At 35.5% G+C, this 72,089-nt stretch overlaps 6 protein-coding genes and 1 pseudogene across 6 annotated transcripts; 4 read left to right on the top strand and 3 right to left on the bottom strand.

Moving 5' to 3' along the window:
* Positions 1-30,680: 30,680 nt before the first annotated feature.
* LOC132601720 (PLAT domain-containing protein 3-like) lies at positions 30,681-32,314 on the bottom strand. Its single transcript, XM_060314804.1, has 2 exons — positions 31,925-32,314; positions 30,681-31,348 (listed from the first exon to the last, which is right to left on the bottom strand). The coding sequence occupies exons 1-2, from the start codon at positions 32,003-32,005 to the stop codon at positions 30,878-30,880; spliced, it is 552 nt and encodes a 183-aa protein (XP_060170787.1). The 5' UTR covers positions 32,006-32,314; the 3' UTR covers positions 30,681-30,877.
* A 1,955-nt stretch (positions 32,315-34,269) lies between these two features.
* On the top strand, positions 34,270-35,686 carry LOC132601781 (PLAT domain-containing protein 3-like). Its single transcript, XM_060314865.1, has 2 exons — positions 34,270-34,442; positions 35,130-35,686. The coding sequence occupies exons 1-2, from the start codon at positions 34,359-34,361 to the stop codon at positions 35,571-35,573; spliced, it is 528 nt and encodes a 175-aa protein (XP_060170848.1). The 5' UTR covers positions 34,270-34,358; the 3' UTR covers positions 35,574-35,686.
* A 2,398-nt stretch (positions 35,687-38,084) lies between these two features.
* LOC132637823 (PLAT domain-containing protein 3-like) lies at positions 38,085-39,568 on the top strand (annotated as a pseudogene).
* Positions 39,569-42,111: 2,543 nt separating this feature from the next.
* On the bottom strand, positions 42,112-47,344 carry LOC132637829 (uncharacterized). The gene is made up of 2 exons (XM_060354862.1): positions 45,704-47,344; positions 42,112-45,367 (listed from the first exon to the last, which is right to left on the bottom strand). The coding sequence occupies exons 1-2, from the start codon at positions 46,305-46,307 to the stop codon at positions 45,333-45,335; spliced, it is 639 nt and encodes a 212-aa protein (XP_060210845.1). The 5' UTR covers positions 46,308-47,344; the 3' UTR covers positions 42,112-45,332.
* Positions 42,674-43,465, bottom strand: LOC132614188 (uncharacterized mitochondrial protein AtMg00810-like). Its single transcript, XM_060328589.1, has 3 exons — positions 43,365-43,465; positions 42,962-43,154; positions 42,674-42,904 (listed from the first exon to the last, which is right to left on the bottom strand). The coding sequence occupies exons 1-3, from the start codon at positions 43,463-43,465 to the stop codon at positions 42,674-42,676; spliced, it is 525 nt and encodes a 174-aa protein (XP_060184572.1).
* Positions 47,345-54,523: 7,179 nt separating the features above from the next.
* LOC132637840 (PLAT domain-containing protein 3-like) lies at positions 54,524-56,069 on the top strand. The gene is made up of 2 exons (XM_060354871.1): positions 54,524-54,718; positions 55,444-56,069. Exons 1-2 carry the CDS (start codon positions 54,635-54,637, stop codon positions 55,915-55,917), a joined length of 558 nt encoding a protein of 185 aa, XP_060210854.1. The 5' UTR covers positions 54,524-54,634; the 3' UTR covers positions 55,918-56,069.
* Positions 56,070-69,858: 13,789 nt separating this feature from the next.
* Positions 69,859-71,404, top strand: LOC132637846 (PLAT domain-containing protein 3-like). Its single transcript, XM_060354878.1, has 2 exons — positions 69,859-70,053; positions 70,779-71,404. The coding sequence occupies exons 1-2, from the start codon at positions 69,970-69,972 to the stop codon at positions 71,250-71,252; spliced, it is 558 nt and encodes a 185-aa protein (XP_060210861.1). The 5' UTR covers positions 69,859-69,969; the 3' UTR covers positions 71,253-71,404.
* The last annotated feature ends 685 nt before the right edge of the window (positions 71,405-72,089 follow it).

The following is a 72,089-nucleotide window of genomic DNA, read 5'->3' on the forward strand; positions in this document are numbered from 1 at the left end:
ATCTTTCAGATATCTCCATAGCACCTCCCTTGGGACTTTGTCGTATGCCTTTTCTAGGTCAACGAACACCATGTGCAAGTATTTCTTCTTCTCTCTATACTGGTCCACCAGCTTCCTCACAAGGTGAATGGCTTCTCCAGTCAAACGCCTCGACATGAATCTAAACTGATTCTCCAAAATAGATAATATTTTCCTCATTCTTGCTTCCACTACTTTATCCCAAACTTCCATCCTTTGACTCAACAGCTTTATACCCCTATAGTTGTTGCAATTTCATATATCCCCTTGTTCTTGTACAACAGGATCATGGTGCTCCATCTCCACTCTTCAGGCATCTTCAACGCCCCACAAATAACATTAAACAACCACGAAAGCCACTCTAAGTCTCCCCTGTCTGCATTCATTCAAAATTCTACTGGAATTTCATCCGGCTCGGTCGCTCTTCCCCTGATCATCTTACGCATAACCCCTTGACCTTCTCAACCTTGACCCGCCTACAATACCCAAAATCGCGATGACTTTCGGAGTGCTCCAATTCGCCCAGTATGATGTTCTGGTTCCCTCTTCGTTCAAGAGCTTATGAAAGTAAATCTTCCATATTCGTTAATGTGGGCATCTTCCACCAAAATTTCACCTTCCTCGCCTTTAAAACACTTCACTTGATCCAGGTCACGAACCTTCCTCCCCTTCACCTTGGCTAGCTTGTATATTTTCTTGTCCCCGCCTTTTTACCCAAGTTCTTCATACAGGCATCCAAATGCAGTAGTCTTAGCCATTTTTACCTCTAACTTTTCATCCTTCCCCGTTTTCTTATAACTTCCCTATTAGTCCCCTTATCCCCATCATATATGCTCTCCACTAGCTTGGAATACGCTGTTTTTTTAGTTTCCACTTTACTTCAGACCTCTCTGTTCCACCACCAATCCTCATTATGTCTGCCAGAGTAACCCTTTGAGACCCCTAGCACCTCTCTTGCTGCTTCCTTGATATTAGTTGTCATCGTGGTCCACCTACCACTCGCGTCCCTGCTACTCTTCTAGGCACCCAACGCCCTCAACCACTCACCCAACTCCTAGGTATTATCCTTGGTCAAAGCATTCCACCTAATCTTAGGTTGACCAGCCACCTAATCTTAGGTTGACCAGACACAACCCTTTTTTTCCTCTTTCTCTTTATCTCATGATCCATAACCAATAGCCTATACTGGGTAGTGAGGTTCTCGTTCGGGATAACTTTGCAATCCGTACATAAACCTCTATCGCACTTCTTGGAGAGTGGGAATCAATTTGGGTCTTGGCCTTCATAGTCCAAAAGGTGACCAAGTGATCTTCTCTCTTTTAGAAACTAGAGTTTGCTATCACCAAGTCGAAAGCTCTCGTGAAATCCAGTAGCGAGGTACCTCCCTCATTCCTATCACCAAACTCGAAGCCTCTATGCACATCATCGAAACCCCTAGCGGTCGTCCCGATGTGACCGTTGAAATCATCTCCAAGAAATAGCTTCTCAGAGTGTTAAATGTCACGCTCAACCTCATAAAAATCCTCCTAGAATCGCATTTTGATCTCCGCATCCTTGACTGTTTGTAGTACGTAAGCACTAACCACGTTTAAAGTATGCCCTCCAACTACTATATTAATAGCCATCAGCCTATCGTTCACCTTCCTAACCCCTACCACGAGTTCACGCAGCTCTCTGTCAACCAAAATACCAACTCCGCTCTTAGCCATCGCGTCTCTTGAGAACCACATCTTAAACCTATCTATATCCCGAACCCTATCTCCCACTCATTTAGACTCCTGGACACATGCTATGTTGATCTTCCTCTTCTGGAGAATCTTAGCTAATTCTATAGACTTCCTCATCAAAGTCCCTATGTTCAGGACCCATTTCTCAGCCTAGCAGCTCCCATACTGCACTTACCCCTCTTCTTACCCCCGACCCTCATCTTATCCGAGGAAATGACCTTACTCTTCCATCATAAAGTAATGATAGAAAGAAACAAAGAGAAATGCCAAACAGCCAAAATACTAAGTCTTTATAATAGAAAGTGCTGAAGTACAATCCGAAATCCACCCGGGATTGGTTCCATAAGAACAAGAGCCTCTAATAATAGAAAGTACAAGTATGAAACTACGACTGCACTATTCAAAGACTAAAAGAAAGATAGAATGCTAAAAATGATAGAGGGAAGAGGGGTGTTACATAACAACTAGGCAGCTCGCTACGATCTCCGGCACAAGCTCGACACGAACTCACTCAACCATGCGGATTCAAATCTTCACTACAAAAAGTGCAGCAAGTATAGTCTGAATACGAAAAGCACGTGTACTCAGTATATCTCATACAAGGATAATGAAAGAAGTTGTGACGAAGTAAATAGAAAAGTTCCTTTTACCTTAACAAATACTTAGTCTCATATCCGATTCACCAAGTGTAGAGTATAAAAGTACCACATAACCATTTACTCAGATAAACAGATAATCAGATAGTCAAGAAATCAGATAAGAAGCCAAGCACATAATCAAATCAGGAAGGGCAGTAAAAATGCAATGCAAAATGCTCAGAATACGAGTTTGCGGGACTGTGCGGAAGACGTGACCCATGGGGGACCGCTAAGTTCAGATACCGTGTGGAACGGTCATATCTCAGACGCATTGGACTAAATTGCATTGGCGCAATCTATCAATTACATAATATACATGAATATATGGATCCATGGACACCCATATTGCTGTACTTATATTCCGGATCCCAAAATGTCAACTCCAAGCCCCTAAGGGAAAACTGAAATTTTATTGAAAAATCAATTTATCCATGAACTTAAGTAGTCTAATCCTCCAAAACCATCTATTAATTGGATCCCAAATCAAAGAAAAGCTTAAGTTCAACTTCAGGACCAAACCCCCCAATTTCCCCAACACAAATCATGATTTAACTAACTAACTAAAGAGAGGAATCAAGAAATAACATCAAAATTAGGATTAGAATCTTACCCCTGAGCTTAAACGAGCCAAGTGCTTATGAACTCACCCCCAAATAGAGCTCTAGAACTTGAAATATGGAAACATAAAGTCTAAGTTTGAATGGGGAATTAATATACTGCCCATCCCAATTACTCTAAGCGATCGCGATGTGTTGGCTTGATCCGACCCAGACCCCGAACCTTCTACGCGAACATGAACAGGAACCTAGTAAAAAGATGAGCACCCATTTAAACGCATCACGAACGCGTTTGTACCCTCGCGATCGTGTAGAGAAAAACCAACAACTAAGCACCAGAAAAATATAGTGTTCCCTAAACATGGAATCAACACCCGCAAGTCATCCGAGAATTCAGGACACAAACCAAATAGGCATTTCAGTCATAAAACACATTACGAACCTGATCGTGCACTCAAAACATCAAGAAGGAGTCGTCTTGACCTGATGTTAACTATGGTCAACTCCAAAATTCAGACTTAATTTATTTCCAACCAAGGTCCAAACCACACTCGAGTCCCTGGGGATCCGAACCAACTACTTGATGAAGTCATATATCAAGTTCCAGACCTAATGAAATCGACGAAACTAGCTCCAATACGAAATCATTTACCCCCAATTTTGACTTTGGTCAAACTTCCACATTTTCTTAACTTAAGAACTTCCAATTCACTAAATCTGGTCTGGAACTCACCTGTTTACCTCGACAATCATGCCACCCATCCTCGCAAGACATAAATGCTATGGTGAAGCTATGAAAAGGGGTATTTTTGGTGTAAAAGATTAAAAACATAAAACAACCAAGCGGATTGTTCCAAATAAAATATTATTTGATTTGACTTGAGCTTCAGATAGCTCAATTGGAAAAAATAATTTTGTCTTACAAATAATATATCACAATAACACCAGGTCGTATAGATTGAACAATTGTATAATCTCTACCACTCAAATTCTCAAATGATAAGCATAATTTGTATATTCTATACTGCCAATGTGTATGCAAGGTCCATTTTTCCGAAATTCAATAATGGACAATAGGCTAATTTAGGAAACTCATAATTATTTTGTTGTGAATGGTAAGATTTTAAAATTGTTCCTATTGATCTAGTTAATAACTTTGCATTTGCAGATCTGCTCACTTGATACGATTTCCAAAACTCACATTAGACTTTTAGCATTTTCAAGCATTTTAAGAAAGTTCATGAAGAATTCACTTAGAAACATATTTGTTGATCAGCGTTTTTCAAAATTGGAGAAGAGTTTCTAAATCAGCTTGAAATGATTAATTATATTGTGTAAATAATACTCTTGGAATCTTGGGCATCTATATACAAACATCTACTCCTCATTTGATTTGCTCAATCATAGTCTTTTCTCTACCAATAGAAGTGCTCCCTTTTTACTTGAGTGTGTGCAAAATATGGCTCGCAAGAAGCTTGGGAACAATAGGGAATTAAGTGAGAGCAATAGAAAAATCCCCCTTTATAAAAGAACAACAAGCTTGTTTCAGAAAGCACAAGAGCTCTCGGTTCTATGTGATGTACCAGTCGGACTAATTACTTTTAGTCCAGGGGAAGCTAGTGCTATTTCATGGCCATCTGAAACTCAAGCTAGGGACATAGTCCAGAGATATTTAAGTTGTCATGATTTTGCAAGGACAAATAAGCTAGTTACACATGAAACCCACCTTGACCGAGAAATGAAGGCTCGGGAAGATTAGGAAAATGGAGCAAAAGAATAAGGAGAAGAAATTGGAGTTATTGTTCAATGAACTTGTCGAGGGAAAGAGCTTCGAAGAACTTGATGTTGGAGAACTTAAAGGTCTGATAAAACTAGTTGCTCTTAATAAGGCTAAAGTTGATAAAAGGAAGAGACAAATTCATACGCATGATCAACCAATAGAAGGTAATGACAATAATACTAGAGAGAAGAATGATGGACACCTCGAAAAATAAATCTGATTAAGCATTTAATACTTTTGTTGTGAGTCAATTTCGTATTTATTTTTCGTAACATTTTTTATTTCATATCATTTATATATCCTTATTATCAAGTTATCCTCCTGATTATATGTTGAAGTTATTTTATTTTACTAGGAAAAAATTATTTCAATGTTATTCAGTCAACCTTGTTATATGTGTTAGATCTGGGATATCAATGAATCTTATTTTTCGCCATATATATCCTCCCTTCTTCCTTCTCTATATGGATTAATTTAAGTTTAATTTTATTTGATACTAGTTGAAATATTTTGATCTATAAAATGAAATGTATCTTCTCTTTGTTAAATTATCTGTGCAACGAAAACGATATGTATATCATCAATCTAAACACCTCTTTAATCCATAGAATCTAATAAGAGCGGGACAAAACTTATTCCAATAAATACTTTTCATTCAAGTTTCCTTCAGTGGATGTGGATAATTACTAGATAAAGTACGTACAAAAATTTATTTTTGAATCTCTCGTAGTGCCATTTGAATCATATGATTTAACAAATGTTTACGTGATAAAATGGAGGCATAAAATAAAATAAAATTAAAATTTTCTTACGAGATGTTCCCTCTTACTATTGCAAAACGTAATCAAGGGTGTGGTTGATGGTTAATGAAGTGGTAGGAGAATCATGACATCTCATGTTCAAATTCTAACTTAGGCCAAAAGTATTATTTTCTCCCATGTTCTTAAGCTTTGGTGGGTAGAATTATCTGGTACCTGTGCTGATAGATGGTAGCAGGTAACTTGTAAAAGAGTCAAGGTGTGCGTGAGCCAGTGCGAATACTACCATCATCAAAAGATAAAAATAAAAGAGTTATTTTGTAACAATTTCTTACAAGCACTAAATGTGCTGCATTTTGATATTAAATTGTCTCTCCTATATTTTCCCCTGAATTTCCTCTACAACCTTTCTTAGTTTCCTCAACATAATGTGTTCGACTTTAGTGCTTTCACAATTTTAACTTTTCTTTGTTTACTTAAAAACATGGTTGTAAACAAAATTAAGTAGATTTATGCTTACTTTCTCTAACAGTTTGAAATAATATGGTCACAAACTTAACGTGCTATTGGAGCACATAGAGGTCCTGGAGTTCGAGTCTTACCATCACCTATTATCATAAAGAAATTTCATGTGTTTGACTCATCAAAACGATAAAGCCAGGTGAGGAAGCGTGATGAATACATAATAAAGTAAATGAAATTATGTTATTTTTAACAGTTCAAACTTTTAGATGAAGATTGTCACGCACTTCAACATTGTACACAAACTTTTAAATTCTATTTACTAGAGATAAAATGTATTCTTTGGGTGAACACAATTGGCAACAGACACATTGATTCTCGTACTAAATATAGAATTCATTTTACAAGAATTAGGTATATATAATTATAAATTATAAAGTCAAATAATATATAAAATAACTTAGAAGCTTTCGTATCACATGAAAATGACTGCGAAGGTTCTGCAAATACCTACTTTGTTATTGCATTTCTCAATCTGTCTTAATTCCACTCCATCTAAATAGTTAATTTCATTGGTGAATGATATTTGTTAGGTACATGTTGTTCTTTTGTATTGATGCTATATTTGTTTCACCTTTTGTGCAGATCCGAGCGTTGGGACTAGTAGAGCTTGCGGTTGTGTCTAGAGGTTGTGTGTAGTAGAGCGTTGGTACCATATTTGTTGAACCTTTTGTATTACCTGTCTTTCTTATTCAGACAGTGTACTATATTCAAACTTATGTGTTTACTTTCCTTTCAGATGTTCTTGACTCGTATCACTATATATTGGGGAGTTTATCTATTATTCCGCACTTATGATATTTTGAGATACCTTTTATGACTTAAAAATTGTTTTGGATGTTTACTTTTTGCCTTTTAATAATGCAAATTTGCTAAAACAGGAATTGGTACCCTATGGGATTGGGGTATAGGTACCAACACAACTTAGGTAGTTTTATAGTGATAAAGTGGTATCAAAGCATTAGGTCAATTTGTCTTATGAGTCTTAATCAATGTCTTGTAGAGTCTTGTGGATCAGTACATAGACGTTTGTAATTATCTTTGAGAGGTTATAGGACATTTGGAAATTGTTGTTCTTACATTGCTTATCGTGCATCCTTAATTCATCTTGAGTTCTAAAACTCTTTGTTTCACTCTCTCAGAGATGGTGAGGATACATGCATATGGAGCCGAAAAGAAGGAGCCTTGAATTCCACCCAGGACCGCTATGCGTTGCAAATACAGGGGCAGGGGCTTGGCTGGAGCTCAGATGAGGGCGCCCATATCCACACCTACTAGAGGCCAAGTACTAACAGTTTCTTAGGCCATGCTAGGGTTGTAGCCAAAGGTCGTTCGAGATGATGGACCAATTCTAGTAATAGAGGTTGGGCCAGCTCAGGCCCCAACAAGATTCATAGTTGCTCCTGTACTTCAGAACACCTGGTTTAGTATGTGATTTCTGGAGAGTACGGCTCAGGCTTGTATCTTTCTTGTCATACTGGATTGTTCTCAAATTGGGGTGAGATTTTAGATCTTCGACCAACAGTTTGCTTCAGGTTACCAAACATTAGAAGTTCAGCAATTTGCACTTCCCCAACATATTGGTATATCACTACCTATCATTTCTCTATACCTAGTGAATCCACATAATATGATAGTGGATGAGCCAAAGAGATTTGAACGGTTTAAGAAGATGGACCCCCTACAGTTTAATGGGGATCCCACTATTGATGCATATATAATAATGGTTAGTTGGCATAAGAGGTTGCACATCCTGGTTTGGTGGACCCTAATGGAGTTGATTTTACAGCTTTCCAATTGATTGGGCCAACTCGACAATGGTGGAGAGAATTTGCTGAGAGTGGAATAGCTTGGTCACCTCCCTTCAATTAGGCACAATTTTCTATGTTATTCCTCAAGAAGTTTATCCCATCTAGTGTGAGGTAGGTGAGGAGGAACCAATTTGAAAACTTGAGATAGAATGGTACGTTAGTTACTGAGTATAGATGAGATTCCTTAAGTTGTCCCGAAATGTTATCGAGATGCCGCTCGGCGAGGCTAAGAAGTCAAGGAGGTTTATCAATATACTTCATTATTCCATTCGTCTAAGTTTGGATGGTAAGGCTGTGGCATGGACTTCTTTTTAGAGTGTTGTGGACATCGCTCGTATCGAGCACATGAGACACTAAGAAAAAGAAAAACTTAAAGAAAAGAGGTCTCATGGCTCGGGTGGTTTCAGTGGTGCATCTTCTATAGGTAGGAGTTATCATGGTAGAGTTATCATCACACCAAAAGACTAGTACATTCATCCTTGCGGACTTCTCAGTACAGCTATTCTAAGCGCAATTCATACAGTTCGAGACCGGTTTCCCATAGTTTTGTCGTCTAAGATAATCCGCCATGGTGAATATTCAAGTTATTTTGGTCCTTCTCAGCAGTCCCAACAACTACTCTCACATAAGGGATGTTATGAGTGTGGTGATGCCACGGACTTCGGAGAAGTATGCCTCAGCAGGGTACTCAGGCCATGGTACAGGCCCCTACATAGAAGACAACAGTACAACTAGCTAGAGGTGGTGAACATGTAGGTAGGAGTGGTGACTGAGGTGCCCTACAAGGCCAAGAGAGGTAGTGGTTGCGGAGGTGCTTAGGCATAGGGTAGTCAGGCTCATTATTATACATTCTAGGTAACCAGGAATAGAATTTAATGACATGTTCGGTCGTTTTTGAGTTTTAGAACCCTTTCTCCTAATTAAGACTACCCCTAGGTTCATTTTATGTTTTATGACTTGCGGGTTGGCACAGGTCTCAAGGGACTCGAGTGCATTCCGGAGCAGAAAAACTAAAACTAGTATTTCTAACCTAAGAGTTGACCAAGGGAAAATATGTGATAGCCAAGCTCGGATTGGTGATTTTAGAGTTCCAACGGGTTTGTGTAGTGAATTTGGACTTGTACGCATGTACGAATTGCAACCCAAGAGATGCGGGTGACTTTCGGGTGCTATAACCAACATTAGGCTGCACCAATTTTTTTTGACCTTCGCGATTGCATGACTGAGTGTCGCGACTTGTAGTAGAGCTGGGCAGGGATCATGATCGCTTGAAGGTAATTGTGGACATGTGGGGCCCTAAGTTGATTACTCTTCATGATCACGGAGGTCATTATCGCGGTCGTGAAGGGTTAATACCTGGTAGTTAAAATATTTCATTTTGAGGTTTTATCATTTCAACTCATTTTTTCCGATTGTGGAGCTCGGATCAAGGAGATTTTTTTAGAGAAACTCGACCATTTGAATTTGGGGTAAGATTTTAACCATGGATTCTATATTTACTCTTGATTATCCACCTTAATTAGTTGACTAATTCATGATTTATAGTAGAAGATTGGGATTTTTAGCCCTAAAAACGCTTTAAAATGATGATTTGACTCTCATATGGGGTTTGATTGGCCTAAAAGTTTAGATAGGATTCCATAAAGAATGGGTAGTCCAATTGTGGGGAAAAAAATAGATTTTGACCCTAGGGCTCCGTTTTGATTTTTTTTTTTCTTAACTTTTTTGACTTGACACTTTTATATATCAATAGGAGTATTTTTCAATTTGTTTAATACTCTGGAGTACTCTGGTGAATAGAATGCGAGTGTTCGAGATTCTAAGGAAGGGAAAGGTCATTCGATATGGACGAAAAGCTTTGAATTGAGATAAGTCAAGACTTGACCCTGATAGCGACATATTTCTGAACTAAGTAATGTACTAAATGAACTAAAGGTTAGGGGGTAATGTATAGGTGAGGTTGGAAGCTCTTATGCTTGTACATGGTTCCATAATCGAATATGTAGCTAATATGTGTAATGATCCATTTGGTCGTTTAGGCCCTTTTGATCCATTGACCTTTCCCCTAGCTTCATTAGAGTGGTTTTGACCTGCGAGGATGGGTGGCATGGTTCCCGAGGTAGTCAGGAGAGTCTTGATTGAATTTAAGTATATAGAAGCTTTTCAGTTGAATAAGTGAAAAAGAGTTGACCAAAAGTTAACATCTGGGTTAACGAGTCTTTTTGGGATTTTCGTCTCTTCCATTAGTTTTGAAGGGTCGATAATAACTTGGTAGGGCGTTTGGTTCAGTTCCCGAGGCACTCAGGGGCATTTTGGTCTTTGGGTTGGAAACTTAATTTTGGGGGTTTGAGGGGTTGAACGGGTGAAGATGACCTCGTTTATGAATTTCGAGGTCGTTGATGCGTCTGTAGCGTGTTTTTATAATATGTTGCAACCTTGGTTTGTATCCGGAAGGTCTCGGATAAGTGTCGGGTTTCGGGTTGAAGTTGATGAAAATCCAGAATTTTCTGGTTTCTGGTGTCCGCTTACGCGTACTTGGGGTCGCATCTGTGGGCCCGCCTATGCGGGACATGGTCTACAGATGCAAGTCTGTGGGTTGTCAAATGAGGCCGCAATTGCAAAAATTTCTCCGCAGATGCGAGACCTTATCTGCTGGAAATGGGTCCGCATATGCGAGATCGCTGTATCTGTAACCTTAAATCCCCAAATTCGAATCATATGTTTTCATTCACTAAATTGGAGACCTAGAGGTTCTTGAGGGGCGATTTTGGGAAGTTTTTTTAGAATTCTTCCATTGGGTAAGTATACTACCTTCTTATTTTGTTTATGTTACCATTAAAGTGGAAAACTCATGTTAGAGAATCATGTTTAATTAGGGGGTTTTGGGATAATAAATCCTAGGTTTAGTTTGAACCATCTTTCATTCTAAATCATGTTTTGTTGGAAAATTCCCTTGTTTCTAATCATTTAATCATGGGGGTAACTAGTTGATAAGCTTGAATTTCTCTTTTACTTAAGATTGTGATTATGGAAAATAAGAGTATTTCTTATAAATTGGGGGTTTTGATGGCATAACCAAATTGATGCTAAATTGAGACTAGTTTCTGATGAAAATTGGTATTTGGACTCCCTAGACTTTGGGTAGCTTAATTTTCCTATGAATTTTTTATTTTACCCTTGTGGGCCTAAGGTCCTCTTTTAAGGATCGTTTTTTATTTTGATTGGTTTTATGGCTTTATGGGTGTCATTAGCATCGTAATCTAATGTAGTATAATAATTTGTTAAACTTTGATCATTTGGCAGCTCTTCGAAAGGGAAAGGCTCTAGCAAACTAGTTTGTGACACCTGTTCGACTTCGAGGTAGGTTACAGTATACTTATATCTAGACTCCGACTAGCGAATTGTATGCGTATAGTAGGGATCGATAGGGAAAACATGATAGGCCTTCAGGAATGGTATGGAGTTATATTCCAACTAGCTTGGTATTGTCAGCTGTTATACGGGTTTGTCGCCATACCTGTGATTTCCATGTCTGTTTTTCCCTAGATGCTCTATAAGAATCTATCGATATTCCTTTCCTCCACCAATAAACGTTTATCCCGAGTCACAAGAGCAATCTCTTTGTATTGATGTGACTCTCCGTTTCTCAATATCTCATTGGCCTTATGTAATATGGAAAGATTGATACTAATAAATCGGATTATGACTTGCATTCATGGTCATTATTATGGCTTCTATGATTGTGATATTGATGGGGTTGATTTATGCACGGCATACATTCTATATTTCATGTGTTATTTATTTGACATAGTTACCCTTGAAATGATAATAAGTGAGAGAGTGAAGCCTCCGAGGTCTTTACCGGAGAGCGTAAAAGAGAGAGAGTGATCGTGATCTGAGGTTACATACCGGAGCGAAAGAGAGTGCACGTGATCTGAGGTATATACCAAAGCGAGCACGGTACATGGACTTCGCGGGTCCCCTATGGGTCATGACTATTGTGACATTGTCCTTGGCATGTGTGTACGTTACGGAGAGGAGGCTTGTAGGGCATTGCATAGCATATTACTACATTCATTCCACAACATTGCATGGCACATTATTTATTGATTTGTGGTTGTTGATATACTAAGTTATTGTTGTTGTGAAGGCTTAATTAATGATTTCACGGACTTGTGGATTAGAGGCTTCTCCCAGGCATATGACTTGAGGTGTTGAGATCCATTGTGACTATCTTTGTGGTAAGACTTTCCTGATTATCGTTGTGGTGTGTTTGTATTGACTGCTTATTAGTTCCGTCTTTTAATTTCTATCTATGTATATATGTGAACTAATCATTGTCGTCCTATAATTCCTACGAGTACTTGTGTTTGTACTCATACCACTCTTACTGCACTTTTATGTGAGTGCAGAGTATGTCGCAAGTTCCAGTTCCTGTCCTCACAAGTAATCCCGAGGCGTGCTGCTAGAGTTTCCTAGGTGAGTCATTTTCCTGATCCGCAGCCCAAAGGATGTTATATATATATATATATATATATATATTAGAGCCCTATGTTACCGATCTTACAAGTACAAGAGCAATGTCTAATAGTCTTACGGATCGGCACGATGAGCTTCGTACTTATCTGCAAGAGGCTATAGGACATTTAGGAAACTTCCACTCTGTCATTCCTTTCGGGATACTTTATTCAAATTGGTATCTAGACGATCAATTGGTATCTGACTTCTTTCCTATTCTCTCACAGATGGTGAGGACACGTGCTACAGTTGCCAGCTATAATGTACCCACAACCTTTGTTGGGGCCGCGGCATGAGTTTGCAGCCGAGCCAGAGGTTGTGGTAGAGTTAGAGGTCATGGGATAGCACCAGCCCGGGGTAGAGCACCCGCTGTTGGTTGGGCCTATTCCAGACCTGCATCTCTTGAGCCCGAGGTAGAGCACAAGGATAAGTTTATGAAGGAGGAACAGTCGGGACCAGCCCAGCCACAGGTTATCATTGTGACACCAGTACACTAGGATACCATCATACGCATCTTGAGCCTTCTTGAGGGTATGCATTAGTAAAGCACCATCCTAGCTACTCCAGACGGTTTCCAGACTTAAGTTAGAGGTCAGACTCCAGATCAGCTCCATACTGCCAGGGCAAAGCCCTCTGCTACTGTGGCTTCCAGCATTGATAAGGTTCCACCGCCTACCTTAGCTTCTAAGCCTGTTGCTGGCTCGACTATGACTCATGAGTAACAGGATCTATTTGCGAGGTTTACGAAGATAAAGTCGTAGGAGTTTTATGGTACCCCCGGAGAGAACTCTTATGAGTTTATTACGGATAGTCAAGAGAGGTTGCATAAGTTGGGAGTCTTTGAGTTGCACGGGGTTGATTATGTTGCCTTCCAGTTGCGTGGGGACACAAAGTTATAGTGAAGGCCCTATATTGAGTGCTGACCAACTGAGTCGCCTCCTTTGACTTGGTCCAGTTCTATCAGGTCTTCCTATAGAAGAATATCCCCCGAACTCTAAGGGATAGGAAGAGAGATGAGTTCAAAGAATTGGAGCAAAGAGGGATGTCCTTAGCTGAGTATGAGTTCAGATTTCACTTTTTAGCTCGTTATGTTGCTCAGTTACTTTACACCGAGGCAGAGAAGGTGAGGAGATTCGTCAATGGGTTAATGCTTTCTTTGAAGCTGGCAACTTTATAGTTGTGGCTTCTGGTTCTTCTTTCAAGTCCGTGGTTGATCATGCTACTAAGGTGGAGTCTGTGAGGGTTAAGGTTCATGGGGGGAATGACGATAAAAGAATCCACCAGTTCAGCAATTTCTGTGGTTCGACTTCTAAGGGTACGGGTTATGTGGGATAGGAATCATCAGTACCACCCTGGCCGCCCCTTTCAGTCAGCGCTTAAGATTTTAACTGGTGGCCCTTCTGGGCCTAGTGGATCAGTGCCGGACAGACTTCTCAAGGTCCTTACACTCGACCTGAGATCATAGAGGGTATTCCGATTTTTCAGTATCAGTGACTCAGACCCAGAAACCCAGAGGTTGTTATGCATATGGTGACCCAGGATATTTTGCGAGAGAGTGTCCGAGACCTAGGCAAAGTGGAGCTCAGCAAGGATCTCGATTTTAGACTCCCAGGACCCCATCACCTTCAATTAGTACAGGTGGATCTTCAGGTAGGGGTGGTGGATAGCCTAGTAGAGGCGGTTATCAGTCCGGGATGGGTGGTCACCAGTCAGTCCAGTAGGAGCAATTCTCAGACAATGAGAGGTGAAGCTCAGTCAAGTCAAGATGGCTGTGGAGGCACACAATCCGAGGGCAAACGGGCTCATTATTATGTTTTCCCTGGCAGGCCAGAGGCAGAGGCTTCTGATGTTGTTATTAAAGATATTATTTCAGTCACTAGGCAGCTTCTGTATTATTTGATCCAGACTCTGCTTTCTCTTATATGCCCATATATTTCTCTATGGGCTTGAAGATTATTTGTGATCCATGACGCGCCTATACATATGTCTACTCCGGTTAGAGATTCAATGGTGGTAGATCGAGTCTATCAAGTCTTGTACAATTACATTTATGGGTTATGGCACGTGGGTAGACTTGGAGATCCTTGATATGGTATACTTTATTGTTATCTTGGGCATGAATTGGTTGTCTCCTAATCACATGATTCTGGACTATCAGGCCAAGACAGTCACGTTGATCGTGCCCGAATTTCGAGATTAAGATGAAAAGGTACTCCTAGCCTTGCTCTTAAGAAGATTATATCATTCTTTCGCGCAAAGAAGTTATTGGATAAGGAGTGTTTGGCATATTTGGCGCATATCCAGGATACTAGTGCGGATACTCCTTCCTGGAGCCAGTTCCAGTAGTTAGTAAGTTTGCGAAGGTCTTTCCCACAGACTTGCCCGGTATGCCGCCTGATCGTGATATTGACTTTTGCATCCACTTGGATCTAGGAACTCGGCCTATTTCTTTTTCACCTAACCGTATGGCTTCGGCAGAGTTGAGGGAGTTTGTCACGACCCGACTAGGGCCGCGACGAACACCCGGCGCTACCCCACCTGGGCGCCCCTTTAACATACTTTCACATATCATCTAGGTGAGCCATAAATCAAATCATGCATTCTAGTCATCAATCATACTAGTCCCATTTGGGCGACAACATTTCCTATATAACATCATAGGAATCTATGCCACATCAAATGTACATGGGCCGACGTGGCCGACAAAATAATATACAAAACACGGGCCAACAAGGCCAGACATATCTAACCATATACACGTGACTACGAGCCTCTAAGAAGAGTATAACATATCACATGAGCGGGACAGGACCCCGCTATGCCCATAATTATATACACAAAAGAATAAGTACCCAAAAGCTATGGCTCCGAAGGAAATGGAGCTCTGCTATGTAATCTCAGAATAAGCAGCTATGGACCAAGTCTGTCTCCCTGTGCACCTGCGAGCATGACGCAGCGTCCACAAACAAAAGGACGTCAGTACGAAGAATGTACTGAGTATGTAAGGCATGATCAACATCGATATAGAAGCATAATGAACAACATGTGAAGTAGCATAGGAGGGGAGACAATAATACCATCATCATGGCACTTACTTGCTTTCCATAGAGACATTCTGTTTCTATTGCGTATCCGTATACATGCATCCATATCCGTACTTAAATACCCTCATAATCATTTACATCTCATATGCATAACATATTCGTACTCTTAATGATGTCATATACATAGCATATACACATATATACAGATATACATAGCATGCCCGACCATGAAGGTTCGGTGTTTCATACATACTTGGCCAACCAAGGCTCAAGGTTATATCTACATGGCCCTACCAAGGCATCAGGGTTATCCGTACCATCTGCAGATGTGCGCGCACGTTACGTAATCATATACATACATATACATATATTCTACCCGGCGTTATAAGCTCGGGATTTCATTATAGCCCTTCATAGGCACGTATAAATATAATAGCCCATAGGAACCTTTAGCATCATTATTATTATCATCATCATTTCTATCATCATTATTATCGTCATCATTACTATCATCATCCTTATTATCGTTACGCCTGCATTACAGGCTTACTCGTCGTGTAAGGAACGTAGTACACATCAAGGATCGCAGGCTCAGTAACTTTGAGAATAGAATCATATGGAGCACATCATGAGCTCATAGAAGGATAAATGATTGGCCAAAGAACCATGCCTTATGAAAGAAGGGTTAGCCTTACATACCTTTTCGTTGAACTATTCTACACTTGCACGTACTCCTCTGATGCTCACGTTTCTACCTCCATTAAGTTCATACTATCGTTAGAATTGACAACTAGCATAAATGGCTAAAGCTAGGAAAATCGGACAGCATCTCCTTTATTTATACAACATCCCCCCATATCGTAATTCAACTCCCAAACGTCAACAATACATTTACAATATCATAACAATAGCCTTTAGTCATCTACATTATCCATATTCTCAATTCACTTCCAATTTTCCATATTCAAGACCATAACACACGATTTCGTCCATTCACATACAATGCCTATTTCATGATCTTAACGTCATTTATAACCCATTCATGTCACAACACAACAACAATCATGATTCAATTCAAACTATTTCTCAAAACGTCATTATTCATCTTTCATGACCCATTTTGCTATACTCTTCTAAAATCCAAGCATTTCAACTTCCAAATACCTTAAACGACATATAAATACCATAAATCTTACCTTAGATGTTGTAGGAACAAGCCTTAGTAGAAACACTCCACTTGAGCAAAAACCCTAGTTTTTCTCCATTTGGATTTCTTGACTTGGATGATCTTTAATGGGTTTTTCTTACACTTGATTCACTTGATTAATGTTGTTGATGACTAATGATCCTTGAAAACTTATATAATAAATGTAGAGAGATGTTTTAGAGAGAAGGGGTGTGATGTAGAAGTGAAATGAAATAAGTCTTGGTCCCCTTATTTAATGACTTAAAAATCTGAATTGAAGTGCACAGTGGTCGTAAACTTGGTTTACGGCCCGTATTCCAGTTTACGGACCGTCCTTCGTGGTCGTGTTTAACCATAAAAGAATCGGAAACTCAGGCTGCAACATGGTGATTTACGACTATGGTTTACGGGCCGTAAATCACTTTACGGTCCGTATTCCAGGTCGTATTTAAGCATTGATCATCTGGCAGAAAGTTGAAGTCTCAAATGCCAAAATACGACAAGCCAGTTTACGGACCGTATACCATTTTACGGTCCGTATTTCACTTTACGACCGACTGGCCAGATTGCAAACCTGCAACTTTTCACATTTCTTGACTCTTCATTCTAATCATCCACATCCATTTGCCTACCTTGCTCATCTCATACCTTGCCTTGTCTTAGTCAACTTCCTCGTCTTGCATCGGATGCCTTTAAAATCTCGCCTAAGGTCGTCGAACGTCATTTCTTACTCACGGAGTGTCATACACTCGTACTCATCACTAGTTCATTCACTTTCGTACCAACGAAAGATTTTCCGAGGTGTAATAGAGTTGAAGGAGCAATTGCAAGACTTGTTGAGTAAGGATTTCATCAGACCTAATGTTTCCCTTGTGGTGCTCCTGTGTTGTTTGTGAAGAAAAAGGATGGTTCTTTGCAGATATGTATCGATTATCAATAACTAAACAAGGTTACTATTTGGAACAAGTATCTGATACGCTGTTGTAGCGGGTGTTGGGATTTTTAATGTTTTTCCGACTCGCACTTGCCTCATTTAAAAAAGGAAAGTGTCCGGGGAAAGTACAGTTGTCAATCATATCGGGAAAGAAGGAAAAACCCACCTCTACTTAATGGTGCTCTAAATGGATAATATTTTTAGAGTCGCCACCTAATTTTTAGGAAATTAGGAAAACCAGTTCGAAAAGGGTTCATTTAAAACGGTTAAATTTTAAAAGAATCATAATCTAACCAAAGTCTAGGTAAGGGTTCTGGCGATCCCCCGGGGAAGGTGTTAGGCACCCCGATATTAAGGATCAGTAAAATACGATTGGCCTACGGGTTCCAATAGTGTGCCTTAAGTATATAAATTTTTTTTGATAAAAATCGTTTTAGTTTTATATTTCCGCAATAAAGTCTTAGTCTTTGACGCAAAAAAAAAATACACTTTCAAGAAACAAAAGCGGTATAGTTTTGCCAAATTTGGGCGTCGGGTGTCGAACTAGAACATTTAGGCTAATACCCGAAAGCTCTTAACCTAAGTAGGACTCTACGTCAGTCAACCCAAAATAATTTTGAAAAAATACTTTTTAAGTATAGAAAGTAGGTTTTAGGAAAATAGTTGTAGGCATACTATTATAGTCCGTATATTAATCGTATTCTACATATATAGTCCATTTTTATTCTATTTTTTGTCAAGTTTTAGTCAAGTTTTATTTTTAGTCTAAGTCTTAAATAGTCACAATCAGTCCATATGTCACAAGTCCACAGTTTTCATAAATGTCCAATTTAGTCCTTAATTTCATAAAAATCAGATGTTTTAGTCCTTCTGTTCAAATCCGCCCCAAGTTCACGTTAATGTCTCAAAATTAGTCTTGATTTTTGTAGAAAATTCATTTTTTGGCGACTTTAAAATACGTAATAATCTTATAAGGGTTCCAATTGACATAATAATTGCGCAAATAATAATTTAAAGTACATAATTAATAGAGATAGAGAGTTTGGGTCGATCAAGCCCAAAAGGAAAGTATTTATGCAATCGGGTTCACCTTAAATCCAACGTAAGCTCCATTTTGCTCCAAATTTAGGTTGATTCGATCTAGATGCGTTAGTGGGCCCCGTGGGGATCCACCAACGGGTTTTGGGGTGGACAAGATACAAAGGGTATACAACAACATTAGCATATATTCGTGAATTAAACTAAGTACAACGGAAATTAAACTAATTATTACAAAGCCAAAAATTGAATTACAATTCATATGGGGCCGGGCCCAACAAGGATAACCAACAGAAATGGCCCATTTAAGAAAATGAACCTCGAATTAATCAAGACTGCAAAGCTAGTAAACCAATACAGGTGACAGGCCCAACCAAATTAAAGGTCCAACTCCATTTTTATTCCAAAATTTTCTAAGTGTCAAGGCTGCCATATATGAGATATACAGCCAATATACTACTCGACTCCCCTCAAAATCTCTAAGTGTTGAGGATTCAATATACATGATATACCAACAGTATACTCCCTCCCCCCTCCCCCCAGCTTCCCCCTTTTAATTTTCTAAATGTTATACTGTGATATACACAGTATACAGCTAATATACTCACTGATTTCTGAAATTTTTAAGTACAAAGGCCTCAATATACTAAATATACCATGTTATACACTAGTGAATATAGAGAGAAAAAACAACAAAGGGCATACCCTCCATATTTGTTTAAACCACTCTACAAAAATCAAATAATCTCAGCATATGCAAGTGACACTCAAGGTCTTAGATCTTTACAGAAAATTCAGAATTTAAGAATGAACCAGTTCACTCAATGACTAAGGTAAAACAACAAGTAAGTTGTCATTTTTGGACATCAAGCACTCAGCACATATTAAGTATAGAGTCATAGCACAATGCAAGTTAACACAAGAAGGGAGAATAAGGCACTTCAAGGCATGGATATGGCTATGACACATAGAAAAAAATCAAAGTACTGGGCATGGTGTGGTCAAAATCATAGAAAGTTTTCTTATTACAGTTCTGAAAAGTTAGAGATAAGCACATGTATAGATACAAGTCAAATAAGTTAATAAAGGGGTAAAGCGACAAAAGAAGAACCTATAATGAGCAATCAAGACTAATAAGACATCATGCAGTCAAAAACTATAGACACCATGAGAGATTTGCAAGCTTTCAGAGCCTTTAAAGAACATAGAAATATTAGTGACTAGGTAGGAATGAGTTTGGCCTGAACTTAGCATTTTAAAGAGAGTGAAAGACAGGACAGTGATGTTTAAGATGATAGAAAGGAGCATAAGAGATATAATCAATTACACAAGATAGACACCAAAATACTTCAAACACAGAGAAATATACTAAGTGGGAACCAAAAAAGGCAATCAAACCTCAAACTACCCATTTTAAACATACTCTTTACCTTAATATCAAAGGACTACCCTTAACAAACTCTTTAACCTTATTATTCTACCTTTTGTGTCAAAACAGTCTCAGATTTTAATAGAACAGTAGATAAACTCCAAGTTCTCAGCCACACTTCTTTTAAAACCCCATTTTTATCCTAAATGCTATAGAAAATGCTTTAAACCAACCCTTAAGCCTTATTTTACTCATTTTTAAACATTACAGATTCATTATTTTACAAAGACAGTGACCAAACGCTACTACAATAACATAAACAACATTAGTTTAACCATATAGGGTACAACATAGGTTTAATCAAGTCAAAAGAACAAGTAAAACACCATATAACTAGAAAACTACATTGAATAACTCATAAGATAAAGTAAAGATGAGTAGGAACAAGTTAATACCTTTTTTTGGGGAAACCAAAAGATCAAATGAAGAGAGATTGGATCAACTTCTACACCAACACTTAAACCTTTGGAAAACAACCCTTTTCTTTGAGTTTTTGTATAATATCAGTATCTCCAGAATAGTGTAAGTAGAGTATGTATTTGTAATGTTCTTATATAGTATAATAGTGATATATTAGCAGTGTTTTGTAGTATATAGGTGGTATCTATTGAATATTTGTGGTATATGGTAGTAATAAGTAATAAAGGATGTATGTGATTTTCAACACTTAGAATTTTTCAGCCAAACAAAGGATCCCTAGAATGGCAATTTTCCTTCTATTTATAGGAGTAGAAATAGGTCTTAGGGACAAAAATGGAAAGGAAACAAATCCACAACAGAATTTTCCCCTAATTTTGAAACCCTAATTCAAAAATATTCAAATTTTCAGTAAAAGACAAGCAAATTCTTCAACAAATTCATACTAATTGTACTACTATCAATCAGAAAATAGCACATATCACACAATATAACAAATTTATTTCCTAAAATCCAAATAAAAATCCATCAAATCAGCAAAATACTAGGATAGTACACCTAGTCATCAATAGGACAAAAACCAGTACATTCCAAAATCTAAATTGTACAAATAGGATAGAAACCCCTAAAATGGTACTCAAATTGTACAGAATTTTTGGGAAATTAACCTAGATCCTCCGTTTTTAGTACGTGGTGCACAAGCTGGCCAAAGGCTCAAGGCCCTCCCCCCCCCCCCCCCCATATGGAAACCACATACTCAGAAGATCCGAGCAATATTCCAACTAAACCACTAAATTTGAGTCCATACAATGCGATATATACGAAAATAAACCTAGGAATGGTGAGAAAACAAGACAGAGGGAAAAAGCCCTCAAAACTCCGACGAGAATGAGCCTTGAATCGCCATGAATTGGCTGCAATTGAAGGAAACCCTAAGTCACCTCTAATATCGCCTGAGAAGAGAACAGGGAGTCGGGGTTGTGAAATGAAGAAATGGGGGGTGTAAGAGTTATTTTTTAATAAGTCTTACCTTCGTTTTTTATAAACACCCCCCCCCCCTCCCACACACACACACAAACACATATGTTGTTGAAACATTCAAAATGACCCCTTAGTCTTTTTAAAACAATTTTCTAAACCCTTGTACTCATTTTTCAAATAAATGCTCAATTTTGCAAAGAGACGTATTCGTATAAAACCTCTCCGTAAAATTACTTTTATGAAAACAAAATCTGTAATACGCCATTTTAAAATATGAGCTTTAATATGAGCCCAATATTGACATAGTTCTGGGTAATACTTAAAAATGTGAAAATGCGGGCAAAATGAGCTGTAATTCGTACTTCGTTTTAATTAGCAATCTTTCGGGTTAGACAGAGCGGGATACATATTTTCTTTTTGAATTATGTTTATGAAGGTAAATAGCTCGTAATATTCTTATAATTCAAATTTTATAACTTAAATAATTAAACGTCAGTTTTTGCAATTTTGTCTGGACTTTTGAAATTTTAAAATTTTGAAAGCGTATCCTTATTTCGTCTTGGCTCAGGAATTTTGAAAATAAAAATACGCGTATTACTAGGTGAAATTAGGTGTCAATAGCTGCATCGATGACTTGTTTGATCAGCTTCAACGTGTGTTGATCTTTTCTAAGATCAACTCGAGATTAGCCTACCACCAGTTGAAGATTAGAGCTGAGGATATTCCAAAGATTGCTTTCAAGACCCGTTATGGTCATTATGAGTTCTTGGTGATGTCTTTCGGGCTTACTGATGCCCCCGCAGCCTTCATGGATTTGGTGAATGGAAATTTCAATCCCTACTTGGATTCTTTTGTTATTGTCTTCATTGCTGACATTCTCGTGTGCTCCCACAGTAAGGAAGACCATGAGAAACATTTGAGAATAGTTCTTAGGTTGTTGAATGAGAAGCCGTTGTATGCCAAATTTTCTAGTGTGAGTTTTGGCTCAGTTCCATGGCATTTCTGGGACATGTATCTAAAGATGGGATTATCGTTGATCCTGAGAAGATCGAGGCAGTTAGAGATTGGACTAAGACTACTTCGGTGATCGAGATTCTGAGTTTTGTGGGCTTAACGAGTTACTATCTTCGGTTCGTTAAAGGGTTCTCAGCCATTGCTTCTCATTTGACTCAAAAAAATATGCCCTTTCAGTGGTCCGATGATTGTGAGGAGAGCTTCCAAAAGCTCATAGCTTTATTGACTTCAGCTCTGATTTTGGCATTACCTTTGGAGGGAAAAAACTTTACCTTTTATTGTGATTCTTCTCGGATTGGCTTGTGTTGTGTGCTGATGCAAGAGGGTAAGGTGATAGCGTATGCTTCAAGGAAATTGAAGGTTCACAAGAAGAACTACCCCACTCATGACTTGGAGTTGGCAGCGGTAATCTTCGCTTTGAAGATTTGGAGGCATTACTTATATGGAGTTCATTGTGAGGTCTTCACGGACCATCATAGTCTTCAGCATGTGTTCAATCAGTGAGATCTAAATTCAAGGTAGTGTAGATAGATGGAGTTGCTTAAGGATTATGATATCACCTTTCTTTATAATCCGGGGAAAGCTAATGTGGTAGCAGATGCATTAATTCAAAAGGCAATGAGTATTGGTAGCTTGGCGTGTTTGATTGTTGGAGAGCGTCCTTAGCGGTGGAGGTTCAGTGTTTGGCTAATAGTATGGTGAGACTCGATATTTCAGAACCTGGTAGGGTTCTAGCTTATGTTGAGCCGAGGTCATCTCTTTTGGAATACATTAAGGCCTAACAGTTTGAAGATGTGAAATTGTGTAAGATTTGAGATAAAGTGTTAAGTGGGGAATCCAAGAAGGATATTCTTGATGATGAGGGTGTTTTGAGGATTAAGAGGCGAATTTGTGTTCCTAGGGTTGGTGGTTTGATTAAGTTAATTTTGGAGGAGTCTCACAGTTCCAGATATTCTATTGGTGCTACAAAGATGTATTGTGACTTGAGATAGCATTATTGGTGGGGTAGCATGAAGAGGGACATAGTGGGTTTCATTTTCCCAGTGTATGAATTGCAAGCAGTTTAAGTATGAGCACAAGGGACCGGGTGGTATGATTTAGAGGACGCCCATGTTACACCTTGGAAAATTTCACGTCGTTTGCATTATAAGTAAACTAATGTAAGCCTAAAGTAGCCATGAATCCCTTACAAGGTTAAGGAGGGTATCTAATAATTCTAAGTATGTACCTTAAGGTTTCGGAGTTAAATGAATCGGCGAAAGTAAGTTCGTTGAAGGTTAGGATCGGTGTCATGTTTTTGGGAAGATTTCATGTCATTTTAGCTATACATTGCTTAGCATTACCTTGAGAGGGAGTTATAGGGCTCCTTAGATGTTTAATTAATCTTTATATAAGTGCCAAGAAGGTCTCATAAACATTGGAGGTCAAACGAATAAAAAACAACGCATATTCGCGAAAATTAAAATTTTGGGGCAATATGCGGCCGCAAACTAAGTTTGTTGTGCAGAATACTGACCGTAAACTCCCAATTTTGGGGCACCTCACTGCCCAAAACCACCCTAAGGATAAGAGGGGAGATGCAGCCGCAAGCTGCAACTTGCTGGGCCGCATCTCCATCGCAAGTCAAGCCGGAGAGGCGATTTTAAACCCTTTTTAAGTTCCAAAAGATTCCATTCTTCACACCCACTTTCCACACTTCTCTCCCCACATTATTATAGAGTTCTTGAAGTTTTTATAACATTCCAAAACCCTCCACACCATCAAAAGAGAAGATCAAACATTAAAACCCCAAGATAATCCATGGAAGATGATTAATCTCGCTTCTACTCAATGTTGTGATCAACTTGATCTTGGAAGAATTTGAGTGAGGTGAAGTTTTTCTATTATAAGATATTTTCTTCATATTATTTATATGATTAAGTTGGTTTAAAGGTTTAGAAATTCTTAAGAAGGAAAAGAATCATAGTGGAGAAGTCACAAAGTATTGAATTGAAGTTGACGACTATAAGGTGAATTTAAAAAAGGGGATTTTGGATTAATTTAAGTTTGGTTTGAAATAAAACTCTTGATTATGGAATAGTTGATGTTATTATTGTCGTTTGGGAGTTGTTTTGGAATTTGGTGGAAGTAGGCAAAATAGGGGACGTGCTGACCAAATTCCGCTAGCTCACTAGTTACTCTAATTTGAACTTATGAGTGTTTTCAAGACTTAACTCTAGTATGAATCCTATTGAATGTAGATTTTCGACCGCTAAGTAGTTAGGGAAATGAAAATGTATGTTAAGGCTAACCCTTTCCTTCTTATGGCATGATCACTTCGATACGAACATACACACAAATGTCCCTCTATGATGACTCTATTTTTAGAAAAGCTAAAGCTTGTGATTCTTGAGGTTCATATGATATTGCTGATAATTGTCCCATAATTATTGATCTTTCTCATATGATTATTGATTCTATTCATTCTTGTTGATCTCATCTTATGGTAGTTGTTCCTCCAAGGTGAGATATAGCGATGATGATAATTCCATAATGGCAATCGGAGGTTTACCGACCTTACGTCACTCTGATGGAGTGATAGCTTTTATTTGGGCTCTCATGCATGCTTTATATATATATATATATATATATATATATATATTCTCACACCGCGCCACGCTATAGTCGGTTGGGCAGGCACATAGATTTGTACACCACTGCAGTGGGCAAGTTATGATATTACTCCGGACGCGGGATGATGATAACACCAAGCCTAAATATCCGTGAAGGATACTATATATATGTATGTATGAAAATATTTTTCTTTAAAAGCTAAGCATGCATGACATCCGCCTTAAGAGGCATTCAGAGGTACAGATTGATCTCTTTATCTTATGTTATCTTCATACTCTCCTTATCTTATTACTCATGCCTTATATACTCGGTACATTATTCGTACTGACGTCCTTTTTGTTGTGGACGCTGCGCTCATGCTCGTAGGTAGACGGCGAGACGGACCAGACCCCAAGGCTGCTTCATCAGCGATTGTACAGGAGAGCTCCATTTGTTTCAGAGCTGCAGTTCAGTTGATATTATTCTTTTGTGTATATGTATGGGCATGGCAGGATCCTTTCCCGTCTTTATAATGTTATGCACTCCATATAGTGGCTCGTAGATAGATGTATATAGTTAGATACTCTATAACTTTATCAGTTCATAGTTTGTATATAATTTTTGGCAGCCTTGTCGACTGGTAAGTGTGGGCATAGTTGATGGTGATTATATAGACGTGCATATATTGATTAAACTCATGTCTCTTACAGTTTATGATATTTGTGAGTTATTCATGTGGCCCACCTAGATATGATTATGAGATGTATGTTAAGAAGTGCTCGGTAGGTTAGCTCCGAGTTCGTGATTTCATCAACTTATTATTAATTTCGCTCTTCCATTAAAATATTTCTAGAGGATACTGCAGAAGGAATTGGGGACTCGGTTGGACCTTAGTAACGCTTGTCACCCGCAGACCGATGGTCAGTCCGACTTCTATTCAGGTGTTGGAGGATATGTTATGGGCTTGTGTGATCGACTTTGGTGGTCATTGGGACCAGTTCTTACCTTTGGCAGAGTTCGCGTACAACAACAGTTATCACTCAACTATCGATATGGTTCTATTTGAGGCTTTGTATGGTAGGAGATGTCATTCTCCGATGGGTTGGTTCGACGCATTTGAGGTGTCACCGTGGGATACATATTTGTTGAGAGGGCCCTTGGACAAGGTGAAGCTAATTCAGGAAAAGCTTTTTGCAGCTCAGAGTAAGCAAAAGGAGTATACGGACCGGAAGATCCGGGATTTGGATTTCATGGTTGGTGACCAGGTTCTATTGAAGGTCTCACCCATAAAGGGTGTAACGAGATTTGGGAAGAAGGGCAAGTTAGGCCCGAGGTTCATTGGCCTTTTTGAGATTCTTCGATGTGTTGGTGAGGTGGCTTATAAGTTGGCTCTGCCACCAGGCTTGGCGGGTGTTCACCCGGTGTTTCGTGTTTCGATGTTGAAGAAGTATCATTCAGATGGGTACCATATCATCCAATGGAACTCGGTATTGTTCGATCAAAATTTGTCCTTCGAAAAGGAGCCGGTAGCAATATTAGATAGGCAAATGCGAAAGTTGAGATCGAAAGAGATAGCTTCAGTGAAGGTGCAATGGAAGCACCGTCTGATTGAGGAGGCTACATGGGAGACCGAGGCCGATATGCGTAGAAGATATGCTCAGCATTTTTACTAACTCAGGTACTTTCTTTCTCCGTCTCTCTTTTCGGTTCGAGGACGAACGATTATTTAGTTGGTACCTGATGTAACGACCCGTTTGGTCATTTAGACCCTTTTGACCTATTTACCCCTGTTGAACTTCCCCTAGCTCCATTAGAGTGATTTTTACCCGCGAGAATGGGCGGCACGATTCCCGAGGTAGTCGGGAGAGTCTTGATGGAATTTGAGAATGTAAAAGCTTTTGAGTTGAATAAGTGAAAAAGAGTTGACCGATAGTTTAATTTTGGGTTAACGAGTCTTTGTATTAATTTTGTCTTTTCCATTAGTTTCGGGGGGGTCGATTATAACTTGGTAGGGTTTCCGGTTCGGTTGCCGAGGCACTCGGGGACGTTTTGGTTTTTGGGTTGGAAACTTGGTTTTGGGGGGTTGACCGGCTCATGATGACTTCGTTTGGGAATTTCGAGGGTGCGGATGTGTTCGTAGCATGTTTTTATAGTGGGTTGCATACTTGGTTTGCATCTGGGAGGTCTCGAATAAGTGTCGGGTTTTGGGTTGAAGTTAGTGAAAAACTAAATTTTTTTGGTTTCTGGAGTCCGCATACATGGACTTGGGGTCGCATCTGCGGGCCCGCCTATGCGGGACATAGTCCAGAGATGTAAGTCTGTGAGTTGTCAAATAGGCTGCACCTGCAGACATTTCTCCACAGATGTGAGGTCACATCTGCTGGAAATGGGTCCGCAGATGTGAGATCGCTGTATCAGTAACTTTAAATCCCCAAATTTGAACCATTTGTTTTCATTCACTATATTGGAGACCTAGATGGTTCTTGAGGGGCGATTTTGGGAAGCGTTTTGAGGATTCTTCCATTAGGTAAGTTTTCTACCTTCTTATATTGGTTGTGTTACCATTAAAGTGGGAAAATCATGTTAGAGAACCATGTTTAATCAGCGGGTTTCGGAATGATGAACCCTAGGTTGATTTTGAACCATTTTTCATTCTAAATCATGTTTTGTTGGAAAATTCCCTTGTTTCTAATCATTGGAGTAACTAGTTGATAAGCTTGAATTTCTCTTTTACTTAAGATTATGATTATGAAAAATAAGGGTTTTTTTTTTATAAATTGGGGGTTTTGATGGAATAGCGAAATTGATACTAAATTGAGAATAGTTTGTGATGAAAGTGGGTATTTGAACTCCCTAGACTTTGGGTAGCTTAATTTTCCTATGAATTTTTGATTTTACCCTTATAGGCATGGGGTTCTCTTTTAAGGATCGTTTTTTATTGAGATTGGTTTTATGGCTTTATGAGTGTCATTAGCATCGTAATCTAATGTAGTATAATAATTTGTTAGACTTTGATCGTTCGGAAGCTCTTCGAAAGGGAAAGGCTCTAGCGGACTAGTTCGTGGCACCTGTTCGGCTTCGAGATAGGTTACGGTTTACTTATGTCTAGACTCTGGTTAGCAAATTGTATGTGTATAGTAGTGATCGACGGGGAAAACATGATAGGCCTTCAAGAATGGTGTGAAGTTATATTCCAACTAGGTTGGTATTGTCAGCTGTTATGTTGGCTTGTCACCATACCTATGATTTCCATATCTGTTTTTCCCTGGATGCTCTATAGGAATCCATCGCTATTTCTTTCCTACACCAATAAAGGTTCATCCCTAATCACAAGAGCAATCTTTTTGTATTGATGTGACTCTCTGTTTCTTGATATCTCACTGACCTTAAGTAATGTGGAAGGATTGATGCTGATAAATTGGATTATGATTTGCATTCATGGTAATTGTTATGGCTTCTATGATTGTAGTATTGGTGGGGTTGAGTTTTGCATAGCATACATTCCATATTTCATGTGTTATTGATTTGACATGGTTACCCTTGAAATGATGATAAGTGAGAGAGTGGAGCCTTCGAGGTTTTTACCGGAGAGCGTAAAAAAAAGACAGTGCCTATGATCTGAGGTTACATACCGGAGTGGAAGAGAGTGCACGTGATCCGAGGTACATATTGGAGCGAGCATGGTACATAGACTTCACGGGCCCCCCATGGGTCATTACTATTGTGAATTTGTCCTTAACATGTATGTACGTTACGGAGAGGAGGCCTAGGGGGGCATTGCATAGCATATTATAACATTCATTCCACATCATCGCATGGCACATTATTTATTGATGTGTGGTTATCGATATACTGAGCTATTGTTGTTGTGAGGGCTTAATTAATGATTTCACGAACTTGGATTAGAGGCTTCACCTAGGCCTATGACTTGAGTTGTTAAGATCCATTGTGACTATATTTATGGTGAGACTTTCCTGATTATCGTTGTGGTGTGTTTGTGTTGGCTGCTTATCTGTTATTTCTATCTATGTATATGCGTGAACTAATAGTTGTCGGCCTATGATACCTACGAGTATGTGTGTTTGTACTCATATTACTCTTGTTGCACTTTTTTATGAGTGCAGAGTACGTCTGAGGTTCCAGTTCCTGTCCTTTCATATGATCCCGAGGAGTGCTACTAAAGTTTCCAGGGTGAGCCATTTTCTAGATCTGCAACCCGAAGGCTCTTCTATATATATATATATATATATATATATATATATATATTGAGATTGTTAGCATATTATCTTCTTAATTCTTCTTGATGAATATTAATTACAATTAATGAGTTAGTTTAGTGGAAGAGTTCGCCCACCGAGAGAGTTAATGTGGGTGCCCTCGCGATTCACGAGTTGGATCGTGACACTATGTCTACTCTTTGTGTGATTGTTGATCTCTAGCTGAACACGTTTTAGTGATTGAGGAGGAGATGGTAGCATTGATTCGCATGCTAGAATACTATGGATAAATCATGTGCTTGATGATATTTGAATTGCTAGAAATAATTTATACTCTCTCTGTTTCAATTTATGTGAACCCTTTACTATTTGGGAAGTCTACGAGGTGGTTCTTTGACCACGTTTTTCTTACATTTTTTCTAAGTTATTTGAATTACAAATTATCATGACTTATAGTTTCTAAATATATAAATTTTATTTTTACAAACTTGAAAAATCTACGTCAAAATTTAAGGTCAAAATTATAAAGTTTGACCCTCATACTCCGAAAAGGTTCACACAAATTGAAACGGAGAGAGTAATATTTATTGTTTAAGCCATAACGGATAAGAATGGAAAAGAATAATTGAAAAAATTCTACTACAAAAAGTGTACAATACCCCCCTATCCCTTTTCAGTTGTCATGATTACTAAAAATATTTGATCAAAAATACTTGTTATTTTAGAAAATCAAGATAAAATTAATTAATTATTTTCCATTTTCCTCTTAGGGTGTGTTCTATGAAGAAAAATATTTTTCACGGAAAATATTTTCTTGAAAAATTTTTGAGAAAAATATTTTCAAGAATTTTGAGAAAAATAAGTGAGTTTCTTACTTATTTTACTTGTGTTCAGTACGTAAGTTAAAAATACTATCCTAAAAGCATTTGTATATAATCTATACAAATACTTTTGTATATAATCTATACAAATACTTTGGGAGGAGTGGTGGGGTGGTTGGTGGGGATGGAGGTTACAAGGATGGAAGGGGGGGGGGGGGGTGAGATGGAGGATATAATCAATGTAGAATGCTACTTGTGGAACTTGTTTTCCTTACTTTCACTAGGAAAATCTTTTTTTAATTTTTAAGGAACTTGGTTTTTTAAGAAAACTGTTAACCAAAAATTTTGATAAATCTAACATGAAAAAATTAAAAAACACTTCTGAAAAATGTTTTTCTCCAAACCGAACACACCCTTAATATTAATTATTCTTGAAAGTAAACAATATTGATTAAGAACATAGAAATTATAAGTTTAAAGAGTATAAATACATGATTATTGGTTGATGTTATAATATTGTTCAAATGCAAATATAACATTATGATGGATAAGACACATAAATAGAGTGGATATATTTATGGGAGAGAGAGATAACTCCCCATTGAAGATATCAATTTAGATTTCTATAACTTGCAATAGATAATGTTTTCCTGTCACAATACTTATGAAAATCACGAGTGAAGAGGAACTTTCCCTTCCAATTATGTATCACTCATGACAATACATATCAGGCCTTGGCCTTATTAGCCTTCACAAATCATGCAATATCAGATCAACGTGTAATTTTTTTCGCAATCTAATGTAAATAAAATCAAAAACAAGTAAAAGGGAAAGAAAAGAAGATAGAGAAATTTGAAGTCATGTCCAAACGAGTCCTAAATTACATCAACAACATGATAGGACGACTCGGAATCGTAAATGGACAGTTGCTCATCGGACATACGTCGACAATTATTCTTAATAGCCGTTAGCCCATCTGGAAAAACATCAGCACCAAGCCAATTTTCCACTGTAAACGCCTGTTGGTTGCATCTTTTGTGTTCTGCCGTGGAGGTAACTTCAATGTAATTACAGTACCATCCAGGGTGTTGTCCTGTACCGTCAGAAGTCAAGTTCATTTTGCAGATAGGACCATTCAAACATGGACCACGACCAGTAAACATATCCAAGTTATCCCTTTCAAAGTAGTCGTAACCTTGGCCCATTAGACCACCCCACGCCTCTAGGTTCTTGATTCTAAGTCCATTGCCATCGGCACCATAAAGACTTAAAGTAATTTTTGAGTCAGTTCCAGACCCAAAGAATTGCGCAGTCCGAACGTAAACTGAGTACACACAATTTAGTTCCTGCATTAAATTCCCATCAATTCAATAACATAACGGTATTGTAGTATAGTGAGAGAACTAAGATTTAGGGTGTGTTTGGTACAAAGGAAAATGCTAGCTTTTCGCTGAAAATTGCTTTCCTGGAAAATACTTCTCGGAAAACAAGTTTTGTTTCTTACTTATTTTTCATTGTTTGATAAGTAAGCAAATAATATTATCCCAAAAGCATTTATATGTAATCTAACACAACATTATGGAGTGGAATGGTCAAGCGGTTGGGGTTGGGGAGGAATAATGTGGAATGAAATTTGTTTATCTTACTTTTATAAGGAAAGGGAAGTCATTTTCTTAATTTTTAAAGAATTTATTTTTTCTAAAAAAAATATTTTTATATTTTTCAAAACATTTTGACCGACCACATGAAAAAGTGTTGGAAAATGTTATCCTCCACACCAAACACACCCTTAGAATCAATGTTTTCTGTCTTTATATGTACCTATTATATATATATATATATATATATATATATATATATATATATATATATATATATATATATATATACATACACTATAGAAATAAAGAAGGGTGACTTACAGAAGCAGCAATAGAAGAAATGGAGATGGAGAAGAGGATGATGAGAGGGAACCAGATTTGGTTAACTTGTGCTACTCCCATGGCTTCTTCAGCTCTCGTTCTGTTTAGTTATTTCTTTGTCTAGAAATAATGTGAAGAAAAAGGAAAATGCTTTTGAGATAGTGGGAGTGATATAGTATGATAATTTATACTATATAGATTGTATTGAGTTCATAGAGGACGATATTATATTGAGTTGTAGGGTCAAAAATTATATGGCACTCGGCCTGCCCGTGAACCACACTATAAATGTCCTAGTGGGAGAATAATTTTTCAAAAAATACTACTCCATGATAAACTAATGGCGGCTAATCGACCTGCAAGGTCTATTGCAGACGTTATTGACATGTTTCCATTATAATATCCGCACTTTTTTCGGCTCTATCCTAAAATGTTTATCGCACTTCTACTATATATTGTTAAGTGAAGCCAAGCATCAGATCTGCTCAGAAGCAGCCATGAGAGAGAAATATGCACCTTCTTTCGTGAGGTTTTTTTAATATTAATGATTTGTTGCTTAAAATTCATTATGTGTACGAAATAAAACAAAAACTATACTATTGCTAACAAAGATATATTAGCAAGAGGGGAGAAACTTAATTATGACCAGGAACGATTTTATTTGTAATTTTGGATCACGTGAACACATGGTCTCTTCATAAAACTAGTTATTTTATGTATATATTTTTTTAAATTGATATAGTATTAACTGTTGGAACACATGCTACAAGAAGGCTAAATGGTGCACTTGGTTGAAGATTGGGTTATTTACCTAAAGAATTATGGATCAATTTCCACTTAATATATATATATATATATATTATTTTTATAATAATGAACGTCGTAGAAATCGTAAATTCGCCGCATCTGATCATGACAACTTGGTGATTGCCAAATGAAAAGCTTTGACCTTTGTATATAGCGAAAGAAAGTCTTCAAGTACATCATCGATGACACCACTTTGGCGCCACTAATCATGCCCACCAAAAAGTGTTACTTATTCTTTTCGTAAAAAAGTAATAACTTCAATTGTGTCAGATAAAGTGGTGAAGACTTTCTTTTCATGTTCTTCAGAAAATACTCATGAGTGGGAGGACATAGAATTTAATTCGTAACATTTTCCCTCGAATGTCCATGCATTAAATGATATGTCTCGTTATAACATTAATTTCCAGGAGAACACCAATAAAAGGAAATTGGACGAAAGAGATATATTTCTTTTGTAGAATACATTGTGGATCACCGTCTCATTAGAAACTTTTAACAAGAAAACTTCAGTGCAAATAAACGTTCATAGAATAAAAAGAGTATAATTGATCAGTATCTAATCCCTCCCAAAAATATCAACGTATGTTGACTCGTGTGATGATGCATGTTTTGATGTTAATAAACGAAATATACTTAAACGACATCAATATATAGTTAGTTAAAAATTCAAAACACGTTCCTTTTATACCGCGCAAAGGGGAAAAGGGAGGAATATTGAACTTAGATAACGGAAAGATGATCCTCCCCGACCTCCCTTTTTGCCCAATTCCAATCATCAACTAAGACACATTAGGTTCACGATGCCCAATTGATTTTGGGTGTCAACCTAAATCTTTGCCTTGCGTTTCCATTTTAATTTTTAAACCTAAAGTCATGTGAATTATACTGGAAAATAGAGTTTAGTAAGTCCGAATGTCCTTTAACTAAAATGAGAGGAAAAAATGATTGAATTTAACAAGATAGAATGGTGATTGACATAACTGCATCCACACTACAAGGACATTATATGCATTGTGTGTGCGTTCGTTGTCAAAGATTGACCCTCCCAAATATTATCTAACTCGCCTTATAATACTTCAATATCTTAATCCTTTCGTTTCATTTCATATGAAAGTGCTTCATAAGTTTTTTTTTTTTTTTTTTTTTTTTTTAAATCTAATACGTACATAACTAAAAAAATGTAAAGTATCATAAACGTTCTTACTATCAATAACTAATAAGTTATGATAAGATATGTCCTTTCATATTTCTCTTTTCTCATAAAAGGTTAAACTTTTAAATAAAAAAGTGATTCTCACAAGTCATGTTCTACCCTGTTATTTAAGGGTAAGTTAAGTAGAGTTGATTACATTAAATAGTTAATTCTGAAATATTCTGATGACTGGGACATATTTTCTTAATTTATTCATCCAACTTTCAGTTCGAGCTAATAGCCGCCATGAATCAAATTTCTTACTTTATTCATCCAGTCCCAATATAATAGAATATTGTCCCCTCTTAACTTTGATCCACTAATATAAATAAACTACATATATCATACTATCACTCCAACCATTATATCTCCACATCATTTGCTTGTATCCTCTCACTTTCTAGTTCTAGAGAAAGAAACAACCAAGCTCTTGCCATGGGAGTAGCACAAGTTATTAAGTTTTGGTTCCATCTGATGATCATCCTCGTCTCCATCTCCATTTCTTCTATTTCGGGAGCTGTAAGTCACCCTTCTCTATTCTAAGCCCACCGCGTTTAATTCTAACCTTATACATATGTACACACGTGTGAGCAAAAATTTAAAAATACTACCAACAAGAGTTGTGGTGTTGTGGCTGGTACTACTCCATCCTTAACCAAGAGGTCTCGAGTTTGAGCCCCCTCGGGTACGGAGTCACCATTGTTAGGGAGTGTTTTTCCCCTCAATGTGGGACTACCCGGCACGAATCCGAATTTAGTCAGGCCCCAATGTGAATACCGGACACCGGATGAGAAACCAAAAAAAAAAAAAACTAGGTGAATTAACAATATAAAGAATAAAACTCGCTAATTCTAAATTATGTCACTGTTTATTTTATATTTTTCATTTTGCGCTTGTTGATTCAGTATTCAGTTACTTCTACTTTGTAATTTTTTGAGGTTTTAAATTGAACCGACACATTTGTTCATGAAAGGTAATGACTATCTTGAAAAGTCATCTCTCAAATTCTATAAATAGAAGAACTATCCTGAAGTAGCATAGTTAACTTGCATTATATTCAGACTTTGTTGAATCATGAAGAGGAATTGCTTGAAACCTCCTAAAGAATATACGAGCAATATCCCTTTACAGTAAATTTTCATGGCAAACCCTTTCTTTTTCAATTATATTTTTCTATTTTTCTAACATTTGGTAGGAAAAATGCAGGAAACAAACTGCATATACACAGCTTATGTCAGGACTGGATCATTCGACGAGGATTCAACTGACTCAAAAATAACCTTAACTCTCTATGATGCCAGTGGCCATGGAATTAGAATCAACAACTTAGTTGCTTGGGGTGGGCTTATGGGCCAAGGTTACAACTACTTTGAAAGGGATAACTTAGATATGTTCAGTGGCAGTGGCCCATGTTTAACTGGGTCAATCTGCAAAATGGTCTTAACTTCTGATGGTAAAGGTCGAAGCCATGGATGGTATTGTAACTACGTTGAAGTTACCTCTACAGGTGACCATAAACAATGTAGCCAACAATTGTTCAATGTGGATCAATGGCTTAGCACTGATCGTTCGCCGTATCAGTTGACGGCTACTAGGAACAACTGTAAATGTATGTCCGATGAGCAACAGTCTGTTGTTGATGTAATTTGATTCGAGTTTATTTGGCATGAGTGGTCTGTATGGCCCAGGAATTCTATTTCTCTCTTTCAATTTTATTAATGTAGCGTGAAATTTTATCTAATTTAAAGGTCATTTTGAATAAAGTTTGCGTACTTCTTATACACCCCAAACTCCAGTACTTATGAGATTACACTGGATATGTTGTTGTTGTTATTTTGGACAAGGCATCATTTACTGTTATGAGTCTTACATAATTGAAATCGAAAGTTCTTATTCAAACTAATGATCATTTGAAGAATTGTGACACGAAAACATTTCCTATTGCAAGTTATTAATGAAAAGATCGATAACACTAATCAAACTTACCAGTAAAAAAGAAGAAGCATTACAAGATAATAATGAGCAAATGGCTTAAAACAATGCCAAACTTACCAACTGATTCTCATTTAAGTTTAATACTGTAGTTATTTGGCAAAACACAGTGGAAGTTATCCCACAAGGGAACTATACAACTGGCGATTACAACTTAATTATTTCAATACGCATAAAAGGAATATAATTGTGTCCCCCTCCTAAATAATTAAATAGGGAAAAGAAGTACTAGTACTTTTTTATTTCTTTACTTGCAAAACGTAATTTTACAACTAAAATAAGCAAACTAGAAATACGATAGAGAAAAAAAAAATGTGTTCCCTCTTAAAACAAAATCTAGAGATACGTATTCAAAAGAGGTCGGAAATGAATATATAGGGCAAAGGGTCAAATTTACTCTACGTGGATCTGACGTGGCTAATTTTTTTGTGTTGTGGAGTCTAAGTCAGACTTCCATCCACAGAAGGGCAAATTTATCAAGTATTCTAACGGGGAGGACAAATTAGATCCCAAACTTTGACGGGGGCAAATTTAAACTATAAACCATTTTGGAGGGTAAATTTGACTGTTTGCCCATATATATATCCGAATTAAGTATTTTGAAGAACAAAAAGAAAAAATAAAAGAAATAGTCCAATCAAGTTTGTTTGCCACCATTGGAATAATTTATCGGAGGAAAGAAATAACACTAGGTGGAAGGAGAAATGCAAAGTGGTGTCATGAATAATGTATTTGGAGACTTTCTTTCTCTATACATAGGGCTATTTTTTCTTTCCATCCGATGTACAAATTTTTTTTTGTGGTTTGATTAATTTGAATTTGTACGGATCAATTTCACTTCAGAATAAAATGTTTCTTATAAAAAACGTAACAATTTCATTTCTAGAACTTAAATTCGAGGTTACCATTATTTATTTGCGTTTTGCAATAACGAACTTATCAAATTTATCATGTAAGTTCTCCCTCTCTTAGTATTATATTACGAGAAATTTTATTTTATGAGTCACATAACCAAACACTACTTATGTGAGGCTCCATTATTACTTGACAAGTGAACTTATGGGCCCCACTTGCTTACTTCTGACATAAAACTTAAAAAAGGCAACTTAATAGTCTACATTTTTTCCTCTTTAAACTAAGCACTAAAATAAGTAATAAAAACGATAAACGAAATAAACCATCAACTAAACGTTTATCATTACAGCATGATTGTTTTTATTTTCTGTCTATTTTGTGTTAGGAGTAGTAATTTTGCGTCCTAAATCTATCAAATTTAGATTAATTTTACTGCTACTTTTAAAGATCATGTTCACTGCTGAATGCAAAAAGTGCCCAATCATTCGCATCGACTTTTTCATGCGACGACGACATTGCAATTGATAGCAGTAGCACTATTCATAATACAGTCTAAACTATATTAGAAAAAAAGAGGAAAGAGGAAGGAATATATTTAGTTAAAATAAAACAAGAAGGCATTCCTTTCATGGATATTCCTTTTATGTTCAGCGAGGGGATGCAAGTGGGATCTCCCAAACAATTTCTATAATTTTCATATACATATTTCTAGTTTATTACTTTCAAATATATGTATTTTGTACGTAAATAGGTGGTATTTCTCTCTCATGGCGGCTCTTCGCAAACTCTGAACCGATTCAAAGCTTGGTTTCATTTGTCAATATACAAGTGTACGGGATGATCTAACTATTAGGATAGACCCGATCGGGAGGCCGCAAGTGCATATATTATAATTGAAAACAACCTCTGGAATATATCTTGTTAAAATGCCGCCATGAGTCATCCTCCCTTAGTATGTGATACATATTTTTGTAGTCCATCCAAAAAAAATCAGATATTTTTATATGTAATAATAAATTAAGTTGAAACTTTTCATTTTACTCTTAATATATAGAATATGATGTAATTTACAATTAATCACACAAATATTTATTACTTGTTTTAGTTCACACTTTTCTAAAAAAATTCTTTCATTCTAAAATTTCGTACTCAGTCAAACAGCGTCACATAAAATGAGATTATTCTTCCCCCAGCACTTTTGTAGTGTGGCTTACGGGTAGTCCTATAGTGCCGTATAATTTTGACCCAACGACTCTCAATATGATATCGTCCACTACGAACATTGATCCAAATGTATAAATAAACTGTCATACTATACTATATATCACTATCCCATCTCAAAAGCACTTGCTTTTGGCTCACTTCTCTAGAGAAAGAAACGTACATCACTAGACAAAAAGAGCTTAGCAAGATGGCAGTAGCACAATTTAGCCAATTTTGGTTCCATCTCATGATCATCCTCCTCTCCATCTCCATTTCTTATATTTCTGGAGCTGTAAGTCACCCTTCTCTATTCATATAGTAGTGGCCGAGGAGCCTAACTTTAACCTTATTCTTATATATATGTATGTATCTAATATGTACCAAAAGGAATAAATAGGCCGTAACCCCTTAAATTTGCTAGTAAATTTCATTTACATACTCGAACTATGGTATGTTCAATTGAGAGCCTGAACACATGATAAAGTGTTTTTATTAGACACTTCCTAGCTGCTAAAATTTTGGAAAAGTTTCTCCGCATGTTTTCAAGCACCCATTACGTAGATAAGTTAATTAACAACTTAAAACATGTCTCCTTCTTTAATTATCCGCATTAGCCTCAGTAATCTGTAAAACCTCAGGTATATTGGATGTGTATGATTAAAGTAGGTGACATATTTTATGTGTATATATAATGGATGGTTGAGAACACGTACAAAAACTTTTAAAAAAAATTGAGTATGAAGTGTCTAATAGAAACACTTTACTATATATTTAGGTGATCAATTGCAACAGATCATAATAGTACGAGTGTCTAAATAATATTTACTGGAAAATTAAAGGGCTATCGATGCATTGAGTCAAATGAATATGAGTACCTATACAAAGAACACCACTTATTCTAAAGTTTGAATCTACCACTATCCTTTATTTTTATTTTTGTAATAGCTGATTTGATGGGAAACAAAAATGCAGGAACTAAATTGTGTGTACTCAGCTTACGTTCGGACAGGGCAATTCGCAGGGGCTGGAACTGACTCAAAAATTACCTTAACTCTCTATGATGCTAGTGGTCATGGAATTAGAATCAACAACCTGGAGGCGTGGGGTGGGCTAATGGGCCAAGGTTACGACTACTTTGAAAGGGATAGTTTGGACATGTTTAGTGGACGGTCCGATCTGCAAAATGAACTTGACTTCTGATGGTACAGGTTCAAGCCATGGATGGTACTGTAACTACGTTGAAGTAACCTCGACAGCAGACCATAAAAGATGTAGCCAACAGTTATTTAAAGTGGAACAGTGGCTTAGTGCCAGTAATTTCCCTGATGGGCTAACGGCCACCAGGAATAACTGTAGGCGTATGTCTGATGAGCAACAGTCTGTTTATGATTTTGAATCCAATCCTGTTGTTGATGTAATTTAATTCGAGTTTATTGGGCTTTAATTAGTGGCAGATCTTTGAATTTCTTTTTCCTCTTTTTGTCGATTTAATTCTGATGTATAATATGTGACCGCTAAAGCCATCTAGGCCAAGGCATGATGTGTACTGTCAGGCGACGTTGTGGAAATAACGAATTCGTCCACTCTTTTCCTTTTTCCTAGTTTCATTTCTTGTTTCTTCGATGCATATATACGGCTCACACATCTAGTTTGCAGCCGATGTAACTCAATATATCATTGGTGTACATATATTGCTCACACGTCTAGTTTGTGGCCGATGTAGCCCAATATATCATCGGTGTATAAATAATGTATATATACGGCTCACGCATCTAGTTCGCAGCTGATGTAGCCCACCATATCATTGGTGTATAGATAATGTATTTGCTCTGTATATCCATATCTAGACATTACATATACTCTGTACATATAATGTATATACTTTGTATAATCATTTATAAACACATGAAATCAACTTAAATTACAGTGTAAAGATAATGTATTTGTTCTGTATAGGATTATATAGGTTGCTCAACTTCATTTGTAACTTTAAATATACATCCTTATACACTATTATACATTACATATACATTATTTTACTCAAGCATCGAACTTGAACATGATTTCCTAATCCCCAACCGATTTTAGTAATCCCCAGCCTTTGTTTGAACACGTTCTGATGTGCAACTAAATGACTAATAGCTTGCGATGTGGAAACGAATGAGGACATTCCCATAGCGTACGCAAAATATATAATCTCAGCCATCAAAACCACGACAATGTTTGTTACAGCATCACCCATCTAAAGTAAAGTTAAAACATGGCACACCTAATTGAGCGCAAAAAAATAAATTGATATCGAACTTTATCCAATAATATTTTAATTGAGGTTTAAAATGAATGTAGAAGTAACGCAGATCGCAGGGCCCATCTTCCAGCAAAGTTATCGCACAATCCAATAAGAAATCTGAAAGAGTTAGCATCATGAGCTTTCACTATTTTAATTATTCTATAATCAAAGGCAGGCCCAGTGAGATGCTCTCGTTGAGGAAAAGATATTGAAATCACTTATGATAAATGAACTCTTCACCTAATATGCGAAAATGAAAATATAACTGAAATGAGCAAAAACAGTAAAGAAAAAAAGGAAGAAACAAAGAGGAGCGAAGAAGGGAAATTGGTTAGTTAAGTGGGGAGCTCAAGGAAAGTATAGAAGGATATGGAGAAGTCATGGGATAGATAGATCCAAAACATAGAGCGCGGGAGATTTGCAAACTAAATTGCTGAAGGGTTAATTGGGGTAAGAAGTGGATAATTGGGCCAAAATTGAAAAACTAGATGCCCTAATGGACACCATTAATTTTACCTAAACTTTTTACACTGAATTTTTTAAATTTTAATCCTTTTGTTTTATTCTTACAAAATACTCTAGTAAGCATAAAAATGTTATGATATCTTTAAAAAAAAAATCTAATAATGTTTTGGTACATGGCCGAAGTCTTAATTTCTTTTGTTAATTATAGTCCTTGCTTAGTCAAGCATTACCATGTAAAATAAATAAGAATAAAGTACGGGATAATTATGAGTTATGTAAATATATTTCTTCTTTAACATCAAAAAAGTACTTTCTCCATCATTACAAAACTTGAAATTTAATTTTAACATATACTAATTATATCAGTGATGACAAAATAAATATTACTCCTATGATAATAGCTGAAATGTTAGTCTAATACAGAGAAAGTTCTTGTTAAACTTTAAAATTTGAATTGATAACAAGACTTCAATTTAAAAAAAAAAAAAAAAAAAAAAAAAGTTCTACTACTACTCCCTCCGTTTCATTTTAAGTGTCTTAGTTTGACTGGACACAAAATTTAAGAAATAAAGGGAAACTTTAGAATCTTATGGTTTTAAATTAAACATAGGTGTAGTCCTTTAAATCTGGTGGTATTAAACTTGCAATGTAAGAAGTTGGAATTAGAAAACTTATTAAATATAAAAAGAGACACTTCTTTTGAGACATATCATAATGAAAAGTAAAATACTTAAAATGGGACGGAGGGAGTATAAGATACTATTATTACATTATTGAAACAGCCAAAACATATAGACACAAAAAATATCATACGAATGTGTCAAAGATATACTCCTATTTGTTTGACTTAAGAAAGCGAAACAGGCGAGCTTGCATGGGACCTATATTTTTCTTGAAATGATGAAATTATTGTACCCTCTTCTTCTCATAAATAATTTGCACTCTTTTGATATTTTAACATTATTTTACTAGTATTGTTATTTTATTGCATTCACATTTGATATGATTATTCTATAAATGTGTTAATTTACTTATGGTTTAAATGATCAGGCAAATAAAGTAGCTATAAAAGCTATGCTTATCAATATATTGAGTAGGTGATTTGGGATTAATTCATAAAATTTGTGTTGTTTTATGACTTTTTATTTTAAATTGGAGAAAGTGTTACGCTTACATAATAATGTTTCTTTTTCCTTATCCAATTTTCATACCTATTATCGCATTTGATTAAAAAAAAGAAGGGGCGGGGGGGGTTAAATTTTATTGTACTCTATTTAAGCAAAATATTGGACAATGTCCTCGACTTTCGTTAATTTGCGGAATTTACATTGAGAATTGATGAGAAATTTGGAAAAGAAACAAGTTCGTATAGAGAGCAAAGTAAATTCTAGACGGAGAAAAATTGTATTGATTAGATGAAAGAATGAACGTGTGTAAGTGTTTTACAAGTGTGGGCCGGATCTACTTTATATAATTACAAAACAGGAATGAACTGCAACTACTAAATTGTAAACTACAATTAACCAATTCCACAATTAGTAGTAAATCCAACCCCCCCCCCCCCCCCCCCCCCCCTTAAAACATCCAACTCGGCAAGAAGTGAACGATGAACAGTGCCGTGGAAAATCTTGGTGAAAATGTCAGCTATTCACAGAAGTGAATGATGAACAGTGCCGTGGAAAATCTTGGTGAAAATGTCAGCTAATTGAATAGCACTGGAGGTGTGATGAAGACTTATCAACCCAGCTTGAAGCTTTGTGCGAACAAAATAACAATCAAGTTCAATGTACTTTGTACGGTCATGAAAGACTGGATTCTTTGCAAAATGAATGGAGGAAAACCAAAATCAGTTAACAATCTAGACAACCAAGTAATTTCACCTATAGCTTTGCTCAAAGATCTGTATTCTGATTAAGCAGAAGACCAGGAGATCACAAGATGTTTCTTAGCCTTCCAACTGATCAAAACTACCACCAAACAACACACAGAAGCAGGTAATGGACCTCTTACTGTCAGGGCAAGATGCCCAATCACTACCACAGTAGACTTTAAGGGAAAGATCAGCAGAATTATTAAAGAACAAACCAAGACCAGAAGTGCCCCTTAAATATCTGAGCAGATGAATTGCAGCTCTCATATGAGGGACAAAAGGATGTTGCATGAAGTGGCTGAGATCCTAGACAACAAATGAGAGATCTGGTCTTTTATGAGTTAAGAAGTTCAACTTACCAACCAAACTTCTATACACATCAGGCTTGGGCAAAGGATCCCCAACACCAGATTTCAACTTTTCATTCAACTCAAGTGGGAAAATTACAGGAGAACAAACCTCAGGCTGAAACTTTTTGAGTAAATCACCGACAAACTTACTTTGGTGAAGCAAAACCCCATTAGGAGAACACAAAACTTCAATTCCAAGAAAATACCTAAGTAATCCCAAATCCTTTATCCTAAACTGCTCATGAAAAAAGACTTGAGAGCATTAATTTCTTCCAAATCAGTCCCAGTCAAGACAATATCATCTACATACACAACTAATATGACTAGAGAATCCCCAGAACCTCTAGTAAAGAGAATAGTCATTTAAAGAGTGTTGCGATCCTCTAGAATGTAAAGCTTGAGACAACTTTGCATACCACTGCCTAGAAGCTTGCCTTAAACCATACAGGGATTTCTGAAGTTTACAAACCAAAGGGACAGAGGAAACATGAACAGAAAGTCCAGGTGGAAGCTCCATGAACACTTCTTCATCTAAATCACCATGGAGAAAAAGGGTTGTTCACATCTAGTTGAAACAGTTACCAATGCTTTTTAACAGCAACTGCTATCAAAGGTTTTATTGTGGACATCTTGACAACAGGTGAAAAGGTCTCATGAAAGTCAATTCCTTCAACTTGAGTGTTCCCCCTAACCACTAATCTTGCTTTGTACTTCTCTAAACTGCCATCAACTCTATATTTGATCTTGTAAACCCACTTGCACCCAATAGGTTTCTTCTCAGGGAGTAATTCAACAATGGACCAGGTATTGTTAGCCTCTAGAGCATCAAATTCCTGCCTCATAGCATCTTACTATTCAGGAATAGGTGCTACTTGAGAATAAGTGTAAGGTTCAAAAAGAGCTTGTTTAGCTAACATAGAAGAACATAAGGTAGAGCTGGAGCTTGGAATAGAGGATTGACAGATGTAGTCTTGAAGATAGTAAGGTGGTTTGTGAGGCCCGGAAGATTGCCTAGTGGGAACAGGTGGTTGAGGTGGGCAAGACTGGGTATTATCAGTTGATGTTAGTGGTTGAGGTGTAGGGGAAGATGAGTGAGTTTGAGGTGCAAGGGCTAGTGGTTAAGGTGTAGGGGAAGATGAGTGAGTTTGAGGAGTAAGGGAAGTTATGGAAATATCAGAAACAGATGAGACAGTAAAAGAGGAAGTGGAGGGAGAATCAAACACAGAAAAGGGAACAGTTTGAGAATCATCATAGAAACTGGAAAAGGGAAAGGGAGATATAGAAGCGGCGGACTTGGAAGAATGAAAGAAAGGAAATATAGTTTCATGAAATACCACATTCCTAGAAACAAAACAGGACTGAGAAGCTAGATTATGTAACTTTTATCTTTTCTTGGCAAAAGGATAGCCTATAGACATACATTGTAATGCTCTAGGAAGAAACTTATCTCTATGAGAAGAAGGAACAGTGTAGTAACAAAGGCAGCCAAATGCCCTTAAATGAACATATGCAGGAGAATTCCCATATAAGATCTTATAAGGGCTCTTGTTATACAACAAAAGAAAGGGAAACCTATTGATAAGATAAGTGGTAGTTAAGAGACAATCACCCCAAAATTTGATAGGAAGGCTAGATTGAAATAACAAAGCTTTAGCAGTTGCAAGTAAATGTCTATGTTTCCTTTCTACCACCTAATTTTGTTGTGGAGTATAAGGACATGAGGTTTAGTGCACAATCCCTTTATTAGAAAAAAAAAAAAAAAAAACTTGGACCCAGAAGAACTAGAGCCAAGCTCCAGGGAATTGTCACTCCTCACAATTTGGACTTTAGTATTGAACTGAGTTTCTATCAAGGCAAGAAAAGCTTTCAAAATGTCAAAAGCATTGACTTTGGCCCCTAATAAGTGAGTCCAGGTAGCCCTAGTGTAGTCATCAACTATGGTGAGGAAGTATTTGGCTCCATTATAAGTAGGATCATGATAGGGTCCCCAAGTGTCAATATGAATAAGTTGAAATTAGGTAATGGTCTGAATAGAATTATCAGGGAATGGCATCCTGGTTTGTTTTGCTAAAGGACAAATTAGACAAGTAAAGGATTGTTTAGAAGATAATTTGGAACCAATAGGAGAAATAGTTCTCATTTTAGAGAAAGGAACATGCCCGAGTCTATAATGCCACAAAATATCATTTTTATTTATTTGACACACAGATGGATCAATATTGACAGTGGAAACATCAACAGAATCATCGGCAGAAGAATGTGAACGAACATTTGGTGAGGAAGCAAATGGAACAGATGAATTACATGACAAAGAACTAGATGAAATATTAGACAAACTTGGAATAGCAGCAGAATGGAATAGCTTGTAAAGGCCACTCTCAGAGTTACCAAGAGCCACTGGCTTCTTCAGTGAAGGGCCCTGTAAAGTACAACCAGTGTTTGTGAATTGAACAATGTTACCATCGGGCTTTACCAGTTGATAAACAAATATGAGATTGAATTGGAAACTGGGAACATAAAGTACATTATGGAGTACCAAATCAGGGAACAAAGTCAAAAAAACAATGTGAGAAACCTGACTTTGTATCCATTAGGGAGTGAGACAAGGCAAGGAATAAGAAGAGTTTTCACATTAAAAAGAAGGGAAATATTAGATTCATGTGATCAGATGCTTCAGAATCTATGATCCATATTGTTCTATCTATCTTAGTAAGCAAACAGATTTTGAAGTTACTGTGCTCAGGCAGCATCTTACCAGCAAAATTGGCTGAAGCCATGAGGTGTGAAGCAGGTTGGTTTGAAGGAGAATCAGTCATTTGACTCCTTTGCAACAAAAAGATTAGTTGACAAGATTGTTCCATGCTCAGATCAGGAATTGGAGCTTGAAGAGAGAAGTTTGAATGATAAGGAATCATATGTGGTTGAGACTCAGAAATATTGTTGTTAGCACCTATGTTGTAATTTAGACCAGTATCCAAAATTGATATATCATGAGAACTAAGATTTTCAAGCTCAACATGAGCAACAGTTTTTGTATGTGGAACATTTTTGGTGAACTTGAAGTTGGATGGATAATCATGTAGTCTATGACATTTTTCCATGACATGCAATGATCTTTTACAACATTTATAGTAGAGAGATGATTTATGAGGGTCAAAGTTAACTTTGGGAGGATAATATTGTTGCTTGGATGTCCTAGCATGGAAAGAGGATGAATTGGTAGACAAATGAGAAGTGGATGATAGATGCCTTTGCTTTTCATCAGCCAGAAGAATACCATATACAATACTAATGGAAGGAAGAGGCTTCATCATAAAAATGTTACTTCTAACTTGAATATATGTGCCGTTAAGTCCCATGAGGAACTGATATACCTTATGCTCATCCACCTCCTTCTTATTACCACTACAAGTACAAACTGTGAGGTGATTAGCAAATATAGAGGCAATCGCATCCCAGCCCCGTCAGCCTTGCCATACCTCTCTTCCAATTCAACCCAAATTTCCCTAGCATGAGCTGAATACTCCACACTTTTAGCTATATCTTTGGTAAGGGAATTAGTCAACCAGGAAACCACAAGATCATTACACCTTTGCCATTGTCTAGCAAGTGGAGAAGTTTCAGGAGGTTTAGTTGTGGTGCCATCAATGAAATCCAGCTTCTTACGAACGGACAAAGCAGTCAGAATGGTTCTTCGCCAACTTCCATAACAAGTTCCATCAAATGGAATGGATGCCCCCAAAACATCGGATGGATGCGCATACAGAGTATGACAAGGATGCGTATAATCATCAAAAGCAATGCGATTAGTCATACTGGAAGATACAGGTAGAGTCCCAATTGAAGATGATTTTGGAATAGCATTAGTAAATTCACTATTGACCGTCATATTTGCGACAAAAAACACTCAAAATATTTGCAATGGACAAGAATCAAAAAAGAATTGTTGCACCAACCTAGATATACTCACACTAGAGGGATATACCAAAGAAAAAAAGGGAAAACTACTGTTACCATCATCTTCGCAACCGAAAGGAGGCGGCCTTGAAATTAACTGTGCAAATTGCTCATCAGAACCCTAGATTCTAAAACGAACTCGCCGGAACCTTAATTGTTGATCAAACAACGAAGAATTGCACACAAACCCTAGAATTGATCAAATAACAACAAATCCCAAATTTACAACTTCAAAAGAAGGAAAAAAGTGATGACAGGATCAATGAAAATTAGAACACAGGATCCATCAAGATCGTCTTCTTTGATACCATGTTAATTTGCGAAATTTACACTGAGAATTCATGAGAAATTTGGAAAAGAAACAAGTTTGTATAGAGAGCAAAGTAAATTCTAGGGAGAGACAAATTGCACTGATTAGATGAAAGAATGAATGAATGTAAGTGTTTTACAAGTGTGGGTTGGATCTCCTATGTGGAATCTGGACCAATAAACAAATAGGCCCAATACATAAATGGGCCCAATAACCGACTACATTTATATTATATATAAGTGTGGAAGAGGGACCAATTCAACATTGACTGCTTGTACCAAAAGTTTTATAAATTGTACACGTAATGAATGCTTGTAGCAAAAGCTATATAACTTGTACACTTTAACCAACTATTTTTTTATCCCACGTGGACATATGTCATAGTACTTAATATTTATTTCATTCTCATGTATAGATGTATGCACTTCAATTTTAATTTGCCGACACATTTATTTTCTCCGTGCACTTTTACTTCTTCACTTTTGACTTTTCATGTTCTTGCTGAATATTTATTCTCTTCTCATGTATAGACGTATGCAGTTCAATTTTAATTCTCCTACACAAATTTATTTCTTCCGTGCACTTTTACTTGTTCACTTGTGACTTTTCACGTTCTTTAAGAATTAATAAATCTCACGTGGACATATGTCACAGTACTGAATATTTATTCTCTTCTCATGTATATACGTATGCACGTCAATTTTAATTCTCTGACACATATTTATTTCCTCCATGCACTTTTACTTGTTCACTTTTGACTTTTCACATTCTTGCTGAATATTTATTCTCTTCTAATGTATACATATATGCACTTCAATTTTAATTCTCCGAGACATATTTATTTCCTTCGTGCACTTTTACTTGTTCACTTTTGACTTTTCACGTTCTTTAAGAATTAATAAATAAAGTACTCCCTCCGTCCCATATTACTTGGCCACATTACTTGACTTTTCACGTTCTTTAAAATTTAATAAATGAAGTACTCCCTTCGTCCCATATTACTTGGCCATATTACTATACTTGACTTTCACGTTCTTTAAGAATTAATAAATGAAGTACTCTGTTCGTTCCATATTACTAAAAATATATGTCTATTTTTATATTTTATATTTTTCTTATTATATATAAACGTCCAAGGTGAACGAACACAACAATAACAAGTTGTACAAAAAGCAACTGAAATTGTACTTTAAGCAGGGAATAACATGTGTACATTTCAGAAGTTGAACATTAATTCTACCTCTTGTGTGTTTGTTGCACCCCATTTTTACCAAAGGGCTAAACAAAGCACAACTTATGGAGCTCTGAAATAATTAATTATGTACAGAGTCGCCACCTAGCATTTAAGGTATACTAGGGTACCTATAAATTATTAATATATGCAGCTTAACATGGTCTACGAAAATAAGTGAGATTCTAGGTAAGGGTTCAAATTATTCCGAAGGGAAGGTGTTAGGCATCCTTCAGAATCCACAAATGTGGTTCCCGGCTGGACCAATTTAACTATTCGAGGGATGTGTAAAAGGTTTGATTATTACTTACAAAAATTAGTAGAATTTAGACTAAAGAATAACTAATATGACTATTCACATAAATAATCGTGCAATATGTATTTTTTACATATGTGATATAATAATTTTTTTTTTAAAAAGGTTATGTGCAACTTAGAAACTTGGGTATGTGACAAAGGTATAAAAAGAAAATGGACATGAAATTATTTTGCACTCGAAATGAGTTAACTAATTTAACTAGTTAAGTATGTACGTCTGATCAATTAATTATGAGAGTACATTCTAAAGCCTAAATATTGAGGCAAATCACCCTATTTATTCACTTAAGTGTGCTAAACTATTGAATTAAAACTCTAGCGAAACATGATAACTATAAGAATATTAGCTACAAAAATAACAACTGCCTAAAATTAATTTGTCTAAAACACATAAAATTTAAATCACCTAAGCAGATCATAAATAAATACAACCAACCTACACCCTAAAAAGTAAAGTTTCACTATATTTTATGCTTGCATAATTTAAGAATGTAAAAGAAAATATAAACAAAGAATTTAAGAAGCTATTTGAACTTCTTTTGAGTGTCATCTTCAAAAAGTAACTCCGGATACCTGCGTGAGACTTAATAAAAATGTTAGTAAGAAAATAAATAACTATCGGATGAATTAAAGAAATAATGAATAAACTTAAAATAAAAACCCGTCTTTGTACATGGAAGGCCTTGGAAATCGACGGAAATTTCTTCATCGGCCACGTAGAGATCCAGTATTGAGCTGTTTTGAACATGCTATACAAGTCAACATTCTTGAATTTATAGCCTTAATCTCCGAGCAAGATACCCACTGAGAAGAAATATCCTTTCCAGCAAAGCAGAGTAAAAGACAAGCCTGTGCCAAACAGAGTGCAGCAGAGGCCTAATGGTATATACTAGACATTAACTTAACCTAAAAATCCGTGCCATTAATACGTGTTAGAATAAAAATAAAAAATAAAAAAAGCATTGAAGACAGATTTAAATCTGAAACCAAACAAGCAAATGCAAATGCTAGGCTTCAAAACAACAGCTGAATTCGAATAAGCAATGGAAAAGAAAGAGAGATTGAGTTTGTGAAAAGAAAGAGTAGAATAGTGAGGAGGTAGCGACTAGAGGGAAGGTCATGTGGAGGTGTGGTGGCGTTTGGTGGTACTGGGTGGTGGTCAGAGAACGGAGGAGAAGAGCAAAAAAAAACATGGTGAAGGGTGGTGCGGTTGCTCGCTGGCTGCTCCGGTTCACCGGAGTTTGAAGCTCCTCGCCGGAGCAGCGAAGAAGATGAAGCGGGGAGTTCACAGCTGGTGGTCTTGACGGAGAAAAGGATGTTTTTTTTTTTGGTGGTGGGCAGCGGTGGTATGGTGGTTGTGGAGCTCGTCGGAGCTCTGGTGGGAGTTTATCGGCAGTGGAGATCGCTGGTTGCAGCGATGGAGAAAGGGGAAAAGAGAGGAAATTGTGTTTTCTGTTTGTAGGGGTTATAGTGGTTTCGCGGTGGTTGGCGGAGCGGTGGCGATGGGAAGAGCAAAGGGAAAAATGGGGGAAGGGCGGCGTGGTGTTTGGGGCGTCACTGGCAGTGGGGTGGTGGTCGGCGTTAATGGAGAGAGAGAGGGAGACGAAGTGGGGTTGTGCGATGGGAGGAAGATGGTGGTGTAGTTGGGTGCGTCGCCGGAGCTCCGAGCTCCGGCGTGGTGTGGCGGCTGTTGGAAGTGGGGGGTGGGGAAAGAAAAATGCTTAGGGTTTAGGGGAGAGAAAAAAATCTGAAAAATGTGCTTGTGTCTTGTGCAAATATGTGTAGGATTCCCCCTAAAATTAAACTCCTCCCCTTATTTTATAACATAAAGTCCAAAACAAATGTGGAGCCATACCCCCTTGTCCCCTTATTTATTTTAACTAATCAAAACCTAACTCATTACCTCAAAATGTTCACTTTTAACAAAAAATGACGAGACCTTGATTTGATTGAATTTCGCTCCGCGTTTATAAATTAATTGCTCTGCACTGTCAGACTGTACTAAAATATAGTTAATTAATACATGTATAAATAATAACGCAAGTATAAAATATAAACACTAATATCTATGATATGAAAATGTATTGCTATAAAATTAAAAAATAATTATTAATTGCACAAAAAATGATAGTATTACGCTGTACATGTGCAAAATAATGATTCTTGAAAAAATGACAATAAATTGAGAAAATTCCTAAAATAAGGATAATCATCAATAAATTGTTGAAAAAAAAAATGTAAAAATGTGTAAAAAATGTATTTCGTGCTTTTTAACGAATCAGGGCCCCCCAAAACGTTAATTTTAAGCACGTCGAGCCAAAATTAGGTGTCAACAGTGTTTACTTTTTAAGTCCCTACGGGTCCACAGTGTTTTAATTGTCCTTTCATTTCCTTCATTTGGCCTATACTCCCTCTGTCTCAATTTAAGTGTCTACATTTGACTGGACACGGAGTTTAAAAAATAAAGATAGACTTTAAAATCTTGTCGTTCTAAATTAAAAATGTGTATAATATAATAAAATATCCTTTAAATCTTGTGATTATAAACTTGACATATAGGATATTTGAATTGTCAATTACCAGATATAAAAAGAGGCGGACATAACCAAAATAAGACAATTTTATTTATTTAACAGTAAACACCCAAGGTGGATGAAAACAGCAACAATAAGTTGTACAAAAAACAACTAAAATTGTACTCTAAGCCGGGACTAACATGTGTACATTTCAGAAGTTTAACATCAATACTACCTCTTGTGTGTTTACTTTTTAAGTCCTCACGTGTACGCAGTGTCTCAATTGTCCTTTCATTTCCTTCATTTGACATATACTCCCTCTGTCTCAATTTAAGTGTCTACGTTTTACTAGACACGGAGTTTAAGAAATAAACATAGACTTTCAAATCTTGTGGTTCTAAATTAAAAATGTGTATAATGTAATAAAATATTCTTTGAATTTTGTGATTATAAACTTGACGTTTATGATATTTGAATTGTCAACTTACTAAATATAAAAAGCGACGGACATAACTAAAATAAGATAAATGTTAACAGCAATTGAGAAATTAAGGGGAAAAATAAGAGAAAAAGAAAAAATATGGAGACTCACTAAGGAGAATCGCAGTATCCAACTAAAATGAGTAACCAAAATATACAAATCATATAATTTGAAAACAAGAATGAACTGCAATTACTAAATTGTAAACTACAATCAACCGATTCCACAATTAGTAGTAAATCCAACAACTTTCTTTGCTTGGTCACTTATCATTACGACATAGTCAAGACGGACCCTTGCGCTTCAAACTTCTATCAATTATTATCACGGAAAGGTCTTTTGACCACGCTACTTTGGCCGGCCCAAATAAGGTGAAATTATATGATTATTTAGGTTAAATTTAATAATTTATGCTTACTTAATATCATTTCTATCTTTTCTTCTCAAAGCTTATCTTAACTTAAAATTGTATAATAAAAGTTATGGTAGTTTTTACATAAATATGACCAAATTTTGGTCAAATTAGTGTGGCAATTTAGCAACTCTTTTATTATCATACATGTCTTATTTCACCTCCTGTCTTTCCTACCACTTTCAATTGTCGACTTTCAATTGTCGTTTGCTCATAAATTAAGATTGACGAAGAATCTTTACCGTTGTTGACTATGGTATGTAAACGGGATTTTAAGAAATATAGTAGAAGAAGACTGCCTCCAAATCCACCAAAAAAAAAAAAAAAAAAACTTGACACGACAAATTAAAGAGCTTAAAAATTCATCAAAAGATACATGAAAAGTAATAAAACTCAACCGTTAAGAGAAAATACAGATGAATAATTAAACTGTGATTGGATATTTTGACAGTATAAGCTACAATTCTCAATACTAGAAAATAGAGTCTTGCCGGTGACATTCAGTGAGAAATTTATGCTATAAAATATGATTTTTCTACTTCATTCTCACCGAACGATCTCACTGGGAAAGCGCATGGTGGGAAACAAGTTCTCATTGAAACGCTGGGAAACTTCCTAATTTTTTTGTGTGAGAACTCTACTATTTAGATTTTTCCTACCGACAATCAATGGGAAATAGCCACTGAAAAACTTTCGGTGGAAAATCAATGGGAAAATGATGATTTTTTAATAGTGTCTTCTCATGTAAATATATTGAAAAAATAAACTTTAAAATGTTTAAGATTTATTGTTAGCTGATCTTCCCTTCACATTTCAGTTTTTAGCCAATGTGCTTAAGTTTTACAAAAATAGGTTTTAAAATGTCCAAAAGTCCTTATAAGCTTATTGAAAATTGAAACTATAATGAGATAAAATAACACTCCCGTGGGTTCTAAATTGTCTATTGAAAAGGTAGGTGTTTTGACAAAATTATTCTAGGTGTTTTGATTAAATTATTCTTAATTAATAAGACTTTTGATTATTTATTGTCTTGAGTAAATAAGAATAAATTTAAAAAATAAGATTAATTTCTTCTTAATTATGTAAGTGGACATTTATTTTGAACCAAAATATGCTTATTTTGAACCGAAAGGAGCATCCCATTGCATAATTGCATCCAGACTGCAACTACTTTAATTATTAGCAATGGTGCGTTCAATTTTGTATATGATAGTACCTACCATATGCGTGTTGAATTGGTGGCACTAAAATGTCTATTCCTCTTAAATTAAATGTCACGTTCTTTTTATTTAAAGTTTCGTCGAACATAAACTAATTGGAAAATCTGAAACTATATAGATTTTTATTTTGATTAAGTTTATAATTGGTAACTTTTCTAATTATTCGTTGGCAACTAATTGAGTGGATTTTACAAACAAAATAAATGGAGTATTAGATATAATACACAGAGCTGCCACAACCCCACCACGATGATGACTTGTTTATTTTCGTAAATATAAGATTCAATGCTTAAGATCTTGTAGGATATTTCTTCCTTCCATTTTAACTGTTATAGTAGCTCTTTTCACGTCATTGAAAAAATACATGATGTAGTTTACTAATTTATCAACAACAATATATCCAGTGTAATCTCACAAATGTGGTCTGTAGAGTACAAGATGTACGCAGACCTTATCTTACCTTTGTGAGGCAAAGAGGTTGTTTCCAATAGGCTCTCGACTCAAAAGAAACATAGTCGATGCAGGATTGTCAGGAAAATAAGAAAGCTCAAGATACAAAACAAATGAAGCAACAGATGACTAAGAAATCAAGCGAGACCTAAATAATATTACTAAAAAAAAGGAGAAGAAGAGCTGAGGAGACTAGCCCGCAGCCTCTCCCACACAAAGTGTGACAAAATCCAACTATCTACTAACTTTCCATCTTAATCATCAACCTCCAAATCTTCCTATTTAGGATTATCCTTATTTAATAAAGGTAGATTGTGCGTATTTTTTTTAATATTAAGGATATAGTTAAAAGTAATTCTCAACTTTAATGTTAAATTCCTAAAGTAACAATTATTTTGAAAAAAAAATTAAAGCTAAAACGATAGTTAAAATTGAATACATGGAGTATAATGACACGTGTGAATAAAACCTAGAGACAAGTTGCTGAAATTATAACGAGAACAGCGTCTCGAGATCATTTACACGCTGTGCACGTCGAATTCATACATTACATAATTTATTCATCTACTCCGACTTTAATAGTACTGTGTGGTTCACGTGTAGGCCTATTGCCATCTAATCTTGACCTGCAACTCTCAATATAATATGGTCCCTTCTGAAACTTGATCCAATCTATAAATAAACTCCTATTGTATCATCCTACTCACTCCACTACTATCACAAATCATTTGCCTTTATCCTCTCATTTTCTAGTGAAAGAGACAACCAGCTAGACAGATCGAGAAGGTGCCATGAGAGTAGCTCAAGTTAACCAAATCTGGTTCCATCTTGCGATCATCCTCTTCTCCATCTCCATTTCTTCTATTGCTGCTTCTGTATGTCACCCTTCTCTGTCTATTCCTATAATAGTGGCGGATCTAGAATAGACGCAATGCATCTAATTCTAATATCTTGTTCGTTTCAATATGTTTGTTTTAGTTTGACCTGTGAGGGAGTTTTAAAAAGTAAATACAGTAAAAAACTCAATCTTGTAGTCTTAAACTAAGATATGTATAATATATCAAAATATTCTTTAATCTTATGGTCTTAAATATTTTATGTGCGATGTTGAAATTAAAGAGTTGTCAAATTAGAAAAGAGACATTTTTTTTAAATAGACTAAAAAGAAAAGTAACACAAACAAGTTAATCCTGAAGGAGTAACATATGTGTATATATTATTGGTAATTTTCTATTTTATGGATTCTCTTTGTCCTAATTATGTGGCACTTTTTTTTTTCTTGAGATTCAAACTATTTGAATTTTGACTCACATTTTGAAATGTATTTTTTCATTATATTGACAAGTAAGAATTGTAGCTTATATACTTATCGTATAGTTTTTCAATATCTAAGTTTTAATCTTAAAAAATTAAGTTGATTTAATACAATGTAACTTTAAAGATTCGTCAAATTGACCCTCGAGAAGCAAAAAAGTGTCTCATAAATTGAAACGGATTCGGTAAAAACAATGAATAACACCCTCTACTGATTCTATTATACCCTTCTGTTATTCTATTTTTATTTTTCACATGGCAATTGCTGATTTAATGGGAAATGCAGGAAGATGATTGTGTGTACACAGCTTACATTCGTACTGGCTCAATAATAAAAGCTGGAACCGACTCAAACATTAGTTTAACTCTCTATGATGCTGATGGTTATGGACTTAGAATCAAGAACTTAGAGGCTTGGGGTGGTCTTATGGGCCAAGGTTACGACTACTTTGAAAGAGGAAACACAGATATCTTTAGTGGTCGTGGTCCATGTTTGAATGGTCCGATATGCAAAATGAACTTGTCTTCTAATGGGTCAGGCCCACATCACGGATGGTACTGTAACTACGTTGAAGTTACAGTTACTGGTGCACACAAACAATGTAACCAACAGTTGTTTGCTGTGGACCAGTGGCTTGGTACCGATATTTCACCGTATCAGTTAACGGCCGTTAGGAACAACTGTAAGAAGAAGGCTGAGTCTGGTGTGCAACAGCCTGTTTATGATTCTGAATCTTATTCTGTTGTTGATGTAATTTAATTCGACTTTGTTGGGCTTTAATGAGCCAAGGCCCAGTGTTTTCCTTTTCTTATTTTCTGAGTGAGATCTGGTATGGTTTGTGAAGGCTAGGGCCTGTTATGTACTGTCCGGGCCTAATGGACAGTTTGGAAAATAAAGAACTTGTCCTCTCACTTTCTCTTCCCTAAATTGGTAATATGTTTTGTTAAGTCTCTGATTCTGTAAAGAATTTATCCTCACAGGGCTATATTGGTCAATTTACTAGAGTTTAAATCACAATGAAGAAGTGACACGTGTTGAGTTGTCCCTTATTTTATAAGTAGGTATTTCAACTCCTTAATCTTTACACGTGGTTGTAATTGGTATTTTTCCTGCAAATCATTTTGAGAAAATTACATCATAAGTCAAGCTTTTAGAGTTAAGTACATCAATAACACAACTTTTAACAATAACAGATTTTATACCTTTATGATATATTTAGGAAAATATTATACCAAAAAGAATCCCCCTAAATTAGGGATTCAATAATATTTACTCATTTTTATTATCATTTATCTCCCTTCTTTAAGGGATAAACCCATATCTATTATATCATTTATCTCTCTTCTTCAATAGATAAATACCTATCTTTATCAATTCTCTTTCTTATACACCCTTCAACCGTTACTACATCTTCTTATTCATTTCTATTTTTCCTATTGGCGGTTGAGAGTTTTCAAAAATTTGGGCGAGGCTAAGGTTATAAAAAAATAGATTGAGTTATATTAAAATAATTATTACAAAATATTTTAAAAAATCATATTTATTAAAAAATAATATATCCAGCAAATTCACGACAGATTCGAAAGAAAATTATTATATTATGTATACTGCATATATAAATATTATTTGGAGAACATAATATTATACGTGGTACAAAAATTTATCACACAAAATATAATAAAAGTATACGTGGTATATGAAATGTATACAAGGTTTAATAAAATGTATAACAAAATTATACGAGGTATATAAAATTTATTATACAAGGTATAATAAAAGTATATGTGGTATATGAATAGTATACAAGGTTTAATAAAATGTAAACAATATATAACAAAAACTTATAAAAGGTACAATTAAATGTATATAAGATATAAAAAGCAATTAGTGCATATGCTTAAAATATATGTATCATACAATTTTTATAAATATTAATGTTTTGTTTACCTTTTATATGCATTTAATAGGGATGAAGAAGTTATAGTATTGAAACTAGATGTAACCGATTTGGAAGATATTACTAACAAAAAAGTAGGAACATGGGAGGTTTCCTTATACATAAGAAGTTGCTTTATTATAGAACTCTTAATTAAAGTGCTACTAAATGTTTACTGCATTTACCTGTTAACAATATGTAAATATTTTTATATTCTTGTCTACTTACATTTTTTCCCCCCATCATTTTTGCCTTCATTTATTTTATGAAGCCCACTCCCACATGGGCTTTTACAATTGGTGTGTAGTGTAACTACTTAAGGATATCTTTATGTCTCTATCCGATTCATATTGTATTTTTCGCTTTTATATTTAGTTTAAAGTAATTAATTTTATATAATTGAGAAGCTATTAATTATTTCTTTAAAATTTACTCTTATTTTTTAAGTGAATTTTTACGAAATCAAAAATTATATTAAATACATACTATATAATTAAGGGTAATTTAGCGAAAACACCTTTTACTCTTTAGGAGTGAGTTAGTTTTTTTAAAAGATGTGTGCAAGCTATTAAATTAATTATGCGGTAAGAAAATAACTGTATTATGAATTGTTCATGGTCCTCCCATATGTTATATTCCCACGCTTGATTTTATTCCTTTCTTTCCTTTTTTCTAGTATTGCCAATTAATAGTTATATTATGAATTTGTTTCTGGTATTCCTTTCTTTTCAAATATTTAAAATAAAATTTACATATTTTCAAACTACACGAAAAGCACTATAAGTCACCATAGCTAATGATTCAAAATATGTTTAATTTTTTTTATAATCAATGAAAAATTGTTTGACACCTCAAATAGTAACATCTTCACATCAATTCAAATGGAGAAAGTATTATTTTTCTATCTTGAGTAAGCCCGGGCCTCCTGCGACTAGTTGTAAGTAGTCAAAGATATATTTGCTTGAGCTCAGAAGAGCGAAATGCCGTCCTATAAAACTTTTTTGTTGATAACTACCTGGTCATTAGCACAAATATCCTTATTTTGGGCTGGTCTTTAATTTTTGTCCCTCCTATCTCATTATTTTAGTTTTTACCCTTCAACACTTTAAGTTAATAATAAGTGGACGAAACTATTCCTCCCATCCCACATAGCTTAGGTTTCTTCTCCAACTCAGCTTCTTCCCCAACTACAATAGAACTTTAAAAAAAAAATGTAAGTCAATCAAATGGCAAAACCTAATTATGTTTTTAGCAAAACGTGAATTTTTGGATGCTAACAAAACTTTAGATGCAAAATAAGTTCAAACTAAGGATGTAAGATACAATCAGAAGCCAATTTAAGATAATGAAAATATAAGTCAAAATGTTGATAATTTAATTGATTACCTTGGAGTTTTTCCAGGCTTATTTGGTGAAAATTTCTATTAATGCAGAGATCAAATAGCAGTGATGATAAGAGATCCCAGACCTTTCAGTCGTTGAAGCTTGGAGAAAAAATGAAGGAGAGAAATATATAAGGGTGTGTTTGACACGACATATTTTTTATTTTTGTACAATGTCACTAACAAAATAAGGCACGTATATTTTTTGTTTGGAAAGTTACACAGAAAGATAATCTTCTAATCATTTGATTAAAAACTAGCACTAACTCCCTCCGCTTTCTTTTACTTTCCTGACATACTAAAATTTTCTCTTGTCGTTCATTTTTAACAAATTAAGAAAATATTAATTACAAGAAAAGATTAATTACTTTTACTTTACCGTTAATATTAAATAATTATATAAAGATAGGTTTTTAGGCCTAACTTGACTAACTTTTGAATCTAAAATTAGGCCTTATGTACTAACTTGACTAACTTTGAAATATAAAGTTATGACTTAAGGCCTAACTTGACTAACTTTGAAATCTAAAATTATGTCTTAAGGCCTAACTTAACTAACTTTGGAATATAAAGATAGGCCTTAAGACCTAACTTGACTAGCTTTAGAATATAAAGTTGTCTTAAAGTCTAACTTGACTAATTTTGGAATCTAAATTTATGTCTTAAGGCCTAACTTGACTAACTTTGAAATATAAAGATAGGTCTTAATGCCTAACTTGACTAACTTTAGAAAATAAAGTTATGCCTTAAAAGCCTAACTTGACTAACTTTGGAATCTATAGTTATGCCTTAAGGCCTAACTTGACTAACTTTGGATTCTAAAGATGGACCTTAATGCCTAACTTGAATAACTTTGAGATCTAAAGTTATGCCTTAAGGCCTAACTTAACTTGCCTTAAGGCTTAACTTAACTAACTTTGGAATATAAAGATATGCTTTAAGTCTAACTTTGGAATCTAAAATTATGCCTTAAGGCCTAACTCGACTAACTTTGGAATCTGAAATTATGCCTTGAGGCCTAACTTGACTAACGTTGGAATCTAAAATTATGTCTTAAGACCTAACCTGACTAACGCTGGAATCTAAAGTTGTCTTAAGGCCTAATTTGACTAACTTTGGAATATAAAGATAGGCCTTAAGCCCTAATTTGACTAACTTTGGAATCTAAAGTTATACCTTAAGACCTAACTTGATTAACTTTGAAATATAAAGATAGGCCTTAAGGCCTAAGTTGACTAACTTTGTAATCTAAGGCCTGACTTGACTAACTTTATAATATAAGGCCTAACTTGACTAATTTTGTAATCTAAAGTTATGCCTTAAGACGTAACTGTTAGAAAAAAATTCTTTTTCTTTTTAATATGTCAAAAATAAAAGGACTTTTTGTAAGGTCCCTTTTAGCCTTTGAATACGTTTTCCATTCAAACCATTTCCTAAACGTCTTTTGCCAATTGATACTCCTTTAATAGCCTTAATGGCTTTATTATTACTTCAATAGTGAGATGTTCTCATCCATCATCAGAACGTTAGACCTCATTCCATGCATTGCCTATATATATACTCTTTTGTGTGTTCATGTTTGGAATAGTGAAAAACCAAGAAACAATCTTTCTTCTTCTAATATTATCTTGTGGTGGGTTTTATATTATTTAATTTTTGTTAGATTCTGACTCCTAGTTTTATACTAGAAGAGTTTGTTGAATCCTAGGGGATACATTCATACCGGGTGAAATATCCTTAAGGATAGTGACTTAATTGACATGCCTCAAGCTATGAGATTGTTTAAGAATTCGATGCAGTGTTCGTGATCAAGTAATTTCCGTAAGATTTCCAACACTAACTTGACTAACTTTGGAATATAAAGTTATGTCTTAAGGCCTAACTTGACTGACTTTAGAATGACTTATGTCCTAACTTGATTAACTTTGGAATATAAAGTTATGCCTTAGGTCTAACATGACTAACTTTGGAATATAAAGTTAGGTTTTACTAATTTAAAATCTAAAATTATGCCTTAAGGCCTAACTTGACTAGCTTAACTTGACTAACTTTGGAATAAAAAGATAGGTTTTAAGGCCTAACTTAACTAACTTTGGAATCTAAAGTTATGATTTAAGGCCTAACCTGATTAATTTTAGAATCTAAAATTATGCCTTAAGGCCTAACTTGACTAACTTTGGAATATAAAGATAGGCTTTAAGGCCTAACTTTTCTAACTTATTATTTATGCAATTATCATTAAATGAATGCATCGTGTACAAATTAAGTCGTGCCAACTGCCAGTATCATGATGTTTGCTTAAATTAATTTTAAGTATGCCACTAATTTGAGCCATAGGTGACAAGAGTGTTACAAGGATAAATTTGAGTGGAAGGCTTCTAAATTTATTTCAAGAATTAAATGTAACTTTTTTGCACTATCATCTAAGCTTCAGACTACCTCCAGTAAAACTGCTTCCAATACTTCTCTATATCCTTTTAGATTAAAGTCAGCTGCTTCCCTTAAATTGAAGGTATGGATTAAAACCTATTCCATTTTTATCTTCTATCAAACCAAGTTCTCATTCTTTTGTAAGTCAAATGACGTAGACCGAAAAAAACCCAGTATTCTCTCTTTAATTTATTCTGTAGTAACGCGATCCAACCAAAGTTTTACAGTTGAAGAAAAATAATTGAAAGGTAAACACGATAGAGTCATTTCATTATTTGGAGTTTGTTCTTAGAGGCTATAAAGAGAAGAGAGCTCTTCCACCATTGATAGAATAAAAAGGAGGATGAAATTGCAAAAGAAGAGAAGAAAGCTAAGCTATTTGGGATGGAAGGGTATTTGCATCACAAAGGTTTCATTAAATGAAGGCAAGGGCAAAAGTTAAATATTTTAAAACGAAGGGTAGAAATTAAAAACCTTTCCTTTTGAAGGACAACCGGCGCAAAAACTTGATAACTTCCTTAGCATGTGTTGGCGTATTTTTAGCCAACTATTCGGCTTAACAAACAAAAGTCCAAAAAGATTGGCATCCTAAAGTAAACTTCATTTGCTACTATGTATCTTCTGGGAAAGTATGATACAATAACGAACACGCGGAAACGAGAAATTAAGAAGATAAATAAAAGGAAAAGAAAAGATAGATAATTTGACACAACTTAAGATTCAATTTAGCAACCAAAGTTATAAAAACTAAGACCTCTAAATTATCATCAAAATAAACACCAAATTCTTAAGTTGACCTCAAGGGAATCGAATCCCAAGCAACCAACCTCTCACAAGTTTCTCTCTCTAGGAATAACCTTAAAACACTCAAAATATTCATAATTCATCAAAAGCTAGCTAAATCAAATGAAAGACAAGCTATATATACAAGCTAAATAAAGAAGACTAATAGGCAATTACAATTCTATCCTTAATGAAGTAAGGGCCTTGTTTGGCTAGTCTTCTTATTGTAGTCTTCAATTCAAGAATTGGCCTCAATGGCCAAACACGCCCCTCCTTGCATAGATGACCCTCTAATCAACCTTGCATGCATGACCTTCTTGCAAGCATAACCTTCCTTGCACAAATAGCCAACTCCCAATCTTGTCCAAGTTTGCAAGTGTAGCCAATTTACAGAAATGTCCCTTTTTGCACGTTTGGCCACTTTGCGCATTTGGTCCCCTTTCTAGTAGCTTCTTCTTCAATCAACTCCCAAGCCACCTTCCACACATCCTAAGCCATCTTGTGTGGCTTGTAGGAGCCTCCAAAGGCCTTCCATGCCATCCTTGTCATCCACGCCGCTTGTAGAGTTTGAAGTTCCATGACTTGGCCTTGGGTGGATGTCTTGAAGTGAAGTGTGCCAAGTAGGATCGTATCAAAGTAAAAGTGATCTTACTTATTTTATGCTCCATAAATATCTATCCATTAGTAACATTCCTAACATAAGTTCAATACCTATCTTGTTACCGTATATATTTACTAAGAAGGTAGAAGTTCTCTTCCTTATTTCGTGCTCCATAAATATCTATTCATTAATTACAATACCTATCCTTTTGGTTCCCAACCAAAGACGCCCAAGGACCTCCGTTAATGAAATCAACCAAGCTTCCATATTACTTCATAGGATGTATAAAGTTTACCGTGAATTAGCTAATTCTGTATTTCACAAATTAGATCATGTATATTATGCTTAAATTCTGTTCAAAACTGATCTAAGTCAGTTATAAAAGTCTTATAAGAGATATATATTCTGATATACATGTATGAAGGACAACTTATATAAATTATACACATTCTGAAGGACAAATAAATTCATGTATATCATGCTCAAATTATATTAAATAACTAATATACATAGTTATACAAGTTTTATAATAGATATACACTTTAATGTAAATGTATGAAGGACAACTTATAGAGTCATACACATTCTAAACATTCTGAAGGAAAAGTCAGTTTTTTTTTTTTTTGGTAATTCAAAGAACAAACTAATATCATCAATTACTTCATACTTCACATCTAAACGTCTAGATAGTCCATAAGAGTCCATATACTCAACGAATGTCTCAAAGTAAGTATGCTAAAGACTGAATATCAACTGGAAAAAGTGTCCATCTTCCAAATCTTTAGGATGAAGTTAGTATGAGGAAGCCAAGAAGAGATGTCATTCATGACATTGGCAGTTACAACAAGCTAATGCCTTTGTTGAAAGTTGATTGAAAGAGCATGATCGAACATTTGGAAAGGAATTCGGTAATGGAAGTGAATAGGGTAATGATACATAAACAACGTATCCAGTCGTTTTGAGTGTTTGAATCTTTTTTTCCCCAAATGGTACTTCTTGTAGGATCAACATGCATATTATGACTTGCAGGGATAGTTGGAACGGTCCCAAGAAAATTGTAAGCGTATCAGAGAAGAAACCCAAAAACTAGAGATTTTGAAATAAATAAATAAAATAAAATATGAGTTGATCAAAATTAACATTCAGGTTAAACATACTCGGAATCGAGGTTTGAGAGTTCTCATAGTTCCGGATGGTGATTATGACTTAGTTGGATAGTTTGAACGAATCCCGAGGAGATCAGAAGTGATTCGAGCGCTTGAGTTGCATTCTAGTAGAACTGAAAGTTAAGAGTTGAACACAGTCAAATTCCTTACTTTACAAGTTCAGATTCACTATTTGAGAGTTCTAACAGTTTGTATGATGATTTGGACTTATCTGTAAGTTCTGGTTAGATTCCGATGAGTTTACTCGGGTTTTGATCATTTTGCATTCATATTTTATGTTTAGATGTCTTTTTGAGTATAAACGGTACCACGTTGAGCATATGAGTTCTAAATTGTGTTTTGACTGAACCATTAGATCTATATTGTAATTTTAGAACCATAGAAACAAGAATCGTCGAATTCTGAGGTTGTATAAGAGAGTTATGATAATTTTACCTTTTGCTGGTACCGGTGCATCCGCAAAAGCGGCTACTGCCGCAAATGCGAAGACCGCAAGAGAGGATGGGTGTCCCCAAATGCGGCAACAACAGGCATTAAAAATCGTACTTCGCCTCATTCATTTAAAATCGATTTTTGACAGTTTTAGAGTTCAGATTTGAGCGATTTTCGCCGTGTTCTTTTCATTTCAACGTGGGGGATAAGAATCTAACCTTAAATTTTGTATTTCAGTTTGATTGCACCCATTAATTAGTGAATTAATTTGTATTTTGATTGGGTGTTTCAGGGGTTTTTTACCACGTAGGAAAGTGAAATTTATGAATTTAGAGGTCGATTTGAAGTCGTTTTGGGCTGAAATTTCAAATATGGATTTTCGAAGGAATGGGTAATCCGATTATAGAAGAGAATTCTGGTTTTAACCCTGGGACTGGGGGTTGACTTTTTAGTTAGAATTATTTTGTATAGCAATATGGTTATTGTTGGACTCGTTTAATCTCGTAGAGTATTATTTTGGATAGATTGGAGCTGTTTCGTGAAATCAGACGTTGTAGAGCTTCCGGAAGACTAAAACTTCGCTTGGATTGAGGTAAGTTAAGCTTTGACTCCAATGGGAGGAATGTTATTGTTAATTAAATCATGTTGGAGTAACTTAGTATTTATCAACTCAAGCCTTTAAAGCAATCGATATAGTCTCATCGAATAAACAACTCCAAATTACGGTATATGTCACAAAATAGTATACATGATCTTGTACGCGCTCGCCCCACAACGTACAAGGTGTTTAAAAGACAAATAGTGAAATTTCTAAATCATGACATCCAAAACCAAGTATTCAAGAAGTTAAAGTCTTACTTGCCTTATACCCGGTACACAAACTTCTCTTGAAAATTTCAAATTGTCTTCAAACGACTTCTAATAGCCTCAATATACTTAAAAACATAAGTAACGGGCCCAAATTAATCCAGAGAAACTAATTCGATAACTTTAGGACACCTCGAGGTCAAAGTCAACTCAAACTCACCCCTTGAGTCAGTGGTCCTGAATCCAAAATTAAACACGTGGACAAGTTATCCATAAGCTATGGAGTCTAAATCTATAAACGATTTTCAATCGTGATGCCAATTGGGGGATAAATCTCAAATTTTTCTATTTCAAGCTTGGGGCTAAATCTTAACATCTTATGACTCAAATCATAAATTTAAAAGTAAAAGCATATCTCAATATCATAATCCAACTCCATTTTTAACACATTACAATAGTACCCGTCTCCAAAAGAATGGAGTAATAAACATGAAAATGGAATTCATTGATACCTCTGATGAGGTTGCCGCAATGTCAAAATTAAGAGAACTACCCTGCTTCTCACACAATTCCTGAGCAAATACTTTGTATCTCTTCCCCATAATTGACATCTAGAAGTACATATTTTTAAATGCATTTTTCGCATCATATTTGTGACTCTTTTCTTGTGTATAAGTTCATTTCGACCACTTTATGCTTGATATGTGTGTTTCATGTGTGTAGGATATGATTTGATGAAAAGCTGGTGATTTGATAGAAAAAGAGATGAAAAAATGAGTTTGAAGTTTGATTAAAAGTCATCCCCAAGTATTCGGATCGAGCTAAGCACCTGAGGGTCAAGTACAAAAGAAAAGAAGTTGAAAATGACGCATCGCAAAATAAGACTTGAGACTAAGAGAAGTAATTAGTGTAGGGGCATAAGTTAGCAGGGTTGTTAGACTTTATACAATAGTGAGGCATCAAACTAGCTCTGTTTAAACTGAAACTTTAGTAATGTCTCTAAAAGCTAGCTTGGCATTCTGTTGTCCTAATGTTTGTTTTAATAAATACAAGGATTTAACAAATCTGCATAATGGATTTGTCTCCCCATGACTTTTATTTCACCTTGTATCTTCATTTACACCTACTGGAACTTTGCCTTTTGAAAGTGGGGCAATGTCATGATCGCATCTGCAAACCTTATCCCGTGAGCTTTAGCAGATGTTTTTCATTCTTGTACCGGTCCTTAGTAACCTTTTCAAAGTGAACCTCACCGTGTACCTTTGGAAAGGTGCTCCCTTTGCTTACTTCTCCAAAGTTAGCGATGACACTTTCTCATCACGAAAATTGTGTGTTGTGCCCCGGTCAAGGAGATTGGATTGTAAATGCTTCAATCTCATTCTTCTTAGGTTCAATCCATCTAGGATTTTTGCTTGCTTCTGAGTATGAAGTTTAGTTGTTGATGAAGATCGAGGCTGCTACATAGGCCTTATATGAAGAAGACAATCCCTCATAGGATATGTACTTAGATAAGGCAAAGGGTTACCATATTCTATGTATATTCCCTATGTATATCACATTGTATATCTGTTTGTTACATGTATATCATGTACATATGTGTATCTCCGCGATAAACAATATGATATACACATATTGGAGTGACTTTCATGAATGAGCTGGAATATACTTTGATCTAAATTAATTCTCCCAAGAATTTGGAAACCGTAAATGTAGCTATTACAAATTACAAAGTTCATTACGAAATGCAAATTGATTAGTTCTGATTTTGTTAATGCATTTTGGTTTCTGTTTTATAAAACAATTTCAAAGATTTTTGCCAACAAAGAGGAACAGAAAAATGAAGGGAATAAAGAAGGATGTTTGGGCCTCATTTAGAGGTATTACTGATAGAAGAAGGGAAAATGGTGGTTTTAGTCCCTGAGTTATTGTCTAATTGCGATTTTTGTCCTTATGTTAATGCACTAAGCACATTTAACCTTTAATTAAATAAAGTGTAATTTTAATCCTTGAACCTAATTTGAACTTAACACGTTAACTTTGACTAACAAAGGAAATGTTCGACACAGTACTATCACAAGTCTTGCGTCTTTTCCTTAAATGAAGTAGAGATGCATGTATACATTTTCAGTAGGAGAGCAACTTGGTCTAATTTCAAATGCAAAAGTACATGTGAGATTTGACCGTACACATTGTTATGAGAATTCCTTAGGTTTAGTTTAAATAAGAGGATAGACAAACTAAGTCAGACACAAATAGTAAAACCATTTTCCATATGCATACATGTAATTATACTACATTCAAGTGCACAAGTTTCTTGCTTTCCTATTTATTTATTTTTCACTATCTTCTGCAAATACACCAATTAATGAAAAGTGAGAAATATGAAATCAAACGTGGGCTTCTCCATATTTTTGGGGTTCCATTTAGCTATAGCCTATATGTGCAGTAATAAAAACCAGTTTTAAACCCATGTTAAAGTCACGACACTTGTGGTTCTAAGATTCATTTTTCTCTATTCCATATTTTTAAAGTTTTGGGTGAAGAGGTTAGCCACGAAGTGGGGAAAGGAAAGAGAAAGGGGAGAGATGGAGAAACAAAAAGAGATGGATCATAAATGTTGTTCCAGTAGAATGACCGAAGTAGTTAAAAAAGTTATCTAAAGTTAACGGTGTTAAGTTCAAGTTAGGTTTAAGGATTAAAATTGCACACTTTATTTAATTAAAGATTAAATGTGCTTAGTGCATTAACACAAGGACCAAAATCACAATTGGGCAATAACTCAGGGACTAAAATCACCATTTTGTCATAGAAGAATGATAGTTACGAAAGCGGAGGACGCTTATAATGAGGACTAGGTGTCTATGGTCCGTGCCAGCACAGGCCCAATGCTGTGAAAATTGAACCAATGGTTTATTAATCTTTTTGTGCGATTGATGTGACTTTTTTTTCAGTCAGTCTAAAAAAGAATTGACATTTTTTTACATAATTAGTAACAATTTGACTTTAAACTTTTCATTTTACCCTTAATAAGATGCCACAAATATATATGACTTTTCTAATTGAACCAATCTAATATTATAGAGATAATACACAAAAGATTAGGAGGTAAAGTAGAACATTATTCACATGGTGCCTAGACTTTGGTATTTGTGTTAGCCTGTTTGCCTCCAAATAAATGGTATGACCTAAATTAGCTTCTTCATGAAAGATGTCGCCGTTATCATGTATGTGTTCAAGGATATATGGAATCTATTTACGTGTGTGTGCAAGAAGAAAGACGCAATAATATTTTTCAGTGAAAATCTACTCGGTTCAATATTTGAGATTTAGTATATGTAATAGTCAATAACACATAGTAATATTAGACTTAATCAAGTACTGGTTGGTTTGTTTTGCATATAAAAGAATAGCGAGTGCTACCGACAATCAATATTTTTTTGTGTGAGAACTCTACTATTTAGATTTTTCCTACCGACAATCAATGGGAAATAGCCACTGAAAAACTTTCGGTGGAAAATCAATGGGAAAATGATGATTTTTTAATAGTGTCTTCTCATGTAAATATATTGAAAAAATAAACTTTAAAATGTTTAAGATTTATTGGTAGCTGATCTTCCCTTCACATTTCAGTTTTTAGCCAATGTGCTTAAGTTTTACAAAAATAGGTTTTAAAATGTCCAAAAGTCCTTATAAGCTTATTGAAAATTGAAACTATAATGAGATAAAATAACACTCCCGTGGGTTCTAAATTGTCTATTGAAAAGGTAGGTGTTTTGACAAAATTATTCTAGGTGTTTTGATTAAATTATTCTTAATTAATAAGACTTTTGATTATTTATTGTCTTGAGTAAATAAGAATAAATTTAAAAAATAAGATTAATTTCTTCTTAATTATGTAAGTGGACATTTATTTTGAACCAAAATATGCTTATTTTGAACCGAAAGGAGCATCCCATTGCATAATTGCATCCAGACTGCAACTACTTTAATTATTAGCAATGGTGCGTTCAATTTTGTATATGATAGTACCTACCATATGCGTGTTGAATTGGTGGCACTAAAATGTCTATTCCTCTTAAATTAAATGTCACGTTCTTTTTATTTAAAGTTTCGTCGAACATAAACTAATTGGAAAATCTGAAACTATATAGATTTTTATTTTGATTAAGTTTATAATTGGTAACTTTTCTAATTATTCGTTGGCAACTAATTGAGTGGATTTTACAAACAAAATAAATGGAGTATTAGATATAATACACAGAGCTGCCACAACCCCACCACGATGATGACTTGTTTATTTTCGTAAATATAAGATTCAATGCTTAAGATCTTGTAGGATATTTCTTCCTTCCATTTTAACTGTTATAGTAGCTCTTTTCACGTCATTGAAAAAATACATGATGTAGTTTACTAATTTATCAACAACAATATATCCAGTGTAATCTCACAAATGTGGTCTGTAGAGTACAAGATGTACGCAGACCTTATCTTACCTTTGTGAGGCAAAGAGGTTGTTTCCAATAGGCTCTCGACTCAAAAGAAACATAGTCGATGCAGGATTGTCAGGAAAATAAGAAAGCTCAAGATACAAAACAAATGAAGCAACAGATGACTAAGAAATCAAGCGAGACCTAAATAATATTACTAAAAAAAAGGAGAAGAAGAGCTGAGGAGACTAGCCCGCAGCCTCTCCCACACAAAGTGTGACAAAATCCAACTATCTACTAACTTTCCATCTTAATCATCAACCTCCAAATCTTCCTATTTAGGATTATCCTTATTTAATAAAGGTAGATTGTGCGTATTTTTTTTAATATTAAGGATATAGTTAAAAGTAATTCTCAACTTTAATGTTAAATTCCTAAAGTAACAATTATTTTGAAAAAAAAATTAAAGCTAAAACGATAGTTAAAATTGAATACATGGAGTATAATGACACGTGTGAATAAAACCTAGAGACAAGTTGCTGAAATTATAACGAGAACAGCGTCTCGAGATCATTTACACGCTGTGCACGTCGAATTCATACATTACATAATTTATTCATCTACTCCGACTTTAATAGTACTGTGTGGTTCACGTGTAGGCCTATTGCCATCTAATCTTGACCTGCAACTCTCAATATAATATGGTCCCTTCTGAAACTTGATCCAATCTATAAATAAACTCCTATTGTATCATCCTACTCACTCCACTACTATCACAAATCATTTGCCTTTATCCTCTCATTTTCTAGTGAAAGAGACAACCAGCTAGACAGATCGAGAAGGTGCCATGAGAGTAGCTCAAGTTAACCAAATCTGGTTCCATCTTGCGATCATCCTCTTCTCCATCTCCATTTCTTCTATTGCTGCTTCTGTATGTCACCCTTCTCTGTCTATTCCTATAATAGTGGCGGATCTAGAATAGACGCAATGCATCTAATTCTAATATCTTGTTCGTTTCAATATGTTTGTTTTAGTTTGACCTGTGAGGGAGTTTTAAAAAGTAAATACAGTAAAAAACTCAATCTTGTAGTCTTAAACTAAGATATGTATAATATATCAAAATATTCTTTAATCTTATGGTCTTAAATATTTTATGTGCGATGTTGAAATTAAAGAGTTGTCAAATTAGAAAAGAGACATTTTTTTTAAATAGACTAAAAAGAAAAGTAACACAAACAAGTTAATCCTGAAGGAGTAACATATGTGTATATATTATTGGTAATTTTCTATTTTATGGATTCTCTTTGTCCTAATTATGTGGCACTTTTTTTTTTCTTGAGATTCAAACTATTTGAATTTTGACTCACATTTTGAAATGTATTTTTTCATTATATTGACAAGTAAGAATTGTAGCTTATATACTTATCGTATAGTTTTTCAATATCTAAGTTTTAATCTTAAAAAATTAAGTTGATTTAATACAATGTAACTTTAAAGATTCGTCAAATTGACCCTCGAGAAGCAAAAAAGTGTCTCATAAATTGAAACGGATTCGGTAAAAACAATGAATAACACCCTCTACTGATTCTATTATACCCTTCTGTTATTCTATTTTTATTTTTCACATGGCAATTGCTGATTTAATGGGAAATGCAGGAAGATGATTGTGTGTACACAGCTTACATTCGTACTGGCTCAATAATAAAAGCTGGAACCGACTCAAACATTAGTTTAACTCTCTATGATGCTGATGGTTATGGACTTAGAATCAAGAACTTAGAGGCTTGGGGTGGTCTTATGGGCCAAGGTTACGACTACTTTGAAAGAGGAAACACAGATATCTTTAGTGGTCGTGGTCCATGTTTGAATGGTCCGATATGCAAAATGAACTTGTCTTCTAATGGGTCAGGCCCACATCACGGATGGTACTGTAACTACGTTGAAGTTACAGTTACTGGTGCACACAAACAATGTAACCAACAGTTGTTTGCTGTGGACCAGTGGCTTGGTACCGATATTTCACCGTATCAGTTAACGGCCGTTAGGAACAACTGTAAGAAGAAGGCTGAGTCTGGTGTGCAACAGCCTGTTTATGATTCTGAATCTTATTCTGTTGTTGATGTAATTTAATTCGACTTTGTTGGGCTTTAATGAGCCAAGGCCCAGTGTTTTCCTTTTCTTATTTTCTGAGTGAGATCTGGTATGGTTTGTGAAGGCTAGGGCCTGTTATGTACTGTCCGGGCCTAATGGACAGTTTGGAAAATAAAGAACTTGTCCTCTCACTTTCTCTTCCCTAAATTGGTAATATGTTTTGTTAAGTCTCTGATTCTGTAAAGAATTTATCCTCACAGGGCTATATTGGTCAATTTACTAGAGTTTAAATCACAATGAAGAAGTGACACGTGTTGAGTTGTCCCTTATTTTATAAGTAGGTATTTCAACTCCTTAATCTTTACACGTGGTTGTAATTGGTATTTTTCCTGCAAATCATTTTGAGAAAATTACATCATAAGTCAAGCTTTTAGAGTTAAGTACATCAATAACACAACTTTTAACAATAACAAATTTTATACCTTTATGATATATTTAGGAAAATATTATACCAAAAAGAATCCCCCTAAATTAGGGATTCAATAATATTTACTCATTTTTATTATCATTTATCTCCCTTCTTTAAGGGATAAACCCATATCTATTATATCATTTATCTCTCTTCTTCAATAGATAAATACCTATCTTTATCAATTCTCTTTCTTATACACCCTTCAACCGTTACTACATCTTCTTATTCATTTCTATTTTTCCTATTGGCGGTTGAGAGTTTTCAAAAATTTGGGCGAGGCTAAGGTTATAAAAAAATAGATTGAGTTATATTAAAATAATTATTACAAAATATTTTAAAAAATCATATTTATTAAAAAATAATATATCCAGCAAATTCACGACAGATTCGAAAGAGAATTATTA

This window comes from Lycium barbarum, chromosome 1 (genome assembly GCF_019175385.1).
Source record: "Lycium barbarum isolate Lr01 chromosome 1, ASM1917538v2, whole genome shotgun sequence".
Taxonomy (NCBI): Eukaryota; Viridiplantae; Streptophyta; class Magnoliopsida; order Solanales; family Solanaceae; genus Lycium; species Lycium barbarum.

What these genes read in the sequence shown, in the direction of transcription:
- LOC132614188 (XM_060328589.1), bottom strand. Translation starts at nt 43,465, where the DNA reads ATGGAGCTTCCACCTGGACTTTCTGTTCATGTTTCCTCTGTCCCTTTG. An exon ending in AGGCAAGCTTCTAGGCAGTG is followed by an intron (nt 43,155 to 43,364) that starts GTATGCAAAGTT and finishes GGGATTACTTAG; the next exon opens with GTATTTTCTTGGAATTGAAG. An exon ending in CTGATGTGTATAGAAGTTTG is followed by an intron (nt 42,905 to 42,961) that starts GTTGGTAAGTTG and finishes TTTGTTGTCTAG; the next exon opens with GATCTCAGCCACTTCATGCA.
- LOC132637829 (XM_060354862.1), bottom strand. Translation starts at nt 46,307, where the DNA reads ATGGGACTTAACGGCACATATATTCAAGTTAGAAGTAACATTTTTATG. An exon ending in GGCTTCAGCCAATTTTGCTG is followed by an intron (nt 45,368 to 45,703) that starts GTAAGATGCTGC and finishes TGTACTTTACAG; the next exon opens with GGCCCTTCACTGAAGAAGCC.
- LOC132637846 (XM_060354878.1), top strand. Translation starts at nt 69,970, where the DNA reads ATGAGAGTAGCTCAAGTTAACCAAATCTGGTTCCATCTTGCGATCATC. An exon ending in TTTCTTCTATTGCTGCTTCT is followed by an intron (nt 70,054 to 70,778) that starts GTATGTCACCCT and finishes TGGGAAATGCAG; the next exon opens with GAAGATGATTGTGTGTACAC.
- LOC132601720 (XM_060314804.1), bottom strand. Translation starts at nt 32,005, where the DNA reads ATGGGAGTAGCACAAGTTAACCAAATCTGGTTCCCTCTCATCATCCTC. An exon ending in TTTCTTCTATTGCTGCTTCT is followed by an intron (nt 31,349 to 31,924) that starts GTAAGTCACCCT and finishes AATTTAATGCAG; the next exon opens with GAACTAAATTGTGTGTACTC.
- LOC132601781 (XM_060314865.1), top strand. Translation starts at nt 34,359, where the DNA reads ATGGGAGTAGCACAAGTTATTAAGTTTTGGTTCCATCTGATGATCATC. An exon ending in TTTCTTCTATTTCGGGAGCT is followed by an intron (nt 34,443 to 35,129) that starts GTAAGTCACCCT and finishes GGAAAAATGCAG; the next exon opens with GAAACAAACTGCATATACAC.
- LOC132637840 (XM_060354871.1), top strand. Translation starts at nt 54,635, where the DNA reads ATGAGAGTAGCTCAAGTTAACCAAATCTGGTTCCATCTTGCGATCATC. An exon ending in TTTCTTCTATTGCTGCTTCT is followed by an intron (nt 54,719 to 55,443) that starts GTATGTCACCCT and finishes TGGGAAATGCAG; the next exon opens with GAAGATGATTGTGTGTACAC.